The sequence below is a fragment of the Pogona vitticeps genome, chromosome 3, assembly GCF_051106095.1.
Source record: "Pogona vitticeps strain Pit_001003342236 chromosome 3, PviZW2.1, whole genome shotgun sequence".
In the NCBI taxonomy this organism is placed as follows: Eukaryota; Metazoa; Chordata; class Lepidosauria; order Squamata; family Agamidae; genus Pogona; species Pogona vitticeps.
This window is the reverse complement of record NC_135785.1, coordinates 131,020,676-131,092,764: the sequence shown is the minus strand read 5'-3', so window position 1 is coordinate 131,092,764 and position 72,089 is coordinate 131,020,676. Positions and strand designations below refer to the sequence as shown.

Sequence of the window (72,089 nt, the reverse complement as noted above, 5' to 3'; positions counted from 1 at the left end):
TGCACAAGTTTCCTTAGAAACAAGTCCTGTTACGCTTATTGTGAATTACTTCTAAGTAACATTATATAGAATTGTAGCCTTAGAAATATATTTGTTTAGTATTCTAGTCCTTAAAGTATGGTGGAGAACCATCTAGAGCAGGGGGCTTCAAACTTTTCAGTACTTTTCATTATATATTTTACACATTTTTGAGGCCCAAAGGAGGGAAGGGCAACCCAAACAATCTCGCACCCCTGCTGTCTTTGCAAAGGTAGCAGGGGTGGGGAATCATTCGGGTCCCCCTCCCCTCCTTTTCTTATGCCCAGGCCAGATAAAAAGGCATGGCCTATGGGCCGTAGTTTGGAGATCCCTGATCTAGAGCAACAGAACATTCTCCCAGACTGCTCAATTTGTAAAGATTAGCATTTTTGAAATACATGAATATTTGGATAGCAGAAATCAATGTTTTCAGTTTCCTTTGCCAGTCACTTAATTGCACATTGTATGTTTGTACCAGCTGTGGTTATTATACCTTCTCATTAAGACTTCTGGATTATGAACATCTGCTACAACTGATAATTCCTTCCTTGCCATATGTATTTTATGATTTTCAAGCTGCTGCTTGAAAATAGCAGTTCCATCTGTGGCAAATCACTGTGAATATTGGGTCTCAGAGGTTTTAGATTCATATAAATAGGGGAAGATGTTTGGGAGAATCGAGGGGTTGGTTTCTGAGTTTGATTCTGCTACTGATCACAAATTACTCGGCTAAGCATGAGCTTAGGAGTGCTTTGTGCTTCCATTTTCTTAGCACATGTTTACCTGGGCTATAACTAGAGTAGAACAATTGGAGCTCTGCCCCAGGGCACCAGAATTTAGAGGATGCTAAAATCTAGTGTTTAATCTATTAGTGGGTTTCAGGAAAATAAATGGCATTTGCCAACCTAGAACTTTTTTGGGGAAGCAAAAAGTTCCTCTCTTTTTTTAAGTGGGGGGATGTTCTCCTGCTTCTTTTTCATGGGGGCCTCATGCCCATACCTTGAAAAAAAAGTGGATGAGATGGGATGGAGCCACTTACCTCAGGTGCCAAAATGGTTAGTTATGGTTGAGCTTAAAGGTTTAAACAGAAAACAGAATAATGGATCCCACAAGCCTGGAGTCTTCCCATACTACAAATGTGTATTGGGTTTCATTTATATTCTTTCAGCTTCACCCTGGCAAGGAGGTCCCCAGTGGGAGGGAGTGAATGTGTCTGTGCTTAACTGCATTCCAACTGGCAAGTAAAACAGCTGAGTGAGTTGGCATTCACAGCTGTTGCCTACTCATTACCCCACTCTCAGGAATCACTTGCACAGCCCATGGGGGTTGGAAAATCCTGATGACTAATTCTGCCTCTTCTGTACTGTTGCCTGGTGAGCTCCACTTCAGTGTTGGCTGCCTATCCTCCTCCTCCTGCTGCTGTCTGCTCTCTTCCTTATCTCCTTCCATTATCTGAACTTCCTGAAGGGAACTATGTGTTAACATCTGTGCTGTTATTCCAGACATCTTGATAGGACTGGCAAATGGAAACAGTATGGGTTTAACAGCTACACCCCTGTATCAGTTGCCCAAAACAAACATTTGTGTATTCACAAAGGAAAAGCTTGAGCTCCTCCTCACCACTGTGACACCACTGTGTCAGTCTTCAAATCATAGGAGCTTCAGACAGTTTAGTCAATGACAAAGAACTATGGGAGTTGTTATCTGAAATATCTGAGGGTGGAGAAAATGCTCCCCCTGCCCCCAGGCAATGATTTTGCTCTCATGGATTTATTGCTACAAAGCAGAAATCACTCTTAGTGCTTTTCCCCTTCTGAACAACTTGATTAGCAAAAGAGGCTGCTGGTCTACTCAGTGGGGACATTTCCAGAACTGTTGTTGAGCTACTGACTTTTTAAAAATCACAATGCATTTGCATGACTTGATTCTGACACAAGAAGCAGCTGAGCAAAGGAGCAGATGAGTTGGCACAAGATGGAGTGGGAAAAATACAGTGAACAAATGCTGTATGCACAGGAGCAGCTGGCCACAGTCTGGTATCTAGTGCATAAAAAGAATGTACAGTATCAACAGAGTATGCAGTATCTCATGCAGAATCCAACAGCATGCACAGATGACAATATAAAGCGCAGAGCAGCATTTAGTTACCTAGGCATCAATGCTCTGATATCTATTCAGGAGATGTGACTGCATTGATAACAATTCACAAGAATGATTCTTCAATTGTTCCCCAGCTCAAAAGCACATTAAAGCTTTGGGGGGGAAAGACCTCCATTTACCTCCTTCCCTGTCTTTTTCCTTCTCTTCTTTGCTGTCAGAGGGGTGAGGCTGACTTGCTCCCAGGGTCACTGCGGATTGATTTTGTGTAGCACAGTAAAAAGAAGTGACGGAGATTTTCAGCGGTTTTGTCTCAGTATGACTTGCTCTTAAAGATTTTCATTTGTGCTGTTGATTTTTTAAATGATTTTTCATCTTTCATTTGCAGGGAAGCACTTATCATTTAAGGAACAAATGACAAAAATTCATTAACACAAAAGAGACTGCCCATCATTCCTTTGGGGACCATCTGGTTCCATAGATGTGTGAACAGAAAATGCCACCACAGCATAATTCTAATGGACCTGTTCCTTTGTAAGTCATACCCTGTTGGGACTGTAGGACTAAGGATGTGATTAATGGGGATATTATTTACATATGACTATTCATATTTCTGGGCAACTGTTTAGAAGCAGAAGAGAGTATGTTCTAAACCTGGATTTTCAAAAGATGCCTCATTCAAGGGAATGTTGGATTTTGCCACTACATACCTTACTATTACTCAGGAAGGCTGAGCTTTGACTGAAATGGCAAAAATGCTCTTCGCATTTTGGTTGGACAACCTTCTATTTTGTCATACTGTTTATGACAGAGGGAGGGATGCATAATCTTTATTTTTCTTCATCTCTCTCTCTCTTTGTTTTCTGATCCTTGATCCAGGTACAACTGCAGTAAGAGTTTTTCTGCTCCTAGTTTCAACTGAAATCTATGTATACTTATGTGTACATTTCTCCAAATACATGCTTTTTTAAAAAAATAAACATTTTATTGGTTTTTCAACCTATCTACATTGTTTCGTGCTTGTCAAACATCGTGTCACATGTTTTGCTTACAATTATTGTTTTTTACATCTCAGTGTCTTCCCGGTTATCCCCCCAAATTCCAAACATCTTTCAAACATTCAAACCATCCATATACAAATTTTAGTATATAATATGACTACTATCATAATATTACTCTCATATTATATAAAATTCTCAAGGTCTTCTAATAACATTCTTATTGAAAGAGGTTCCAAATCCATGACCCAGCTTTATATCTAGTTTAGTTTACCTAAAATAAAAAACCACCATATTACATCTTTACCCTGATTAGGGCTCCCTTATATCAATTTAATTCTCCTTTTTAATATACAGAATATACCCTTTTACAGTTCCAGATGATAAATATATACGTATTTTCAATATTAAGGGGCCCTTCCTTGTTTTCCTTTTTTCATCTTTCTAGGTAATTCCCTCTCTAATTTCTCTTTTGTCATTCAGTATTTCTGTGTCTCTAAGCATTCTGTCATCTTTCATGTCCTCTGAAACCATTTTGTAGATCTGATTTATGTCCACTAACTCTTTATGTGCTTGGTCTATCTTCAATGGGTCTTCCAGGCTTTTTTGGGTTAGTTTTGCAGTTTTTTTCCCTTTGTTTTCCCCTAGTACTCTCCTCTGGTCCAAGACTGATATTTCTCTTAGATTAACTTCCTCCAGCTGCTGCTTTGATTGGCATACATCATCTGAGATACTCCCATTTCCTTCTTTGTTATTCCCTGTTGCTTGTGGACTATAGTTCTTCTGAAGTTGATTGGATAATTTGGTCTCATGATAATGAGATCTCACTGTATCTAATATTGTTTGAAGGGTAGATTTTATTTCATTCCAAAATTGTCCTTGTGCCATTCTGTTTCAGCTGCCCAAATGGTTATAAACAAATATTCAAAGTTTCCAGAGTCATTTCAAAAAGTCCGCTTTGGCTAAATAGGCCTGAACCAAATTTGAACCCTCAAAATACCAGGGTAGGGTGCAATATTTGTATCCACGGCCTGATGGCCTTAAAAGTCCACTTTAGGGTTAATTTTCCAGCCTGGCACAAAGAAAGTCAAAAGGAAATAACAGTAGAGTGCTCAAGGTCACCGCTCCTAGGCTCCATGCCAAAAGATTTCAGGTAGTCAAAATAGAGTCCAGATTTATCAAGTATAACTCACAGGAAAGTTTCTCAAGCTTCACAACGCCAAACTGTAATATTCTTAAAATGTATTTTTAAAAGTTATTTCCTTTCCATCAGCTATCCCTCTCACCAGATTTTTTGCCGCTTTATACTTTCTGAGATGAGATAGCAATTCTTTTTTTCCATATATAGGAATTATTTCCTCCAGGGGTATAAGCAATTAGTTATAAAAATCTCACCGATGGTAAACAGCGATGCCAGATGCTGATTGTTGCTTCTTAGCCGGCTGCCGACGACTTGCAAGCGAGCTGAGGCTGCTTGTTTCTGCCTGTTGGCTGATTAGGGAGTTTCCTGGATCAAACGGGGGTGGCTGCCCCCCCCCAGTGATCAACAGGCTTCCCTCCCAGTTCACCACCCCTCCAGGGTGGTTCCGACACCCTATGGTGTCCCAAACAAGGTCAGAATTCAGCCCGGGGGACAGAGCTCTGTCCTCCTGCTGCTGTCTCATCGCGACGTCAAGCCGGAAGTCCAAAATACATGCTTTTTGTTCAGTTTTGTATGCAATACACCTTTGAATGCAACAATATGGTTTTTTCTATTACAACTGGCATAAAATGTCCGTGTGTAGTTTCCATGAATTTACACAATTTTGATGCATTTTTAACAAAATGGAAGAACTATCTTTTCCAGTCTCAAGAAAAAACACTCACTTCCCTTGTACTGATTTAGCTAAGGGCCTTTCTCATGGCCCCTGTGATCAATTTTGAGGAAAACTAGAAAGAGGAGGTAATCTAAAAATTAATGGCCCCAAGGATTTGATGTGTTCTGAAAAGACAGACCGTGGCTTCAGTCAGAACTTACAGTTTTAAGAGGAAGGAAAGGCAGCGGAATTATCTTTGTGGAAATATCTTTCAGCATTCTCAAATGTCATCTGTGTGGGCAAGTAGAAATCAATACCAGGAACCTGCACCCATGTGACTTCTGGGAAAGATTGGTTGTTATTTTTTCTGCTTTCCTACCTTTGTTTACAAACAACATTAGTTTATTATAGCAATACTTCCCTGCTTTACTGGGTCCATTGCCAGTTCAGTTTAAGCCCAACAAATGAACTCATATATTAGGAAAAACTCCATGAGTATATGTGGATGCTGGAAATTCACAGTCAGCAAAGCATGCTGCTTATATACTGCCCCATAGTGCTTAAAGCACTCTCTGGGCAGTTTATAATTTAATTATGCAGGTTGCATATTCCCCCCCCCCCCACAAGCTGCATACTCAATTTACCAACCTCAGAAGGATGGAATATCCCTAGTGCTATTCGAAGCTGTGGTTGGTTACATGTGTTTCACTTGGAATGCACTATTTATTATTATTTTTATTTTGCATTTTGCTCTATGAGCCCAGTAACTTGCCCTTCTCTGATACAGAGGAAAAACCTGTAGAGGGAGCTGCAGTTTCACACAGGTTAGATCCAGCACAGGCCAAAGTTTTGTTCCACCCTCAATGACATCCAGGCATCAGATAGATGGTGGAGGTTTTGCCTACATATAGCAGTGTGTATAAAGAGTTCCTCCAAATGTTAGTGGAAGCTTAATTGATCAGAGATGAGGTACTCCGCTTACACTGCAAAACATAAGTACTATTCTTTCCATTTTTTTCTGCATGTGCACTTTTCTATCTATTGTTTGTGTTTAGTATCTTTTGCTTTGGAGAGTGTGTACAAACATGCAGTGGGTAATGTTCTTAGTCATCCTTGCCATGTACCTGTTGTCATGGTCTAGGTTATTGAAGCTAGAATGTAATTTCTAAATGGGATTTGTAGGTAGAAGGAATCCATCCTAGTCTGTGTGTCATGTAACTAGATGCTTCGAGAAGCTGTTTTTGCTGGGAGCTAGCTGGAATTTTCCATATAGCAGCCTTGGCCAGAGACGATAAGGACCAAAGACATAACATCGAGGAAGAATATCAACAACACCTGCAATCCTATGAGAAAAGGAGGTGGAGAGAGATGAGCAGTCCTTCGTCCTGATTGGTGTACGTCAGTGGAGAGTGAAGAAAGAGGGTGTTCCAGCATGAGAAAAAAATGGAGAGATGCTGACATAGAGAGAGCCTTTTTGAGCCTTTTGATTTTTGGATTTTACCTTAGATTATGGATTTTTGAATGGACTTTGGAGTTCCCATTGATTGGCTAGGATGTAGTTCATAGCAAGGATAGAGAAAGGGGGGCTCAGCCTTACCCATCTTTCTAGCTAGTAGAGTTTTCTTATTTTATTTTTATAGCTGAGATTTGCTGTTTCTAACTACCTTAGTTAATGGAAATGTATGTGGAATGCTGTGCTTTGCAACAAACTGAATATCTCAAATTCCTTATTTTTCTAATAAAACAATAATATTTAAAAACTTATGTTTGGTCTTTTGAGCAGACAACCTGCTTAATTAATTCCCTTTTAGGCCACAAATATGCTACTGAGTCCAATTAATTACCTGAGTTTTGCTGGTCTTGGCAGACTCTGAGACTTGTGTTTTCTCTTTGGTTTTCTCAGTTAATTATTAAATGGGAATAGACTTGGGAAAGGAGTGCCAGGTGTGACAGCCTAGTTGAGAAAAGGACTCATCTCAACTTAAATAGGGTTACACTGGACTCTAGAACCTCTCTATTCCAAGCCCCAGCATTCTCTTAGGAGAGCTGGTTGCTTACACCTGTCAGCGTGACCGGCCCAAGACAGTTTGCTGCCTTGTTATTGTTATGTGCTGTCAAGTCACCTTGACTTATGGAGACCCTATGATCTTCAAAACATCCTGTCCTCAACTGCTCTGCTCAACTCTTGTAAATTCAAGCCTGTTGTTTCCTTTAGGGAGTCAATCCATTTCATATTTGGTCTTTCTCTTTTCATGCTGTCTACCACCTTTCCTAGCATTATTCCTTTCCAGAGAATTCTGCCATCTCATGAAGTGCCCAAAGTAGCACAGCCTCAATTTCAAAATATTTGCCTCTAAAATTGATTTGATCTAAGACACACTTGTTCATCTTTCTGGCAGTCCAAGGTATCCGTTAAGCTCTTCTCCACATTTCAAATGAGTCAGTTTTTTCCCTGTTAACTTTCTTCACTGTCCAGTATTCTCACCCAAGAAACACAAGGGTGTAGATGATCATGGACTTGGTGTCCAGTGACACATCCATACACTTGATGACTTTTTCTAATTCCTTTATTGCTGCCTTTCCTAGTCTTAGTCTTCTGATTTTCTTGGCTGCAGTCTCCATTTGGATTAATAATTAAACCAAGATATTAAAAAAGTACAACTACAGCCAACCCTCGACTTATAAATGGCCCCAGTTACAAACATTTCGACTTACAAACCGCTCTGATAGAAAAATATTGACTTGACTTGCAAACCTAGATTCGAATTACAAACTGAAAAAATGCACGGGAGGTGGGGAAAGCGCAAAATTTGAACTTTCAGTTAACCGTTCGCCAGTGAAGAGGGTGCCTGTCTGCTTCCACATTCTTCCCAGCGTTTTGAGAGTGGATTTGGAGACAGTCTTCAGACTGCCTGGTACTACCTGGCATTGCTTGGTATTGCCTGGTACAGTGCTCTACGGACTGTATTTTTATTTTTTGGCTTTTTAAAAATGTTTGATTTTTGGATTTTTAAAAGGTGTTCCCACCCTCCTTTGCTGCCCCCTTTCCCCCCAAAAGGTGCTTGTCTTGATTGAAAAGGTGCTTTTCAAGGTGATCTGTTGTCTGAAAGGTGCTTAGTTTTTCCCAGAAGGTGCTTGTCTTGGCTGAAAAGGTGCTTTTCAAGGTTTTCTGTTGAAAAGGTGTCTGTTCCCTCCTTCCCTCCCTCTTTTCTTTCCTTTTTTAAACCTAAGTCATCTTAGGTTAAAAGGAAAAAAAAATAAAAGAAAATCTGCCCCTAGTGGTAGGAACGGCTTAACCAGCTTTGCATTAGTTCCTATGGGAACTAATGATTCGAGTTACAAACTGCCCCTTGACTTAAGAACCAAAAACAACCAGAACAGATTAATTGGTTTTCAATGCATTCCTATGGGAAATGCTGATTCGACTTACAAACTTTTTGACTTACAAACTTCCTTCCGGAACAGATTAAGTTTGTAAGTCGAGGGTTGACTGTATTTCAATTTCTTCGTTGTCAGTACTAACTTGGTTGCTATTAGTAGCAGCAGTTGTTTTTGTTTTATTTATATGCTGCCTTTCTCCCAGAATTAGAACCCATGACAGCTTACAAAACAAGTTTAAAATGCTAGAAATTTTAATACAAGAACATTATAGACATTAAAATAAAACTAAATTCATCATGTTATTAAAATGCAATTAAAATACTTAAAATCATTTGTTTAAAAACAATATACCTAAGGAAGAAAGGAAGAAATGATTTAAACTCTTAATTACACGAAGGCTCTCCTGAATAAAAAGGTTTTTGCCTGCTACCAGAAGGGCAACAGGGAGGAAGCAAACCAAGCACCTTTTGGCAAGGAGTGCTAGAGGCTATGTGCAGCCACAAAGAAGGCCCTGTCTTGAGTCCTCACCACACAGGCCTTTGAAGGCCTTTTTCAGTAGATCTCAAAGTTTGAACAGGTTTGTTTGGGAGAACATATTTTTTCAGATAGACTGGCCGCTGTTCATATAGATCATAAGAAACACTTTGGATTGTGCACAGAAAAGGTCTCATTCCTCCTTTCTGTTCCACATGCAGGGGTCAATGAGAGTGAAAGACCTTACTTCAGCAATGGCAACATGATAGATTTTTCTGTTACAGCTGGAGATAACAGGCTAAATGAAGGGCTATGCAGAGCACAGAGCTTTATCCTCCAGAAGAAGGGAATATCCTGTGGAGGAGCAGCTGAGATGTTGCCCCTGTTGACTCTCAGCCTCTGCTGCTTGAGGTGGCTGCCTCATTCTGTTTAATAATAGGGGTGACTCTGTCTGCCTGCTTCATGCAAACAGTAAATTTTTTAACCCCTCCTTGGATGTGACCTGTGAGCAACCAAGTCTCCCTAAGGAGAGTATGGTGCTTGGTCAGGGAGTCTTCCAGGTCCCAAATCTATCATTTTGTACTGAGGTAAGTCCTTAACCCTCAACAGTGCATAGTATATGTCATGATCAGCCTCCTCTAAAGGAAAAATTGACCGGTCAGACAGAGAGTAATTAGAAGTCTGGGCACCCTCATGCAGTTGGGTTGAGTCCTAGGTGACCTCAGCCAAGGCATGCAAGAAACTTCTTCTTACAAGTCTGCCCTAAAAAGATACCTGCTCAACCTTAGGAAAAAAACAAGAAGAAATTACACATGAGCTTTGTAGTCCTTAGACCCATTTGGCTCAATAAGGTAGGACTCAGTAGCTTACTGTGGCCTTGCTTCCCCCTCAGGGTATTGCTAAGACAGCTTCACTGTTCTAGAGACCAAAAGATTTTATCATTATTATTTTTATTGAAAAAATATAGATTTACAGAATAAAGTCAGTCTGATGCAGAAGCATAGCATATTACCTTTTTCAAGGCTTAATACAAAATAAAAATGAAGCAATAATTCCTTTCAATTACAATAGCTCTAAGAATCCCTAAAAAATTCTAAAAGCTTTCTTAGGGTAGGAAAAGGCATAAAGCCCCCTTTCCTTTCTTCCTGCTCTCCCTACATTTCCCTCAGTCCTTTACCTGCACTGGGCAGCAGGTAAACAGACCTAGAAAAACTATGATGGAAAAAGTAGACCAAAAATTGTAGAACAAAATAATCTCTGGACATAGTAAAAGTTCATTTTTCAAGCTTCTTTGGAACCACCCTTCTCCTCCGTCTCTCAAGCTGTCATCCAATCACTGCATAAGGTTATGGAAACAGTCCCTCCTTCTCTTCTCATGAGAAACAGGTGTTTTTCTCAGTCCATCTCCTTCTATGCCACAACAAGTGTCAGGTCTTCTTATCTTGTAATGGCTTGTTCTGGCCTAAAGGAAAACATTCCCACAGCTCTATGGAAATACACTCCCGGGATGCAAAATCATTTGTACAGAGAACCAATATGAATCCATTTTACATTGTTCACAACTACATATCTCATCTTCAATACATGATTTAAACCACATAAATCAACCTATGACAGTATCTGTGTCGTAGACAAGCCTGACCTTTGAAAAACACTTCACTTTACTCAGTACCTTGCAAGTACTTGAACATGGGCTTTGTGATTCCTCAGAACTCACAACAGCTCGGTTAAATAGGACTTCTCTATAGTAGCCAGTTAGTGGCCTTTCCACTCCTCTGGATTTAGCCAAACCCTGCTGGTCCAAAAGACTAGTCCTCAATGAGGTTTTTGTAATTATTTTTTTATTGAGAAAATAAAGATTCATAGAAACAGTTCTTTTGCTTAAGCAGTAGAATAATAACATGTTCAAAGGTTAGAGTTATTAAATAAGAAAATCTAAGATCTAAGCTGTAGTGGGCTAATCCCACCCCTCCTCCTTCTTACCATTCTACATTCTGTAAACATTTGCTACATAGTGCAATCCATCAGGAAATCCTCTCTCAGCTTAGCATAAACTAAGAGAAGCAAGCTCTCAACATCCCTCTTCCTCCATCTTTTCTACACCCCTCAGACCTCCTTCTTCATGGCTGTAAACCAATTAACTCAAAGAGGCATAATTGTTCACTTCATCTCCAATTCTCATGGAGATGCAGGTGCGTTATCTCCTTCCCAATTAGACTGGAATTTGTTGGGTCTTCCCACTGGGCCTCCTTGACCTTGCATGCTTATCAGGATTCACTCTGTACCAGCCTAGCTGTAAATTAGGAAAAACAGCCTCTCAGCCATTGCTACATTCCAATGCTTTCAAGTCATTTCACACAGAACCTATCTGACTCCATTTTATCTCATCCACTTTATCTGACTCCATTTTATCTCATGATATTGAAGCATAGTGGGACTACAAGTCACACTATCCTTCAATATCATCACATGACCTGTCTCCTCCTTTGGCCTGCAGAAGATTCAGAGAGCAAGAAGAATCATGGTAAAGCATGCCAGAAAGGGTCAAGTGTTCTTTGGAGGGAGGTTGGGCAACAAAGGAAGAGGTTTGACAGGTTTGGACTAAACCTGATGGAATTGTTAAATGCAGTTTTGTGCATAGAATGAGTATTTGTAAGAATCAATGCTGTAAAGAGAAGCAAAGCTTGAATGTACCCAGCTGAGTTAATAGTGACAGCTGTGAGTGCAATCCCAGGATTGGTCAACCATGGGATAAAGATAGCAGACCAAGCACACACAATCTATGGTGTAGTGGTGGTATAGGTTGGTGTTGCTGTTCGTGTGGTCGTGGAGAGCTATCGTCGTGTTGCCGTGCTGGAGAATCCTGGAGGAAGCCGTATCTTCATGCTGTGTGCAGAAGAGGAACTCTGGCTAACTGGACAGAACGTATGGTATACGACTGCTGAACTAATTTACTGGACTTTGTCTCTGATTTATGCACTAAACTCTGTAGAAACTGCTGTGCATGACATTAGGACTTGAAGTAAGGATTAAGCTGTAAATATCTGTATATATCCTGTATATAATGCACCTATTCTGCTACCAACACTGATTTGGTACTTCATATCTCAGGGAAGCTCTATTGGTTAGTGCCACCTGGTGTAATCCTGGAAATACTGTAACTCTGTGATGTGATGGTGATTCTTTAAGACCTGACAGTGGACTATGCTGGGGCCTTGCAGTTACCTGACAACAGTAAATCCTGACAAGAGCTTTTTTCATTGCTGCAGCTTTTTACTATTGCCCTTCTTTCTTATCCTTAGAGCCATTCCTCTTTGCCGCTACTGTTCATAACCTCGCTACTGTTCATAACCTTTGCTGCTACTGTTCATAACCTCATACATAACCTTGCTAACATTTCATTTAGCTGCTTAGCATCCCTAACTTTCTTTTAGCCATGGATGGCCACTCATACAATCACCGGGTCACCACATCCAAGCAGAGTAATTAGGAAGATAGGACTGAAGCTGAGAGCAAAGGAGTTAAAATGGAATAAAGAAGAAACAGCTTCCAGAGCATCAAATACAAGAAACAGTTTGTGAACACACACAAGAGTTCAAGTTGGTGTTTCCACATCCCCTCTGGTAATCTCTTCAATTCCACTTACCCTTATTTGAAACCAAATATCAAAGCTGGAAAATATTTGGTATGACCCTCATATGAATAGGTATGACTTTGTGTGTTTAAATAAATGCTATCTAGTTCTGCCACTTTAACTTGTCTTGGTAATCAACAGTTTTATTCCCTCTGCAGCTTCTTTATAATTCTGCCAAATAATATTCTGGAGAGAGACTTTGCCTGACTAGTTTTTCAGAATTATAATACATAGGCAATATGTCTTTTACTGTTTTGCCACTACTGTTGAATATAGAAGGGAAGCTACAAAATGGAGCACAAGGTGGAAGAAAGAAAAATGTTCACAAGGTTGTAAGGAGAATGATACAGATTATGAGAGGGAAAGGTTTTCTTTCTTTTTCTTTTTTCTTTTAACCAAAGGTTTTGTTGATGAAATGACTTTTCCTCACTACATGAAAATGAAAGAATCCCTGGACCCAAACCCCTTTAATACCCCAAACAAGGCTTCTGCCACTGCAGGAAGTCAATTATCTCCATGGCAACCAAAACAAATAGTGAGCATTGCCGTAACATCCACAAAGGATAAAAGATGCATCTAAAATTAATTTATGTCTTGGGATCAGCTACTTCAGATGAGAGAATTGGTCCATAAAGCACCCAAGAGAAGCCATTAAAAAGAAAAACAAAGCAAACCCACCAGTTTTGCCCTCAGGGAGGCAATGTTTGGAACGTGTACATTTGTTTTGATCCTGTCTTTGAGCAGGATGTTGTGGAGATGGCTTTCCCTATTTTCATCATTCCTTCTTGAAGACCTCCATGTACTTCTCCATGTTATTTGTTTAGCAATACATGTGCTAATCTGTTAACCTCTACATCTGACCTTTTTAAAATTTTAATTTTTGTAAACAATCATTTTACATTGCTGAAACTGCTCTGAAACTGTACTGTGTGCATGCTCATGAACACAGTATAAGATAATGGGATTTGCTACATGGAAATGTGTAGTTTTAAAAAACACAGATAGAATTTATATAATGGCAAAATACATGTTTTAAAATAAGAATGTTTTCACTTCATGCTGTGAAACAATTTCAGCTGAAAAACAACGTTTCTAACTGTTGCTGTGTACATGTTTTACACATTGATTTACCCAGTGTATCAGTATATTTGTAGGTATATCATGTAGGTCATGCAGGACAATAGCCCACCGAATTGCATGATTATGAATACCCCAACTGTTGCTGGGAGCAGCCACAGAAACATTTTCCCCATTCTTACCAGATATAATTCATACATTGGAGAAGCACCCTGGAGAGCATTGCCAGAAAAAAAAACTAATGGGTAGGCTCATATGGGAGGATGCAGTTTTCCAAGAATCGTGACTGTAAACTGTTTAGAACATTAGAGGTACTAACTAGCAATTTAAACTGTGTCCAGTAATAAACCAGTAGCCAATGCAGTTGTTTTAACAAGTCGGTAGGCATGATATGTTTCCCAACACTTAACTTTGTTTACTAGATTGGCTGTACCTACTGATGTTGGGAAAGTGTGAAGGCAAGAGAAGGGGACGACAGAGGACGAGATGGATGGACAGTGTCATCAAAACTACCAACATGAATTTGACCCAACTCCAGGAGGCAGTGGAAGACAGGAGAGCCTGGCGTGCTCTGGTCCATGGGGTCATGAAGAGTCGGACATGACTTAATGACTGAACAAGAACAACCTACTGATGAAGTTTCTGGATGTTTTTCAGAGTTAGTCCTACACAGCAGCAATCCTCAAACTTTTTGGGGCTGCGGACCGGCTGGGGGGAGTGAGCTCCATGCGTGGGGGATAGGGGCACCCCTGCATGAGTGTGGTGGGCGTGTCACGCTCATGCGGTGGGCATGTTGTGCTCACTGTGGGCATTTCACATTCATGGGTGTGCAGGGGCGGAGATCTGTATCCATGGCCCAGTTACGTCAAGCTCATGGACTGGCACTGGGCCGCAGACTGGTGGTTGACAACCCCTGCTATACAGAACCTCTTCCAAGTATGAGCTATGTTGCCAGATTTGAAATTTCTGGTTTTGGGAAAAGCTAGCTCTCTTGTTGGATAGAGCACTACTAGTCATGGCTAGTCTGTTAGCCCCCACTATGTGGTATATATAAAAAAGCTATGAATACCCTTTTGTGTGAAAATTTAAAGACAAGACATTTAATATCATTTGCCTAATGTTTTTTCATAGTTCTTGGCAGGACTTGTTTCCTCTGTATCTTTCAGTGTAACTGCTCTCAGAGTTTTCCAGACAGCTGTAATTCTGTTTCTGCTGCAGATTCCCACCCTTTGGAGTGTGTAGATTTCCACCTTTCCCTCCTGTGAACCTGGACAGTGGTCTCTGGTAGGTGCTGCAGGAGTTTGCTTCCTGGGGGCTCTTTCTTCCTTCTGTATGAGACTTTTCCAGTGGGAACATGGCACCAGGGATTGACCTCCTGATGGTGGGTTCAACCCATGGAATCATATGAATATTTTTTTAAAAAAACCTCCCTACTTGTTCATATACTGAAAGCAAGAAGTCATGTTACTGTTGTTCTTATTCACCTCTATAGTAAGAGGATGCTCCCCCATCCCCCATACAATGCATTCCAATGGGCAAAATACCTAATCGTCCAGTGAAGATCCTCCATAGGGCAGCCATTTTCCAGTGCCTGTCTTGCGAAAAATCCATCCTAAAAACAGTGGGGAGCCATTTTGCACAGCAGGTGGCCATTTTGAGAGCCGCCGATCAGCTGTTTTTAAACCATCGTTAAGCAAAAAATTGGTTCCTGAAGCAGGGAACCGATTATCATAAAGCGATTTTCTCCCATTAAAACCATTGCAAAAACCTCATCTTCAAGCGGATTTGTTGTTTAACGAGGTAATTGTTAAGTGAGGCAACACAATATATAAAACTGCCAGTGAAATATATAAGCATATGAAACAAGCCCAACAGGTCAATTGCCTCTCTAGCGAATTATATGAAATAGTCTCATTGTTGCTTCTGTGTTTAACAATAATATATATCAAACCGTTCCTGTTTCAAATGTCATTTTACTGTTATAGGTTTGATTTTTTTGCCTGTATTTTATTACATATTTTTGTTTATTGTTAGTGGCTCTTCAATATGATGTCAGAAAAAATGACAATGATAACATTTACCACAATGATGATTGATGATGTATAAGAAAAAATGAGAGACCAGTAGCAGTCAAAAGAGACATTGGAAGTAGAAGATAAAGCGGGGAAGGGGGAATACTGAGTAGAGAACAAACATAGTGGAGGAAGCGCCATGGAAAAGGCTCACAGCAAAAGAAAGAAATGACACTCTTCACCAGTGGAACTGCAAAACTGCTTTTCGATTCCTAAAGAGGAGTGAGGCAGACAGCATTCACAGAAAGACATACAGTATACACTGTGGGAGGACAGGAGAGAGAATGAGACTCAGCTAAGGAGAGTCACCCTACAAAAAGAAGAAAAGAGCAGTTGCAGTAGGAGACCCCCTACTGTATGGGATTGAACCCAAAATATATTGGGAATATCCAGGAGTCCACCAGATATGCTGTTCCCTGGAGGGATGTGGTGGTAGGATTGCCACCACTTATAGAACCCACAAATATGCATCCCTTTCTTCTAATCTATGTGAAAATAAATGACACAGCCAAGAGGAATTGCAAAGAAATCTGGCAAGCAGTGTGTTTCACCTCACACAGGCTGGGAAGATTGTGTTTGGCCACAGCATGAAGAACTTTATCATGAAGGCTTAAAACTGATTTGGAAAAAGGAAGAGAGACACAAGCTCAGAGAGAAAGACAGATGAAGGCTTGTACAGAGATGAAACAGCTCTTTATAGGCTCAAGAACTGGGCTAAAAACAGAATAAAATTTGATAGGGGTAAGTACAAATTTCTATACCTTGAAAAAAAGAAACCAAATGCACTGTTACAAGGTGGGGGATACTTGGCTCAGTAATATTATGAGTGAGAAAGATCTTGGATTTATTGCAGACCAGAAGCTGAACATGATTTCAATGTAATGTAACTGCAAAAATGGCCAATGCTATTTTGGCTGCATTAACAGAAGTAGACGGCTTGATAGCTCAGTGGTTTAGATATCTGGCTGCAGAACCAGAGTTTGGGAGTTTGATTTTCCACTGTGCCTCCTGTGAGTAGAGCCAGTCTATGTATCCCTGGGCAAGCTGCACTGTCCCAGGGTGCCCCAGAAGAAGGAAATGGTAAACTATTTCTGTGTATTCTCTACCTGGAAAACCCTGAAAACAGTCACCATGTCAGAATTGACTTTTTTAAAAATTCATTTTCCATTGGGTACGGGAAGATTATAGGGAAGGGGATTTGGATCAGGGTATTGGGGTAATTTGGAGTTCAAAACAAAGCAGGGCAATGGCTAATAGAGTTTTAAGAGAATAAGCTGGTCATCACAAACACTCTTTTCCAACAATACAAGTGACTCTACACATTGACATCACCAAATGGACAATACTGAAATCAGATTGACACTGTTCCCTGCAGCCAAAAATGTTATATGCAGCCACTGGGCTAGTCAGGTATAATCTAAACCAAATCCCTTATGGATACACAGTGGAAGTGAAGAACAGATTTAAGGACCTAGGTTTGGTGGACAGAATGCCTGAAGAACTATGTATGGAGGCTTGTAACATTGTACAGGATAAAGCAACAAAAACCATCCCAAAGAAAAGGAAATGCAAGAAAACAAACTGGCTGCCCAATGAAGCCTTATAAATAGCAGAAAAGAAAAAGGAAACACAATGCAAAGGAGATAGGGAAAGTTACAGAAAATTGAATGTAGACTTCCAAAGAAGAGCAAGGAGAGACAAGAGGGCCTTCTTACACAAACAGTGCAAGGAAATAGAAGAAAAGAATAGAAAGGGGAAAAACAAAGATCTCTTCAAGAAAATTGGAAATATTAAAGGAACCTTTTCTGCAAAGATGATCATGATATAGGACAAAAAGGGGATGGACCTAACAGAAGCAGAAAACATTAAGAAGAGGTGGCAAGAATACACAGAGGAACTATACCAGAAAGATCTGGATGTCCCGGACAACCCAGATAGTGTGGTTGCTGACCTTGAGCCAGACATCCTGGAGAGTGAAATCAAGTGGGCCTTAGAAAGCATGGCTAACAACAAGACCAGTGGAGGTGATGGCATTGCAGTCAAATTATTTAAAATCTTAAAAGATTATGCTGTTGAGATGCTACACTCAATATGTTAGCAAGTTTGGAAAACTCAGCAGTGGCCAGAGGCTTGGAAAAGATCAGTCTACATCCCAATCCCAAAGAAGGGCAGTGCCAAAGAATGCTCCAACTACCGTACTTCTTTTGTACTCTTTTTGGTTCACCAATCTCTGGAATAAGTCAAAACTGATGAGTGTATATGGACAATGGTAGTAATCTGTTCGCTATTTCTTAGGCATTCACTATGCTAACCTTCACAAAATTGTTTGATTCTCTGTACGTACGAGAATCACCACTGCAAATTTGTTTGTTAGAAAAAAGATCTTGCTGACTTAATTGTTTTTAAATTGAAATAGAACAATGCTCCTTTGATAACCGAGTAAAGTAGGGCAAAGAGTAAAATAAGTAACATTAACCAAGCATCTACAAATTAGGCAGGATCAAATGAGGAAATCTTTTCTGAGGTGCATATTCTGCCCCATTGTAGCATGTGCAATTGATTCCAAATGTTTGTGACAAGTGTAGCAGCTGCAGAAACCTCTGCAGGTACTACCTAGTCTCATGGAATGTGAGATGGCATTTAGCAGATGGGAGGAGTGTTCAAGGCATCATTTTGGCCCCCAAGAAGTTACCAGCCAATCCAGGCGCTTTCTGATATGTTGATTTATAGCTTAAGCTCTTCAAACTATGCATACTGAATATAAAGTTTGCATAGTTTGCCCTATAGTTTGGGTAGAAGGGGAAGGATTATCGTGGCACACTAAGTATGTCTCTGTGTCAGAAGCTTTATACTGAATTCTCTCTGTAGATTCTCAAATTAACACACAAAGGCTATTGTTATATATAATTCTTTCCCTGCATTTGTGTTCACTGTACATTATCTTATGCTGGCAGACCAAATCAACATTCTGTAAGGTAATTCTAAAAATGGGGCTGCCACCCCAAATTATAGCTTCTTAACTGGTCTTCAGATCAGCACATCTGGCAACTTCATAGCAAACCGTCTGTATTTGCTCTGCACCAACTTGGGGAATTCTGGGCAAATGGTTTTGGAGTTACAATTTTTTAAATTTTAAATTGTTTTGCCCCTCTTCAGAATTAGGTGAACCTGAAGTCCCCAGATATAAAGCAGATCGTATATTAAAAAGACAATATTTCTTATCTTGAAAGAGAATTGTTGGCTCTACCCACTTTTGTTTAATTTGTAAAGGATAGAGGCTACAGAGACTGAAATATTGATCTTCAAAAAAGGCCTATCAAAAGGGGGAAAATAGCCACTTTGTTATAAGAATGATCATGGCGTTGTTATAAGCACAGTCACTCCTCATTTAATGACCTACTTGTTTAATGACTGCTTGGACTTGTGACCAGTTCTCCAGTGAAGGGAGTCCCCTTTCTCATTCTGCTGCCAAACCAGCCAAAATCAATGCCTGAGCTTAAAGTGGCCCCCTCACCTCTTGTGGCTACCCATGGCTCTTAAACCATCCAGGAACAATGCAGAAGCTGTTTTTTGTCAAGCTGGGGGCAATGCTGCTACTGCTGCTCTTCCAGCTGGCTCCAGCTCTGGCTCCTTCCTGCTTCTGCCTTTAAGCTTAACAACCAAGTCATAAGAATGGAATTTGGTCATTAAATGAGGAATGCCTGTACAGAGTAGCTAGTAGGAACTTTGTGAAAGGAAACATTGTAAACATTCATAGGCATGAGAGGGAACTATTTAGAGAGAAATATCACAGCAACAGACTCAAAAGAGAGGTTTTCTTTAAACAGTAACATACAAATAGGTTTGCTTTAAAGAAAGTAATGGAGTGATAGTCCCCCAGAAAGGGAGATATTCTGCCCTGTATCTTCAGTAAACATTATCTCAGGATTTATGAGATCAGGTTTCAGACACAAGTTAGCTGACTGTATGAGCTAATGACATAAATGTTCAGAGCTCTGCTCTGATCTTGTAAACCAACAATCTTTTTAAATTTTTTTTAATTTTCTTTTTATTATATAAATCCATCCATACTGATTTAACATTGTGCCACCAGGGTACAGCTTATAATCATTGTAAAACAACTACTACACACATTACGCTCCTAATCTATACAACATCCTTCTAACCATTGATAGAATAAGTCCCATGTTTGATAATATTTTGTATTTTCTTTTCCTTTGATTTTCAGTGTTAGTTTGTCCATTTCGGCGCAGTCCAATATCTTTTTAATTATTTCTTGATCCTTCATTTTTCCAGCACTGTGCATAAATAATCCTCGCAGCTGTTAGAATATGCAGTATTAAATATACATTTTGTCTATCAACACTTTCTGGTATTATACCTAACAAAAAGAGCTCTGGCCTAAAATCTACATGCTTTTTGATTATTTTAACAAGCCATGTATGTATTTTGTTCCAAAATTTTTTTGCTTTATCACAAGTCCACCAGAGGTTATAATAGGTTCCAGTTTTTTTATGACATTTCCAACATTTACTTGACCCATTAAAGTACATCTTAGCCAATCTATCAGAAGGTAAATGCCATCTATAAAACATTTTATATAGATTCTCTTTATAAGATGTTGCCATTGTCATCTTATAGTTTCTAGACCACAGCTTTTGCCATTTTTCTAAGTCAATATTGTACCCAAAATTTTTTGCCCATTGAACCATCATTTCTTTGACCTGTTCGTCCTCCATTTTCCAATTTAAAAGGAATTTATATACTTTCCTAATTAATTTATCATCTGATATTAACATTATTTGGTCAAAAGTTGTCTGTTCTTTATAAAAATCATACATTTTTTAGGTCCTGTTCATATCTTGATTGTATTTGCATTATAGACCACCATGACGCATCTAACCCCTAGTCTATAAAATCTTGTTTTGGCTTTAATCTCCTATCTATGTCTAAAATATCTGTATAAGTCAATATTTTTCTAACATTCAAAAGGTTGGGATGAACAAATGCTTCTATGGGTGAAACCCATCCTGGTATTTTTGTGTACATTTTCATTTTTATTTTTTCCCATATTATATACAGGGAGTTTCTAATATAATGGTTTTGAAAATACCTATGAGTTTTGGCTTTCTGATACCATAAAAAGGCATGCCAACCCAACTGTAGATCATGTCCTTCTAAATACAGAAGTCTTTTGTTTTTCAGGCTAATCCATTCTTTCAGCCAAGTTAGAGCAGATGACTGGTAATATAAGGTCCAGTCCGGTAAACCAAATCCTCCATTTGCCTTGGATTCTTGGAGCATTTTTAGTTTGATTCTGGCTTTCTTCCCTTGCCAAATATATTGTAATATCACTTTGTTTAGATCGTCAAAATGTTTCTTCTTTATTTTCACTGGCACTGTTTGAAACAAAAAAAAGTAGCTTTGGCAAAATGTTCATTTTGATTGTTGCAATTCTTCCCAATAGTGATAGTTGTAGGTTTTTCCAGTTTTCTACGTCTATTTTTATTTGGTTAAGTAGTTTCATATAATTACGGTGGTGCCACGCATAACGATTTTAATTGGTTCAAAAAAAACGTTATGTGAAACATCATTATGTGAAACACCATTTCTCATAGGAATTCATTGGAAACCAGTTAATCCATTCCAATAGGCACGGATTGCCGTCCTTAAGCGAAAAAACCCATAGGAAACATCGTTAAACGATGTTTCCTCCATTGGAATGTATTGAAGCTGACTCAATGCATTTCAATGGCTTTGCGAAGTCAATTTTTGCAAATTTAAGTGTGTCATAAAAGGGTCAAAAATGGTTTTAAATGCTTGGATTAGCTTCTGCACCCTCTAAAACGGATTTATTTATTTATTTATTTATTTATTTATTCAATTTATGCAAAAGTTAATTTGGCTTTGATCTGACTTTTCGTTAATTTATGGTGAATTTTTTCCCCCCAACTTTTGACAGCTGTCAAAATCTGACAGCTCCATTGTTTCCTATGGGGGAAGAAAAAATTCACAATAAATTAACGAAGACTCAGCAACTGTTCTAAATGCTTGGGTTCGTTAGAGGACCCCCTAAGTCGTGTGCAAACCTGATTTGGCTTTGATCTGAACTTTCATTAATTTATGGTGAATTGTTTTCTCCCCCCATAGGAAAGCATGGAGCTGTCAGATTTTGACAGGTCCATTGGTTCCTATGGGCCGAAAAAAAAAATTCACCATAAATTAACGAAAAGTCAGATCAAAGCCAAATCAGGTTTGCACACGACTTAGGGGGTCCTCTAACGAATCCAAGCATTTAGAACCATTTTTGACCCTTCTAAGACACTTTTTAAATTGAAAAAAGAAACATCGTTAAGTGAAGCAGGGGACCTAAAATCGCATTCGTTATGCGAAGCATGGTCCCAAACTTTGCTAAGCGAAAATCGCCCATAGGAAACATCGTTATACGGTGCATATTATTTTCTAAAAAAACACATTGTTATGCGAATTCATCGCTAAACGAGGCACTCGTTAAGCGAGGCACCACTGTATCTTCTTTTATAGTTACACATCTAGCAGTTAAATATATTCCAAGATACTTAACTTTTTTAACTATTTGTAAATCTGACATTGTTGAGAGTTGATTTTTTTGCTTGGCTGTTAAGTTTTTCACTATAACTTTAGTTTTTTCTTTATTTATCTTCAATCCTGCTACTTTCCCAAATTCCTCAATTTTGTCCAGTAGTCTCAATGTTGTTTCCAGTGGGTCTTCCAAGATAAACACCAAGTCGTCTGCGAATGCTTGTAGTTTGTAGCTCTCGTCCTTTATTTTGGTACCTTTAATCTCTGGGTCGTTCCTCACATTCCTATTTAATACCTCCAAAGTTAATATAAATAGCAATGGAGAGAGCGGACATCCTTGTTTTGTGCCTTTTTTAATATTAATATTATCCGTCAGTTCACCTTTTACAATTACTTTAGCTATTTGTTCATTGTAGATTGTCTCAATTACATTTGTAAAATTTTTGCCAAAATATGTCCAAGATTATCCTTAGGTTATACCTTAGTTGTCTTTTTGGCAAAAATCCATTTTGATCTGAATGGATGAACTCCATTAAAAACTTTTTCAATCTTTCCGCTATAATTACTGCAAAGACTTTATAGTCCACATTCAACAGTGATATTGGTCTAAAATTTTTTATATGTGTGGAGTCCGTATCTTCTTTTGGTATTAACGTGATTTATGCCTCTAGCCATGTCTTAGGTATTTTAGTTTCTAGTAGGACTTCATTGCAGACCTCTTTTATTGGTAAGATTATTATATCTTGGAAGGATTTATAAAATTCCACTGGTAATCCATCTGGTCCTGGAGTCTTATCATTTTTCTGTTTTTTAATTGCTTCCGTTACTTCCATCATTGTTATTTTCTCATTTAGGAGATTTTTAATGTTTTCTGGTACTTCAGGGAGATTTGCTTTTTTAATATGTTGTATTATCTTTTCAAGAGAAACTTCTTGAGTGTCATAGAAATTAGCATAATATTCTTTATTTTTGTATTTGCTCTTTTTTATATTGGAGGTCTCCGTTTTGATCTTGTAGCTTCGTTATCAGTCTTTTTTTTTCTTTTTTCAATCTATAGGATAGCCATCTTCCAGGTTTGTTGGCATTCTCGAAGAAATTTTGTTTAGCTCTTTTGACTTGTTGAGCTAATTCTTCTGATTCTATTAAGTTTAATTTATGTTTCACTATCTCCATCTGGTTTTTAAGAGTTTTCTTCTGCGGTTCTTTTTGTAGCTCTAGTTCCAGTTTTTTGAGTTCTTCTTTCAGTTTTGTAAGTTGCTGGTTTTTTCTTTTATTCCTCTTGGTTATATATGATATGGCCAATCCTCTGAAGTATGTTTTAGCTGTGTCCCAGATTGTTTGCAGGGATGTTTCCTCTTTTTTATTCTCTTTGAAGAAGAGTTCCATTTCTTTTTTAGTTCTTTCCACAAATTCTTTATCCTTCAAAATTTCCTGATTTAAAGTCCATCTTTTCTTTTCTTTTCTCTCTCCCTTCCACCGCATTTTCATTGGATTATGGTCTGCCCAAATATTGGTTTCTATTTCTACTTCCTGTATTTCAGTTTTTAATGCTGAGGATAGCCAGATCATATCTATTCTCGACCAGAATTTATGCCTATTTGAGTAGAAGGTAAATTGAGAGCTTTTAGTATTTGTTTCTCTCCATATACAGTATCTTGTAGTCCTAGTTCTTCTGCCATCTGAAAGAAAACGTTTGGCAGTCTTCTCCTTCCCTTTTTCCCTTTTTTTGCCATTTTTATAATCAAGTCTCTCATCTACAATTGCATTACAGTCACCTAATATGCAAATATTTTGGTATTCTTTTTCCAATATTGTTTTATATAGCTTACGATAGAATTTTTCTTGTTTACTATTAGGTGCATATATTGCTATCATCAAGACCTTTTTTTGATTTATTGTTATTTCTACCATTAAGATTCTCCCTTCTTCATCAGAATAGATATGTTTAGAGTTTAACTTTTCCTTCACATACAAAGCTACCCCTCTTTTCTTTTGTTGTGCAGCTGAGTGGTAGAGCTTCCCAATCTTCGGGTAGATCAGATATTTATAATGCTGCTGTTTGATGTGTGTTTACTGAAGACAAATTATATCTGCTTTGGTTTTTTGTAGTTTTGAAAAAACATGATTTCTTTTTCTTGGTGCATTCAGACCATTAACGTTCACTGAGAAGATCCCAATTTCATTCTCCATCTTGTTTACTTGTCTTTAGGTTTTACTGCCCCAGTATTCCTTTTTTCTCTTTGTGTTTTGTTCAAATCTTGTTCAGTATCCTTTTTCTGACTCTCTTCTTCACTTAGCTCGCTCTCCTCTTCTGGTGTTTTCTCTCTCTGCTTTCTACTTTTTCCTTCATTTATATCTTGTCCCTGTGCTTCTTCTTCAAAGAAGGTTATATGTCTTTCAAGGAATTCTCTTGCTTTTTGGATAGTTAAGTCTGTGTCTTCTTGAGTTCCAATTGACCAGGATCCCTTCAGGTACCAGCCATCTGAAATTCACTCCTTTTCTAATCAATTTAGTGGTCAAAAATTGATATTGTTTCCTCCCCTCTCTTATTCTCCAAGGTATCTGTTTCAATACCACAATTTCCTTTTGTTGGTACTGTATTGGTTCTTCACTGGCCCTTCACAGTATTTCATCTCTTGTCGATCTTTTCACAAACTTTACATGTACTTCACGTGGTATTCTATTCTTTCTCGCATAGCTTGAATTTAATCTATATGTTTGGTCTATCTCACTTTCCAATTCTTCTTTTTCAATTCCCAGTGCCTCTGCCAAAATGGTTGCCATCAGTTCTGGTAAGTCCTCCTGTTTATCTTCTGGTATGTTTTGAAATCTAAGAATGTTTGAGGCTCTTTCCATCTCCATCACTGCAATTGAGTCTTATAGATTTTTATTAGCCTGAACAAGTTCGTGGTTTTCTCTTTTCAGTTCATCCAATCTCTTCTCTGTTTGTTCTGCCTTATTTTCCAATTTTCCAATTCTTTGTTGGTTCTTTATATTATTTTGCTGAATATCTTGGAGTTGCGTATTCATCATCCCGATCTGTTCATTGATTTTATCCATTTTCTCTTCCAGTTTCTGTTGACTGAGCTTGGCTTCTTCATGGTTTCTTCTTGATTCTTCTTGATTTTTCTTTGTCTCCTCTTTGTGTGATACAACTGTATCTTGAATCTTTTGGAGTGTTGCTTGTAGATCTTTCTGAAATTTTTCTTGAAATAGCATTGTATCAATAGACCTTTGCTGTGCTGGACTGGGAGCCCCAGATGATGGTGCAGAGGCTGTTTTTTGGCAGTTTTAGATAGATTTGGTAGACTCATTATGAATACTTTTCCTCAAATATCAAACCAACCCTCCAAAGTTCTAATGATCTACAACTCTACCTTTTCCACCCTTTAGTTATTCAATTATTGTCAATATATCATTATATCAGCAATACCTTTTATTCAATGGTCATCAATAATACCTAATCATCACAGCTCTATATTCTAATCAAACTATTAGCTTTAAAATTTTACAATTTGATATAACAAAGTTTCAAGGATTATTCCCACTGTCCAGTTCTCGACCTATATATCCAAATCTGACCAGATGATCTGAAGTTTTTAATTGTAAATCCAGCTCGATCAAAAAGCCGTCAAGTTTATTATTTGTAATCCAAGAGTTAATTGTCTGTAATCATCTGTAATTAATCCAAGCTGCAGCTCCAAAAGGGAAACTGAAAAAAAAACAGGCTTTAAAAGTTTTAGCTAAGCCAAGGTCATTATAAGAGATATCTGTTGGTCTTCATCTGAGCTCACCGCCAGTTCCATCGTTTAGACACCGTTTAGACACAACAAAGTTTCAGAGTTTTGTGTCCACTCTTTAATGCCTGGAAAGATGATTCCCGATCTCCATTTGCAATATTAAGTTCAAAAAACACCCATTATTTCCCCTCTTTTGCTTTCTGAAAGGTTCTAACAAAAACAGATTAATGTTGCCATGTCCTTCTTAGCCTCCCCTTCAGAGCAGCGGACCGCTCCTTTCTTTGTCGCTGCTTTCCTTTCTTCAGCTGGGGGACGGCTTAGAATCCTTCTTTCTTTTAAGGAGTTATTTTAGTCAGGAATGTTGATAGAGTTAGTAAAAGGAGAAGAAAAGTAGTCTCACCCAAGTTGATAACACAATGTAAAATATCCAGAACTTAGTGCTGTTTTTCTTCAGCAGCTGATGACTTGGACAAGCTGCTAGCAAGCAAGCGGCTTGTTTTTCTCCTGCTGGTTTGAGGAGTTTCCTGGATCAAACGAAGACAATTGCCATTATCTTCATGATCTACAGGTATCCCCCCCTCGCTCGTCACCTCTCTGGGGTGACTTAAGCCCCTTGGGGCTCCCTAGCAGGCTGAAAAGCAGTATCGGGGAGCAGAACTCTGGACTATATCATCACGACGTCAAGCCGGACTCCTCGTAAACCAACAATCTTATATTAAGTTGTTCTTTCTTTCTACTTCCCTCCTTCCTAGCAATATTGCATTTTCCAAAAGTTCTGATCAGGTCTTGCAAATTAACAACTATGGATTCCTTCACTGAGTAAACTGTATACATATACACATACATGTATATGCATATCTACATATATATGTATATGTGGATGAATGTTTAAATGTGTTTGCTAGAACCAGAATGTTGTATTTGCACATGATGTGATTCTAACCAATCAGAATGTACCTGTAGTCATCTGGCCTGCTATATAAGGCATGTGTCAGTCAGAAGTCTGTCTGACAGGGGCTGATAGGGCTAAACATGTAACTAAGATAGGCCTGACAGGACCAATAAGGGAGAGAACTAAATGTGTAATAGACAGGTTCTCATACAACAAAATGTACCTCAGACAGATATAAAGATGTGACTAATTTGTAATAGGACCAGCTAGTGTATTACAAGTATAAGAATATTATGATGAGATAATTATTTACTACAGAAAAATATTTGTCATACCAAATGTCTAAGCACTATAAGTTATGTTGTATTTTATAGATGTTTATAAACAGTAAAAATTATTTCATGTTTTAATCAAAGCACAAATGATTATTTGAACATCAATTGTTGGCACAAATACATATGGCACAAACATGCAAATCTTATACAGTGCTTTTTAGTCTTAACATTTCCAGTTCCTATATGCAAATTCTGCTAAGTTACAGGTTATAATTTTTTTTATTATAGCCAACAGCCAACAAACGCATGTTATGCTGTTCTCTTTTCCTTCTCCCCCTTCCATATCTCTTTCCACAACAATAGTCTTTCTGGTTAGTTCTGCAGTCTCATTATATGTGCAAGGTAGGATAGCCTCAATTTACTCATGTTTGCTCTAGTGAGAGTTCAGGCTTGACTTAATTGATCCATGTTTCTGCTTTTCTGGTTGTCTTTAATATTACTTCCAACAGTTCATTTCAAATGAGTTGATTTTTGTCCCTGTCTTTCTTTCACATAGCATGGATGATTTTGACCTTGGTTTCCAGTGACATTCTTTGCTAACTCCAACCTCTTTCTTTTTTAAATTATTTCAAAAGTAAAGGGAGATCTTTTGGAAAACATATAGGCATCATGTTTGTAGAGCAGGTGGTTGGAAACTAGAAGATAGCTTTCTAGTCTGCATTCTGTAGAGCAGGCATGAAAACATTAGTTTACTTGAGAAGTTAAAGTGTGTTTGTGTTTCTCTGTTATATGTGTTTCACTCACTCACAGTTTTGCTTCACCATTTCATGAATATCCTTTCAACGTATTTTGGTCTGCAGTCAAATCTCAGCTGTTCTTCGTTCTGCCTTTCTGTAGTAGCTATATCATATGCTCATTTTCTGGGATCCTCTAGGACAGAGTAATTTTACATGGAAGTTTCTGTTGGAATTTGTGTGTAGTGTATGTGTAACTTCCATTTTAAAAAGCCAAGTAATTCAATTCTACAAAGAATCTCCAGTTTATGAATGCAGGATATTGTCCTTCTGTAGCCATGATTCAAAAATGCCAAGGAATAGTAAGATATTGATGCACAATATCGTGCCATTGCCTGCAGGAGAAAGGGTGCCAAACCCTTCATAGCGAAGGGCAGCCTGAATGTCGACAACACCAGTGGAAGCAGTCAAGATGGCCTACAGAATACCCTCTTCTGCTCACTACCATTCACAAAGAAACCCCAAGCAGCAGAAAATCTTAGAACCTAATTCATTTTTTTTATCAGTTAATCACTTCCCATCCAAACAGAAAGCAATTGTCAGGGATGTTCTTCAAGAAGTTCCCTAGATGTAAAAAGATTTCACATCTTTGCTGCATGTCTGTTTCTTTATTATCTGAGGGTGTGGATTGTGAGTTTTGTAGAATGTCCCAATATTTCTTGATTTTTAATGTTTGATTGTTATAAGGTAAAGGTAAAGGTTCCCCTTGACAATTTTTGTCCAGTCGTGTCCGACTCTAGGGGGCGGCGCTCATCCCGCTCTTCAAGCCATAGAGCCAGCGTTTGTCCGAAGACAATCTTTCCGTGGTCACATGGCCAGTGTGATTTAGACACGGAACACTGTTTACCTTCCCACCGAGATGGTACCTATTTATCTACTTGCATTTGCATGCTTTCGAACCGCTAGGTTGGTGGGAGCTGGGACAAGCAACGGGCGCTCACTCCGTCGCGTGGATTCGATCTTACGACTGCTTGGTCTTCTGACCCTGCAGCACAGGCTTCTGCGGTTTAGCCCACAGCGCCACCACGTCCCTGTTATACTCTTATTCAAATTGCTTTGCTTATACAGGAGAAGCCAAGCATAGGCAAAGATCCTGAACACCTTATTTTTGATATTGAGCAAGTCCCTGTCCCAGTACAATCAAAAAGGGCAGATAGATTTTGTCTTTTCCCAAATAGGGTATGGCTTTCTTTCTCCAAGTCCTCTGCAAAGATGATAGCCTTGTTGTAAGATGTTTCTGAACCTGAAACCAGCCTTTTTCTATCCACAATGATCTGTCCATTTATATCACACGAAAATACATGGGCACAGTGGGTGGCATAATCAGGTATCACTTATTGCTTTGGACTGTGAAGTTTCTAAAAATGGAATTGTTCACCTTATTCAATGCAGTTCTGTTTGGATGCACTGGTGGCAACCATCTGGAGTTATACCAGTGAGCTATGAAGCTCTAATAAAAGTGGAAAAAACATCCTCCTCCCTCCACTTACTGTTATTTCTATCATGCATCATCACTAGCTAGGACTTGGCTAGGACTGTAAAGAAATGAAGTTAAGAAACGTCTGAAGAGTTATGAAAAGCAAGCCCTTTTCAATAGTTTTCAGTTGCCAAGTGATATTTGCATCAACCACAACAGCAAAGTAGTATAAATACCTAGCATCCATCAAATCAAATTTTGACAGGTGCCCTGCCCCTTTGAGGTGGGACAAAGTGGTCAAGAATCGACCCAGGCCCCTACCCCTGGATGGGGCTTTAGGGTGATGTAAGGGGTTGTTGAGGTGACCATGGACCTGTAGGAGGGGTTCATAGACACCTGGGTCCCCCATGACCAGAGCACGGCCTCAGGATTGGCCCCCTGAAGTGACGTGTTGCCCAGCAGCCCTGTAGGCCAATGGGAAGAGGTTGGAGGGGGTTTGGCTAGAAAAGGGATGGCTGTAGGGCATGCCTCAGCATGTCCTTAGGCCTCCTGGGGCTGAAACACCACAGTGGGGATTTTGGGGCCCTTCTGTGCATGCTTGCTGCTCTTTGTGGAAACCATGGTGATTTGGTGACGAAGGCAGACAAGGAAAACATGCAATAAGTTGAACAGTACAAAACATCCACATTTTAGTAAAATTGATTTGATACTATTCAAAGTAAAAAAAATCCACATTTTTATACCCAAGGAAGATTCCTAGAATCTATCTGTGTGTGTGTGTGTGTGTGTGTGTGAAAACCCATTTTGATTTTCCAGGAATCACCCCATAGAGCTTTAAGCAATAGTCTTCAGATAGAGATTGATCAGACCTTAATAATAATCAGCAAAATAGACAGCTCTCATAAGGCTTATAGACGTTTGAAAAAAGTTTGCAACTTAAAGACCATGTGCCACTATCAAAAGCGCCAGTGCTTTTGGAGAGTGTTAAGTTGTATTTCCACACTGATGGGTGCTCGAAGATTTTGAAGATTTACCAAGCAATATTTCTACATCACCTTAACCAGTTTTCATCCTCTGTTGCTCATTCTGCAAATTACAAAAATAAAACACCCACTCATCAGTATACATTTGTAATAGGTTAAAACAATTATTTATTGCAAGAATTCAGCACAGAATTGCAGTAAGGTAAAAAAGAAAAATAAGTCATATCTGTTTCCCAGTGAAAATCAGTGGACAGCATGATCACTGAGATTTCAGACATTTGAACTCACATTTAGGTTTGATAAGTAGGCTTGAAGTAGAAAGGAACAATAAGTTGAACAGTACAAAAACCCCACATTTTAGTAAAAATGATTTAATGCTATTCAAAGAAAAAAATCCACATTTTTATACCGAAGGCCTTTTACTAGAATCTCTCTCTGTGTTAAAAAACCCATTTTGATTTTTCAGGAATCACCCCATAGAATTTTAAGCAATAGTCTTCAGATAGAGGTTGAACAGCCCTTAATAATAATCAACAAAATAGATGGCTCTCATAAGGCCTATAGACTTTTTAAAAAGCTTGCAATTTAAAGACCATCTGCCACTATCAAAAGCATCAGTGCTTTTCGAGAGTGTTTTTCATGCTGATGGGTGCTTGATAAACCATAATTTCTCCAACAATGCATAGGAAGAATCCAGTCTTAAAGATCTATGAAGTAATGTTTGTGTCCTCATTTGTTGTTGTACCATCTTTTTGTTGTGTGCCGTCTCATTGTTCTTCTCGTTGTTGTGTGCTGTCAAGTCACCGCTGGCTTTTGGCAACCCTATGAATCAGCAATCTCCAAAATGTCCTAAGATAATAGAGTAGCTTGCTTGCTTCCTTTCTCACCCCTGCCCTTCCTCTGTGCTTCTTGTGTGCCTGTGAAATTCACTAAGGTCAATATACATGTGAGTGATTTCCACTGCAATTGTTTGAAAGGTTGGTCTGTAGGACAATCTCTGTTCTCTATGCTAATAATACTCTTGTTATGTTTGCTAAACCTTTGTTTTGTGCCCTGGGAATCTTTAATATGCAAATCAAACCACGGGGGGCACTTTAGCATGTAAATCACAAAATAAAGTTTGTATACATCACACTGATTTCCAGTTCTTTGTCTTTTAGGAGATAATAAGCAGCACTTACTCAGCACATCATATTAACTGGGCACTTTCCCTGCACTGGAAGAAAATTAGGTTGTGTAGAAGACAGCAACCTGATCTCACAGGGGACTTGGACGAGCAATGCTGGTGAAAGAGAATTACAAATGCCTAATGATTCATTAGTCCCTTTTTTCTAAAATTGGAAATTTGTAAATCTCTCCTGCTCCAAATTACTCCTTGGCTTTGAGGCCAAGAATGCTATGGGAGTGTCACAATTCCATGTGGCCCCTGTTTGTTTCACCAAACAAAGGAACCCATGCTATGTGCCCCTCAGCTGCCACCAGTTGATTTAATTAACAATATCTATTAACTGCCAACCTAGCAGTTCGAAAGCATGTAAAAATGCAAGTAGATAAATAGGTGCCACCACGGTGGGAAGGCAGTGGTGTTCTGTGTCTAGTTGCATTGGCCATGTGACCATGAAAATTGTCTATGGACAAATGCTGGCTCTGGAAATGGGGATGAGCACCACCCCCTAGAGTCAGACACGACTGGACTAAATGTCAAGGGGAACGTTTACCTTTACCTATTATTAATAATCGAGGTTCAGGCCATCTGTCATTTTACATAACCAAATAAAAATTGTTTATTGTCACAGATGTTGATAAAATAAGCAATGTTGTTAACCCTTAAACAAACTTCTCCTTTATCCCTTTCAACCACCACTCTCCCACCCAAACTTCAAAACTTTAAATCTCTTCAACTCATCTCAAACTCCCTATCTAAACTCCTCCTCCTCCTGAGTCTCTTATACCTTGTGACTCTGCCCCCAGCACTCCCATTGATCTATGCAAATAGCATATGAATATTCATGACCTGGGCAAACACCACAGGGAATACAGATGACCATCTTGTCCTCCATCTTGGCAGATCAGCTCCTACCACAGTGTTTGTTCCCATCTTTCTTCTGCTTCTTTTGTAGCACTCCAGACTTTTTTGTTTTCCTTGAGATCAAATTCACAGGTGGCTTGGGTGCCTTTTGTGATGTGTTTGTTAATACATTTTGTAAGCTGAGGAGGGTAAAGATAGGGAAGGATGAATAGATCTAGTTGTCACTTCCATATGCATTCAAGTTATTCAAAAAATCTCTCAAATTCCTCCTGTCAAATATTTGGTGAAATATTTAGTTTTGGAAAGTTCTTGTTAGAAAGAAATAGAAGAAAAACAACCAACGTTTTACACTAGCCAAATTTAGTAAGTACAGCCATTCCCACTATGAGGAAGATCAAACTGCTCTTTCTTGCCATGTAACTCACAAAGAAAAAAGAAATATCAGAAAAAAGAAATAGCAAACCCAACCCAGCAGCATGTTGAATTTATAGGCACTTCAAAAGCTCTGGATAGGTGACTCTGCCTGGATTGGAAAGCCTATCCTTTCTACTCTGTAAAACAGCATCTGTTCTCCAAAGTAAACAGTACCCACCTGGAACTTGCCAAGTCTGCTTCTTTCAACTTTCTTCAAGCACTACACTTGTTTCTTACCTGCCTGACTACCTTGTAGTTTCAAATGCTGTCTGTTCTCCTCCCCTATGTCTCAGACACATGTTGGTATTGGGAGAATTCTGGTCTCAGGTATGATCTGCCTAGTAATAGCCTAGAACCAGCACGTCTCATTTTCTCAACATTAGCTACATTCAGCCAGCAATCAAGTACAAAAGGTGGTCATTTGACAGATAGTGCAACTTCTTTTTCTTCTTTTTTAACAGTTTGGCTTTGCCATGAATCACAAGATTCAGATTGCAGAAAAATAGGAAAATATCCATTTTAGCAGCTGCGATGGGTAGAGCAAAAAGATACTGTAGTTCATTACTTATTCTATAGGTGTACAATTGCAGTGCTATTCTGATACAAAAGCATTTATCAGCAGAAGGTCACAGGACAGCTGGCTCTAAGCATTCAGTGTGTCAAGGTCTATCACGGCCAATCACATACCCTTTTAAAAGTCTTCCTAAAGATACATGAAAATGAATTTCTGTCATATGATATAAGAAATCAGTTGGGAACAAAAGAGAATCTGACCTGACATGCTTGGAAAGCTGGAAAAAATCTCTCTCTCTCTCTCTCACTCACACGCACACACGCACTTCTCTGATAAAATGAGTATAGTTGACACAGATGGACAACCATAGACGTCTCCAGTATGTTGCAGCCTCTGTAATAAAAATAACAGGAAATTTCTTCTTCAACTATCAAATACCCTATGTTTTAAAACTATTTAATACAGCTTTGTAACTCACCCTTATATCCTGTGATATAGGGCAGGCTATAAATGTTTAAATAAAATTGCTGAATCTCAGCTTTTAACATTTGTCTGTGTAAAACAGTGTAAAAATCCAGGGAAAATCTAGGGAAAGCCTTTGGAAACTCCTGTTACTGTACCCCTCCCATTCCCACCTTGGGAGGGAATAGTGGCAAATGGAATAAAAGTAAATAGAAACTACAACAGCTCCACTTTCAGATGACTTGTGAATTTATTCATTTTTTTTAATTTAAAGACTGCCCTATATGATACTAATCAAATTTTAGTCCTGTATTATTCCAGTCAAGATTTTCCAGGCCTCGGTGAAATAAATGAAATGCTAGGGTGCTGTATCAAATCATTCCCCACCTTCCATGATAAACATGGAAGTCTGTCCCAATATCTAGCCCTGTACTTTTTGGTGGACAGATTCTCAGGCTGGAGATTTCTGGGCAGGAAGAAACTGGTTTGTGTGTAGGAAAGTTTCAAATGATTATCATGGGTGGATGAAGAATGGAGAAGGTCTCTCAGTTTCTTGGTAGGGTTGGAGGGCTATAATTGGTGTCAAATAGAGATGGGGGCTTCATGCATTAAGTGCTGCTGCTCAGGTGTTCCTAATTCCCCTTCTTCCTCACCCCAGTCACCAGATCCACTTACCAGGTACCACAGGGAGCCAAGGTCCTTCTGCATCAGCAGTGCACCAAAGCCAAGGAGTGGTCAGCTGCCTGGAGAGGTGGGGATGGACTGGTCAGGCTCCAGCATTGATTGGTGTGCTGCTGATCCAGAAGGTCCCCAGCTTCCTGTGGAGCCGGATAAGTGGATTTGGTGGCTGGGGGCAGGGAGAAATGGAATTAGGAACATTTGGGCAGCAGTGTTTCGTGTTTTGTATGAAGCACAAAGACCCCATCTTTAGTCACAGACCAGAAACCTGTTTCAGAAGAACAATTAACTGTGGGAAGCATGTGCTCAAGCTGCATTCCTGTTTCAGTGAGTGCGCACACACCTGGCAGAAAGTGGTGGTTCTCAGTTGGCAGGGTGACTTCTCATTCTGCCATTTTCTTTAGAGTTAGAGCATTAGATCAAAGGGTTTCTCTGGCCAATCCTAGTGGCAATTAGGTAACTAGTATCCTATCTGAATTCTCACAACATTCTATGTAATCATGCTAAGTTAATAAAAAGAGTTCTCAAGGTGTTGCCTGAGGCTCCGCTGGCTCGGACATCTTTGGTTGACTTTTCTTTGCACTTTCTCTGAGGGCTAATTGCCTTCTCTTTGTTCCATGATCAGCTACATCTGGCACCCAACATGGGGCCATCAGACAAAGACATCAAACAAGGACCTGACAGGGACCTGACATCAACATCGCCTGAGGGAGAAAAGCTCACTACGCCCAACATGGGTTACAGACATGTCTTTACATCCTTTCTAGGATCCCAGTGAGTATTCAGTTAAAAAAGAGACATGGGAAACTCCCTTTCACCACTATAAACAAACAAACAAACAAACAAACAAATAAATAAATAAATAAATAATAAAATCCTTTTAATTTTTTTATTTATCTGCTTCACAGAGAGGGTCATCATGACATTTCTGATCCAGTAGAGCAGTGGTTCTTAATGTGGGCAATAATGCCCCCAAGGGCATGCTTGAATTTAAAAAAAAATAACAATTTTAAACTGCTACAAAGCAATATACAACCCAAATTTGCTTCTCTATTTCCGTAATACAAAGTTTAATATATACAGAATTTCTCTCTATCTTTGCTCTGCCTTTTCAAAAAACAATTTGAGGCCCAAGTGGGTTGCTATCTTGAATTTAGAGTTCAGACAGCAGCAAAATCAATATTCCTTTCCTTTCAAACAAATACTCTATTATTCTAAGTTTCTCTGATTCTTAAGATTCTGTTAGGAATTGTAGCTGAAGTGACAAAACCAATTGCTGGCACACCTCTGACATATTATTGGTCAGTATGAAAACTAAGTCTTTTGGTGAAACTAGAATGGGCCATTAATACATAGTCCTGATTATGTTTTCATCAGGATGTGGCCAGAAGACATGGAGACATATTGCTTTTAATTGCCACCTTTTAGGCACATTTAAGTGTCAGAGGTTGTTTGTGGAAGATAAAGTGAAGCTTTTATCAAGCTGCATTTTTTGAGCTTTGGAATACACAGGCTTGTGTCCAGTAAGGATCATCTTGCTGATGGAAGAAGAAATTAGGCTGCTTCCCTATCCCAATTTTCCTTCTCCTGTGCTGCTCTCATTCTCCATTGCCACCACACCAAGCTCAGTTACTCAACTCACATTTAACAGTGTCATGAATTTGATTATGAAAATAGAATAGAGTTGTATATTATAGGATTTATTTCAGAGCAGCAACGAAAAAGCTAGAAATCCGCTTGTGTCCAGGTGCTAATTAGAGAAAAAAAATGTACAAGGTCAGTTCTTCTTCAGCAGAAGAAAAAAAAGTCAAGAAGAGCAAGATGACCTTTATCTTATCTCAACTCCGACGGACAAGGACATAACTTGTTAATTTAAGAAAGATGGGAGAAGAGAGGAAGAGGAGATGGACGGAGACACAGCCCGGACGACTGCCGGAACGCAGCATGAATTTCAGCAGAGGAAAAGCTACCAAAGGACTCTTATTTTTCTAATTAACCGTAAGATAAAATCCTATTTAGAAATGTAGTTAGATTGGTTGTTATTTTCGTTTTTATAGAGGAAATGTTTGTTGGTAACGGCTGGGGTAATTTGGAAATGATTATTTGTGTAAAGATTGGCTTATCTAAATGTGTTTCAAATTAATCTCTATCTTTTTAATAAAATATAAAAAGGCTGTTTATCTGTACGTTGGCTTCTTGAATAGACCGTCAAGCTACTCTAGTTAATTGGCTACTTTAAAATTGATTTATTTAATCAGGCCACGCGCATGCTACCAATTTAGGGTCCTACATATAAGATAAAGAGGAGTAAATCTTCTAGAATGACTGGAAGTTTTTTATTTAAAAATCGGAGCAGACTTGGGAGAAAGGGTGGAAAAGTTGCCTAGGGTAAAATTAAAGGACCCGGTTTTACCTGAGTAGGAACTGATCATCCTGGACCCCTCTCTGTTCCGTGTAAAAGCAGTTTCTTAGGAAGCTCGCTTTTACGACAAACAGGACATCTGAAGTGGTCTGTAAGAGGGAGGGGCATCACTGAAAACTGTCTCCTTCCCTTTTCTGAAATGGGACAGTGCCTTCTATCAGTGGAGTGACTTCCACTGGATAAAAATCTCAGCACCCTTTTTTTTTCATTTTCATGTCTTATTTTATGTTTTGCCCATGGGTGATTGATTGATTAGTCTCAAGAGACTATGGTAACATACTCTGTATGGAGGACTTGGAACAGCATCTAGTGGTGCTGAGAAGACCAATTTGAGAGTGACAATCTCTTCCACACTGAAGATAAATACAATCTGTCCCTTGTCCAGCTCCCTGATTTTTCTGCTTTCGGGACTGCCTCTTTGCCCCTCAGCCTGCTGGACAAGGGTCTCTTCAAATTGGGAGATGCCATGATGCATTGCCTGCCTCCAGGCTGAACGCTCGGAGGTCAGGGTTTCCCATCTGTTGAGGTCCATCCTTTCAGATCCCGCTTGCAGATCTCCTTGTATCACAGCTGTGGTCTCCATCTGGGGCGATTTCCCTGCACTAATTCTCCATATAGGAGATCTTTTGGAATCTGACCATCAACAATTCTCACAACATGTCCGAGCCAATGTAGACATCGCTGTTTCAGTAATGTATGCATGCTAAAATTCCAGCTCGTTCTAGGACTACTCTATTTGGAACTTTTTCCTGCCAGGTGATACCAAAAATGCATCGGAGACAATGCATATGGAACGTGTTCATCCCTGCTAACCAAATCAAAAGCCTTTGTGAAATCTATGAAAGCCACAAAGAGTGGCTGTTGTTGTTCCCTACATTTCTCCTGCAACTGTCTGAGGGAAAATGCTATGTCAGTGGTGGATCTATTAGCCCGAAATCCGCACTGTGATTCTGGATAGACTCTGTCTGCAAGCACCTGGAGGCCCTTCAGCACAACACGGACCAGCAGCTTCCCTACAACGCTGAGAAGAGAGATGCCACAATAGTTATTGCAGTCACCCCTGTCACCTTTGTTCTTGTATAATGTGACAATGTTTGCATCCTTCATGTCCTGTGGTACTCCACTTTCCCTCCAGCAAAGACGAAAGACTTCATACAGTTCAGTGATGATGATCTCTTTACAGAACTTCAACAGGGATGTTATCCTTTTCAGGTGCCTTGCCAGAGGCGAGGAAATCCGAGGCTGCTTTTATTTCTGCTAAAGTTGGTTCGCTGTCCAATTCTTCCAAGACAGGCAGGCACTCCATGTTATTTAATGCTTCTTTGGTTACTATATTCTCTCTGGAATATAGCTCAGAGTAGTGCTGCACCCAGCATTCCATCTGCTGTGTTCAGTCCTGGATGATCACACCTGTAGCAGACTTCAAGGGAGCAGATTTCTTCTGTATTGGACCTAAAGCCTGCTAGATACCATCATACATTCCTTTGATGTTACCTGTTGTCATGAATTTGATTATGAAAATAGAATAGAGATGTATATGAAAGGATTTATTTCAGAGTAGCAATGAAAAAGCTAGAAATCCGCTTGTGTCCAGGTGCTAATTAGAGAGAAAAAATGTACAAGGTCAGTTCTTCTTCAGCAGAAGAAAAAAGTCAAGAAGAGCAAGATGACTTTTATCTTATCTAAACTCCGACGGACAAGGACATAGCTTGTTAATTTAAGAAAGATTGGTGAAAAGCAGAGAGAGGAGAAGATGGACGGAGAGACAGCCCAGACGTCTGCCCGAACGCAGCAAGAGAGAATTCCTGCCCAGAGGAATGAACGCTAGAGAAAAACTACAAAAGGATCTTATTTTTCAAATTAACAGTAAGATAGAACTCTCTTTGGAAATGTAGTTAGCTTATTTGTTATTTTGGGTTTTTATAGAGGAAAATGTCTTGTGGTTATGGCTGGGGTATGTTGGAAATTATTGTTTATGTAAAGATGTCATGTTTTGCTCATTTAAATTCATTTATAGCTAATCTCTATTTTTCTAATAAAATATAAAAAGGCTGATTGTCTGAACGTTGGCTTCTTGCAATAGACCATAAGCTACTGATTTGTTTAATCAGGCCACGTTTATGCTACCAATTTAGGGTCCTACCTAATAGAGAGGAAGTTGTTTATTTAAAAATCGGATCAGACTTGGGAGAAGGGGTGAAACAGTTGCCTAGGGTAAAATTAAAGGACCCAGTTTTACCTGATAAGGAACTGATCATTCTGGACACCTCTCTGTTCCATGTAAAAGTAGTTTCTTAGGAAGTTCACTTTTACGACACCTGTGTCCACTGCTATCTGTATCTGAGAGCAGAGCTGAAGCCAATAATCGTTGGAACGTCTCCTGTTCTGTCTTTTCTGGGGGATATAATACCTTTTCAAAGAGGCCTTGGCCTTGAAAGCATTTTCACCTGATTACTCTGGTTTTTAATTTTGCTTGTAAAATCATGGGGCTTGTTAATTGGGATATTGTTTGGAAAGGTTGCAAAATTGGTGTGCGTTTCTTTTCCTCTGCCGTCTAGTTTGGCTTTGGAAGGTCAACTGTTGTAAATGATGGAAGCTTCAGCCCTATATCTATACAGGTCATAGCTGGGATTTTTGGCTGTTATCTTCCTTATGGAAGCGGCTGAGGGCCATCTCTTTGTTCTGGAACCTGACTTTCTCTGGATTTATTTGTTAGTTTGTAGGTGTCCAATTTTGTGATCAGTCTGAGGTTGATAATTGAGTAAGTTGTATGTATTTCCCCATTTGAATGATACTGCTATTTTTTCAAACTTGTATAACAGGCTCCAAAAATAATGAGCCTGCTTACTATTGGTGAAAATCATGTGCACCTTGCCTCTTAGTTGCCCGGGCTTACTGGGATAAATACAGTAACATTTTGTGTTCGTTTGAGCATCCCAATCCTTGCCCAGAATTTCTGTTATTGTCTGTAATACTTCTGAATTGGAGGCCCAGGTGCCATTTGATTTTCTTAGTGGCCAGTTATAGATGGTGATATGGTTCATGGGCTTGGATGATGGAATTTCAACCGGGGTGGACTCTTCACTATCTGAGGTTGCTGACCGTTGGGGGTTTTCTAACCACATATTTTCCTTGCATGCTGTCACAGGAAGTGGATGCTGAGGATAGGATTCTTCTGGGGTGTTTCCCCACCATTCATCTATGGTTTTTAGCTCTGGATTGGAGGATGTTAGGTCAGGTCCCTCTGTGTCATTACTTCGGTCATATGGGTCTGCCCAGGCCTTTAGGGTCATCCCAGAGATGGGCATTTGGTCCTGAGTTGTTTTTTTCCAATAACTGTGGGTAACTCTGACCTTTAAAAGTTGGGGAGTTATCTTTTTGTGTTTGATCTTTTGTGCCCAGCTCCTTTTTGCCTGAAGTCCTCTCTGTTCAGTATTCTGAGGGCTTGAGGGGGGGTGCTGTTTTTAAAATCCCCAACTTTATCATGTCAGTGATGCATTGTAGTGTTGCTTTAATATCAGCAATTTCTTTCTTTAGATCATGCAGCTTACTGAAAATTTTTTGGTTGGATTTAGCTGAGAGGAAGCACTGATCACGTAGTTGGGTGTAAATAATCCTAGTTTGTTCACTTTCAAGCCCTTGAGCATCTTGGAGACCTATTTTTCCTTCTATATGGTTCTCCTTGGGCCCAGGGGTCATAGATTTAGGTGTTTCTAGAATGAGTCCATAGAGGCAGAGAGAGCCTTCTCTAGGAGTTCTCGGTCCAGAGACCAATTGCTGATTTCTTCAGACTGCAACCTCCTGGTATGTCTCTCCCATTACTTATGCCTACATTGTCCGTAGTGAGTGGAGTACTTGATGTAAATTCCATCAGTGGCCTTTGATTATAAGAGGAAACATGTTCACATTGGCTGATGAGATCTGAGACCACACAGAAGTCTGCTATTGATTTCTGATTTGGCTTTTTGGGAACCTTTTGTATCTTGCCATAGGTTTTTTTGTCCTAGTAGTGACCATAGTTATACTCCACAAATTTAGCTTATTTAGTGTCCCCTTCTACTTCTGCAGGTACAGACTTGTGCTCAAAGGGAGAAGAATATGGGTTTCACAGTTACGGTCAGTAGGTGCTGTATAAAAAACACTTCTTAGCTCCAGTAAACATTCAAACATAAACCATTAAAGGTCAGGTTATTCCACCCTGTTCCTTGGAGGACTTTTACTCACTGTGAGCCAATTGTAGATTGACAAGACAGCAAATCAGCTCCTGCTGTATGCCAAACAACCCCCCCAAAGGCAGATGGCTTTTCTTAGACAAAGTAAATGCTTTTCTTGCAGACTTGATTCAAGCAGGTGCTTACTGTGTGCAGTAATGGTGTTATTTTCTTCTGTTTTCTTTCCAAGGCTTCAGTTGTGTAATTTTGTGATACAGAGGTATTTCTAATATCTCTCGGCAGCTCCAGTGGTCATTATCTCTGTGTTTACTTTTGCCAAGGTTAAAATCATGCCTCCAGCTGGAAAGTAAAATAGGAACTTCAACTAAACAAAAATAATAAAAACCATATAAAATTATATAAAATAAAGATAAAATCACTGCTGCTTAGGCACAAGTGTGCTGCCTGGTTCATATTAAGGGGTATATAGACGAATGCCCATCTTTTATATCTTTTTGAGAAATTGATTTTAACCCACTTTCCATATTCTGATTCCCTGCCCTGTTGGACCTCAGAACCCATTGTGAAAATGTAAGGTTAACAATTGCTTCTATCTCATAATAGCACAATGTTGAAAAACTGCTGAGAGGACACTGAAACATAAAATGAAAAATTGGATGAGGGTGAAAACAGAGATATGACACTCCTTGAAATAAGGGCACAGGAAATAGAACTTATGAGATAAACTGCAATATGAGAAGAAAAAAATCTCACTAATCTCTTGTGTATTTCTTCCTTTGATGATTGAGTGCGAACACAAAAAGCAACACAGCCGGTTTGTGATCAGCACTTTTTGTTATGGATAGGAGACTGAAGCAACGGATCACATTGAGCACTGGAGTTGTTGTAGGGTGAAGAATGGAGATTCTCCCTTAGAGTCTTTGGAAGGAATTTTTTTTCCTCGTGTGATTGTTCTTTAAGCTGATAGAAATGAGATTCTTAACTGAATAAAGCATTTGAAAAAGTTGCCCATTTTCAAGGAGGCACACGTAGCAGAATCTGGTGGCAATTCTGGTCCATCTTTGATCAGTTCTCTCCCCTCCCTGCTTTTGAAAACAACAACAAACCCAGTAAGCTTTTCTGAATTTGAATGGTTGATAAGACTAATTTCTAATTTCCAAAATATATAATTGAGAGAGTGAGTGAGAAAAAAGTTCTTGTTGATTTCAAACATTATGAGCTTACTATTGAGATTCTCAGTTTTACTCAGTTACTATAATATGGACTGTGAATGTCCCCCCACAATAATTCAACAAGCACTTGCAGGAACAAGCTCTTCATTAGAGCAGCCCCTCAAAGGCCAGCAGGGCCAAACACCACAACTCAGTAACTTTAGAGTGCTAGAGAGTTGGCATCACTCCCAAAGTCTTTCAGAGAAGGGAAAACCCTTACCAATCTTTCACTGGGAGGAGTAGAATCCCACCTCCACTAATTTAATTAATTTAATTTTAATTTATTGTATTTATACCCCACCTATCTAGTCATTTCGACCACTCTAGGTGACCAGTACCAGCTCAAGGACACCTCTCAGGTGCACCAGGCATGGAATGCCACAACAAGGCTGCTGTATACAAGCAATCAGCTGTCCTTAGAGGAGTGTAGTGTGAGTCCGTTGTCCCACTATGCCGCCTTAGTCTCCAACAGCTGCTTCCACCCCACAGGTGTGTTAATCCTCTTGAGAGGCATCACCAAACTCTACCAGGACCTGGCTAGGCTCTCAAGTGTAGCACGATGCAGATGGAGGATATATAGGAGAGATGCTGTCCAACTGATTGCATATAGGCTGGCTGGGATATCTCTGGCAGGGAGGCACCAGTGGCCTCAAGGACATCATCCATGTCTCTGCAATCAACACCCCAGTCTTCATGTGAACTGTGGGTCAGGAATCTCTCTCTAACTCTTGGAGAGGTGGAGAGCCCACTTTCACCAGCAGGGGAATTGAGTTTGGTTCCATGTTAACATTCCTAACTGGGTTTCCTCAGTGTATCTCTGTGGCTATAGTGATTTTATCACACACCAGAAATCAAAATGAAATAGTAGCAGCATGTAAGAATGCCAAACAGTTCAAAATATATTTGAACAAAATACCCAGAATCAAACCCAGATGAGTTTCAGCAGAATTTAATCAACATCATTAAAGAACTCTGCTTTTTTCATTACAAAAGTACCATTGATTTAAAGACATTTCTTGTTCTCAACAGAGGAATATATTGCAAGGTTCTATTATGTCAAAAGAGAACAAAATGTGGAAAGAAGGTGGATTTGGGGATTTATACTTGTAAGCAATGTGTAAAAGGAGGGACTGAGGAAAGCAGTTAATCACACTACTTCTAAAACATGCATTGCTTTTCTTTGAAGAAATTCTGGTGGTAATATATACAGACTAGCACAACACAGTTAATAATAGATTATAAAAAGCAGTGCCCCTTATCATCTAAACCCCAATTCTTTTGAGGCTTGCAAATATATAACTGTCTGTGGAGTGATCGTAGAGATTTTACGTCAGAAGGCAGCACTGTTCCCCATCTGAAATATCAATGTATCATTTCACATACACAAAAGGAGGGGTATGGTGCAGCTGTGGCTCCCCACAAAAACTGTGTGGTTTTTTGGAAATATGAGCAGTACAGTAATGAAATATTTAAACTTCAGGAAGATGGTAATAAAAAACTGAAAATTAATCCTGGTCATTTTAAAATATAGTCAGAGATGATACAAAATAGGAGGACTTCTATTGCTTGTACCTTGTTCTTGCTCCCAAACTACACATTCATACCTCTGAATGCCCCTTCATGATACCACAGAAAGTTAGCTGATAGCATTTTCAGTAGGTTTGGTGGGAATGAACTGTAATGAGGAAAAATTATGTAAAAACAGGGGGAAAATCCAAGTGAGAAGTGAATATATTCATCAGGGATAGGGCGTGGGTTGACTGTATGAGATGGGGGCTGCAAAGGGGAAGGGGAGATATCTTGGGATATCCTAGAAAGGCCATAAGTGGCTGCTTGCAAGTCTGAACAGGTACAGTCCACAAGGCAACATTTTGTTGCAGGTTCCATTTATTAAATCTCTGTTGGCCCAGCTGTACGTGTTTTCCCACTGTTCCCTGTGTAATGAAAGTGACAGCATGGATATCATCACATATGTGTTGTTGCATTGCATTGATTTAATAAATCTAATATTGTGAAATAATCGAGTACCTGTTAATCATGGTGCAAAAAGTGATTTTCAGGTGGAGTGTTGAAGGGTTAGTTCTGTTACGGCCATTTGATATAAATGTGATAAAGGTGGAAGCTTGCTGCTTCAGGATAAATATCCAGTGAACCTTTGGCAGGGCTACTACATTGTAGGAGCAGAATTTGTGCTTTCTGTAAGCATAATATTGGACTCACACTCCACATCTTGTGATTTATGAGTGTTCTTGGTGGTGGTGATGGTGGCAGCTCTAATAAATACTGCTGTCACAGGTTGGCATGGCAACTCTTTCTTAGTCTTCACCTGCTGCTGTAGTAAACAGGGAAAATACTAAACAAGGCTTCATTTATGATGTGCCTGTCTCTAAAACATAAATCCACATAAAGGCTAAAACATTTCCTTCCATAGTTGAAGTATTTTAATTGTGTGTTGCTATTGCCAGTCTTTTCTTGAGGTGCTATTTGTTGTTCCCTGTATTTGTTAATTCATGTTAAAGGCACAGACACAAAAATTCACACACATAACACATGGGAGGGAGAAAGGGGTGCATTTTTTAACCCAAGTCACCTCAGTTTCTTAGTCCTCTCAGGACTTTTTTCCCATGTACTGAAGAAAACATGCTTTCAGCAATAATTACAAGACATATCATGTCTGTTTGTGGCCTTAATTTGTGTGTAGTCTGCACTGTCTTTTATGACAGCATGCTGGTGTCTAATGTAAGAAAATACAGGTGGTCGAGCATGGCAATAATGTAAAATTTTCAACCATCCGCATGTAACATGTGCTTTCTGTTCCGCAGCATTTTTCCAAAGTTTCTCCTTAGAGACAGAGAAAGCAATGCAGTCAGTGTGAAACATTTTGATCCTCCATTGATTTTAATGGAGAGACAAACACATGTTTAATGCTGCTCCAGTGAAACCAATAGAACTTCTCAGAAATCAACTCTTGACAATATCATTCCCACATTGTGTGTGATTTTAAATGCTTTATGGAGGAGAGAGAGTTGATTTTAATGGTCAATGACTAATTAGGTTAATTATAGGAAGATAACATGTTTTGCTGACAAACTACGGTTTAATGATTCTGATTTAATACAGGTGGTGAATTCACTGTGAGTCTTAGTATGAACTTTACGGGAGCTATCCAGAGTACTGATTCCTATTCCCCGAATAGTTTAGTTACTTTAAAGTGCAGACTAGAATTTACCTCCATCTGAAAAATCAGAGTCCCTGGCCTCTTCCCCGTATGGCAAGTTTTTAAATAGCTGGATTCTGTAATACTGGGATTAAGGAGTGTAGGGACAGGGTTCTGAAAATCATGGCTATCTTTGTAAGTTGAGATGGTTGAGGAAAGTCACTGCTGTTTTGTAGATCGTGGAAAGTTAGTATGAAAAAGGAAGTGGTTTCAGTTATCATTCCAGGGCCTCCAAAGTAATTAGTTACAATTATGCTTGCTATTTTAAAAAGTATCTCTTTATTTTCCAATTTCTCAATAATAACAAAAAAATCAAGTGCTTTAAAAATATTGAATGCTACAAGCCCAAGTCAGCAGGATAAGGCGATGCATAAGCTAGCCTTGAACTATATGTAATTTCTCAATAATCAAAGAGTTCACCCCTGTCCTGATGCTCCCAAAAGCTTCCCAATAATGAAAAGGATTCCACAGGAGCCTCTGGATTTTCAGAAGAGAAACTGGAAGTGTGTTTCAGAAAAATCACCAAAGTTGAAGATATCAGCAGGATTTCAGACATAATTTCTAACATAACATACAGATCCAGGATTTATGTATATTTTTGCTGAATAGCATGATCTTATTTTCTTCTCATGTTTATCTCTCCAGCTATCTCTGTGTAAATAATTTTGTATGTATTACCCACTTGAATGTGTCTGCAGATTCACAAGTGTGTGGCACTAATTTTCAATGAAAACTACTTGGTTAGTGGACTGGTCTGCAAAACAGCATTAACTTCTGAAAATACTAGACACTGATTTTTCATGGACACAGGTGGCATATATAAAATAGTCAGATTTGCTGCACATTCTGAGAATCTCTGAAGACTTGCTAATTGGGAAGTAGGCCAGACAATGTGGCTACATAGCTTTTAATGGGTCTTATTGAATGCAGTAGACAAGGTGCATTCATCAGATACAGCAAAAAAAGCATTATACACATACTGTCTGAATTTGTTTCTATTTCATTAAATGACCACCTTGGGTCCTTTTTAGGAGAGAGGCAAGATATCAATATTTGAAATGAATAAATAATAAGTAAATATTCCGGTTCTGGTCTGAGGGAGGAACAGTGTTTGTATCAAGCTCTGCTCCCTATTTTAAAATACTTATAAAGTATTCAACTGCTCAAGTTGATTAATTAAAAGAACTTTGCTTTCTGGTGGTGGCTGCAACCAAAGAGAGCAAGAACTATTGAGTTTCCCCAGGGGAGTTTACCAGCAACACAATGTTTGAAAAGGACTGAGATTGTTTTGAGGAAAATTTAAGGTCATACAAGAACTATGTCGTAATACTGTCAGTTATTTAGAAGCTATTTAGAAGTCAAATGTTGGGAATTGCCTGAGCTGTATGATAAGGAGATATCACAGAAGGCAAGGTAATAAGGAAATAAAGAAACCACACTAGGATCTGCACTAGGATTTGCAGAAGGCTCTATCCTGATTGTGGTTGGGACGTGGTGGCGCTGTGGGCTAAACCGCAGAAGCCTGTGCTGCAGGGTCACAAGACCAAGTAGTTGCAAGATCGAATCCACACGACGGAGTGAGAGCCCATCACTTGTCCCAGCTCCTGCCAACCTAGTGGTTCGAAGGCATGCAAATGTGAGTAGATAAACAGGGACCACCTCGGTGGGAAGGTAACAGCATTCCGTGTCTAAGTTGCACTGGCCATGTGACCACGGAAGATTGTCTTCGGACAAAACACTGGCTCTATGGCTTGGAAACGGGGATGAGCACCACCCCGTAGAGTCAAACACGACTGGACAAAAATTGTCAAGGGGAAACTTTACCTTTACCTTTACCTATCCTGATTGCAGGTGTGATTTAACAGCACATACAAACACTACCAATGGTCATTACTAGAGCTCAGAAAACTCGTGCTGGGACTAACAATGCTCCCAGAAGTCAAAAATCAAAGGGCTACAGTAGACCTCCATTAGTCAACAGGACTTTTCCAATTCCACTGGACAAAGGTTTGCAAGTGAATTTGTCTCAAGTACTCAATCTACCTTAGATAATCAAGATTTGAATGTGATCATCAGAGATTCCCAAATAAATGATGTGCCTGAAGACCTTTCTGGCTACTTGATTGGCAATTGGTCAGTGGACCCAGGATTACAGGAAATATCATCAATTTTATCAATGGACTTGCCTGACAAAAATTCAAACCTACCAAACACTGATCCAAAGACTATATCCATAGAAGAACAAATAGACAAATCTTATGGGCCTGATCATGAAGACATCAAAATTATCTACACTCAGTTACGTGACCATAATCTGCAAAATCAACTCAAAGCATTTTCTATAAACTACATGTACTACATAAAGAAATATTCAACCTGAAAGCAACACTCCAACTCACCGCCACCTAAAAACAGGGATTTTGACAGCAGCAGCACCCTGAACATTTCCTAACCCAGACCCAAACTTCCACCAAGCAGGAAGTGGGATTGACACATTAGAAACAAACAAGAACAATCCCTGCCTATCTTGAAAAAAAATAGCATCTTATACAGCGGTTGGAGGACACAGAGTAGGCCACAAACCCTGAAAAGGGTTCAGAAACTCAGGCTGATAATAGTAACACAAGAAAAGCTGCTGAGGACCTGAATTTAACCCTTTCAAATGTAGACTTCATAGTAATTGATGAATGGCAATATATTATCCCAGATGTAAATGGCCCATAATCCTCATTTATAGCCTTTACAGATAGGAACAACATACTGCCGATCAATGCCTACCTATTATGTTTTACAGAAGCAGACTCCAGAACAGAGAAACTATAGTCTACAGTCTCACCATCCAACACTGTGAGTCATATTACTGTATACAACTGGCCTTTAAGAAGATCAAATAACACATGGAAAACTAACACTGAAGTAACACTTTAATGTATATGCATTGCTCATATATATATATCCTATAAATATCCTGGAATGGAAAATGGACATGCCTATCATTTTTGGAGCTTAATATATAGGTTTGAAGAAATATCAGTATCATTCAAATGGGGAACACATATAGCACACTGTAGGCTGAATTTCAAGTCAACTGCAAAACAAAACTTAACACCATTCAAAACAAGCAGACAGCCTTACGTTGTGAATCACAGGGTACTTTTGATGGGAAGGTAATGGCTGATGAATTTGGACATGATGTAAATTGAAAAAGGACTCCAATACCACATGGAATATCAGATAGAACTGTTGAGCTCTCTTCTAATTATTAATACTCCAGGAGCAGGGGAAATGCCCCCAACCATGCTGGTGTTGCACCCCCTGATTCTAACTTAAACTATAGAGGGAGAGAAGTATGTTCACCTTTTCTATCTGCCCCCAATAATATATTAATCAACCCTGTGGTTTTGTAAACATATGTAACAACCAGAGAACACAAATAAGAGATGCACCAAGGATGGGTGTCAACAAGTCTTCCAGCAGTCACAGAATTTATCAAACTTCCAAGGGGAAGACCCACCTACCCAGTCACTTCAGAACTTCCAGTAGGTCGAACTCTGAATGGCACTTGGATAACAGATATGCCCCTCTAGCACCCCTCTCCCAAGACTGGCTAGCATCAGATAAGATGCAAAGTCAGTCTCTGAACATGGAATGTTGCAGGATAGAAGAATAAATTGGTTAGCTTAGATTTCATACAGTACCTTCAGTCATTTGGCATAATTTGCCTGCAAGAGACTTGGCTTCTGGAGAAAGACCCTTTAAGATTACAGGGATATAGGAAATGGGAATTTCCAGCTCAAAAAATTTCAACTTCTGGCCAAGGAAGTGGGGGCATGGCTATTTCAATTTCTTCCACTACTGCCTTGAAGGGTACAGAGATACTGTAGCTGAATTAAACTCTAGCTATTGGCAAATTCTAACGATACATGGCTGTAAACCAGGTCCTTTAATCTGTGTCAACGTCTATCGCCAAGAAGAATTGGTACTGCTTCAGAGGCTTAGGCTAAATTGGAAGACCTTCTTGATACATTATTTTCTGAATATCCCAACTATTTTTTAATAATTTGTGGTGATTTTAATGCTAGAATGGGAAAGTTTTTCGTATGATAGAAAAAGCCCTTGGGTTGGAGCTTGAAGAAGATAAAAGCACCATCGGAACTTCCCAAGACAAGGTAATCAACAACTATGGCAAATTCCTCTTTCAATTGAGTTACAAATTCCATCTTGTTATACCTAAATGGATCTCCCCTGTACATCTCAAATGTCTACTACACTTTTCTAACAGATAAGGCTGCTAGTGTGGTAGACTATGTAGACCCTTTCTACATCATGCACAGTCCATAGCAATTGATGACAGGCCAGAAAGTGACCATCTCCCCCTTAGAGTGTCTTTAAGATTCTGACAAAATCAACCAGGGGTATTAGCAGACCACAAAATGCTGGGCCACATTTTAGGTGAGTGTAGCATACAGCTCTGCTCTCACCTGTCCGTCACAGCTGGGCAGGGGAACATCAGCCAATGAGAGGACGGAGGGTGGTGCAGAAGGGGGAGGTGCTGGATTATATAAGGTGTGTGTGAGATGTGTGACAGGAATTTTGAGAGTTTTGGAAGATGAGAAAAGTTTTTTGAGAGAGTGAGATAGATTGGTGAGAGCTAGTCAGTGAGGGAAAAGTCTGTGTGAATTTAGTAATTGAGAAACGTGATTTACAACTTGATTTACTACCTGTGATTCACCCTTTTATTTTGTACAAATCAATAAACAACATTTTTGTTTGAAAGAAACACTTGTCCTTTTGGAGTATTAAGGATAGGTTGGTGGCAGCAGTTTGAAGAAGAGTAGTGAGCACTCTTGGAGGCCTGTATTGGTAGAGGCTTCAGAGTGGCCCGCTACAGTGAGAAAAGGCTTAAATAGTCTGTTAAAACTAATGACAGTATAAGGCAGATGCTGAGCACCAATAAACTCCAAGAGCTATGACAGCATGCTCTTCTGGGGAACCATAACATTTGCAAGGTCTACTAGGTCATAATTCCAGCACTTAGACCACACCTAACCATTACACACCCAGAAAGAACGTCCGAAGCTCAATGGTCCTGGTTCGACAGGGAATGTAAGACCATGAAAAAAGAACTGAGTAGAGCAACAAGATAGGTCTTCTCAATGTGGCCTCTAAACTTTACGCTAGATACCTCTTGAACAGTTTTCTAGATTGGGACAACAAACATTCTATCATCTTTGAAGAACAGGCAAGCTTCAGAAAAAGCAAAAGTACTATAAATCAAGCCTTTGCTTTACACCATGTAATTAGCAAATACACCGAAACTCCAAACAAATATCTTTATACTGCCTTTGTGGATTTTTCATGAGCCTTTGACCTGATGATAGAGAACGCCTATGGCGTAAATTGGGAAAAACAAACATTGATAAGAGACTCCTGTGGCTCATACAGGAACTACATAAAGAAAATATGATGCAAGTGCGTCTAGACTTACAGGGAGCTCTATCACAAAAAGTTTGCATTAACTGAGGGGTGAAACAAGGTTGCATTTTAGCACCTTTTCTCTTCAGCCTTTATATAAACAGCCTTATCCCTCAAATTCCCTTCATGGATTGCTGCCTTGTCGTGGCGAAGGGGCTTGAGTAACTCAGAGAAGCTATGGGCTATGCCATGTAGGAACAATCAAGATTGACAGGTCATACTGGAGAGTTCAGAGTAGCCCTCATAATCAACAAAAGAGTGGGAAAAGCTGTACTGGGATATAATCTCAAAAATGATAGAATGATGTCAATACGAATCCAAGTCAGACCTTTCAACATCACAGTAATCCAAGTTTATGCACCAATACTGAAGAGGCTGAAATTAACCAGTTTTATAAAGATATACAACACCTTCTAGAACTGATATCAAAGAAAGATGTTCTTCTCATAATAGGGGACTGGAATTCTAAAGTAGGGAGTCAAGAGATAAAAGGAAATACAGGGAAGTTTGGCTTTGGAGTTCAAAACAAAGCAAGGCAAAGGCTAATAGAGTTTTGTCAAGAGAACAAGCTGGTCATCACAAACACTCTTTTCCAACAAAACAGGAGGCGACTCCATACATGGAAATATTGAAATCAGATTGATTGTATTATCTGCAGCCAAAGATGGAGAAGCTCTATACAGTCAGCAAAAACAAGAACCGGAGCTGTTTGTGGGTCTGATCATCAGCTTCTCATAGCAAAATTCAAGCTTACACTGAAGAGAGTAGGAAAAGCCACTGGGCTACTCAGGTATAATCTAAACCGAATCCCGTATGAATACACAGTGGAAGTGAAGAACAGATTTAAGGAACTTGATTTGGTGGACAGAGTGCCTGAAGAACTTTGGATAGAGGCTCGTAACATTGTCCAGGAGGCAGCAACAAAACCATCCCAAAGAAAAGGAAATGCAAAAAAGCAAAGTGGCTGTTCAACGAGGCCTTAGAAATACCAGAGAAGAGAAGGGAAACAAAATGCAAGGGAGACAGGGAAAGTTACAGAAAATTGAATGCAGACTTCCAAAGAATAGCAAGGAGAGACAAGAGGGCCTTCTTAAATGAACAATGCAAAGAAATAGAGGAAAATAACAGAAAAGGAAAAACCAGAGATCTGTTCAGGAAAATTGGAGATTTTAGAGGAACATTTTGTCCAAAGAAGAACATGATAAAGGACAAAAATGGTAGGGACCTAACAAAAGCAGAAGACATCAAGAAGAGGTGGCAGGAATACACAGAGGAATTATATCAGAAAGATTTAGATATCCTGGACAACCCAGACAATGTAGTTGCTGACCTTGAGCCAGACATCCTGGAGAGTGAAGTCAAGTGGGCCTTAGAAAGCCTGGCTAACAACAAGGCCAGTGGAGGTGATGGCATTCCAGTTGAACTATTTAAAATCTTAAAATATGATGCTGTTAAGGTGCTACATTCAATATGCCAGCAAGTTTGGAAAACTCAACAATGGAACAGCACTGGAAAAGATCAGTCTGCATCCCAATCCCAAAGAAGGGCAGTGCCAAAGAGTGCTCCAACTACCGTACAATTGCACTCATTTCACATACTAGCAAGATTATGCTCAAAATCCTACAAAGTAGGCTTCAGCAGTATGTGGACCAAGAACTCCCAGAAGTACAAGCTGGATTCTGAAGAGGCAGAGGTACTAGAGAGCAAATTGCTAACATGTGCTCGATTATTGAGAAAGCCAGAGATTTCTAGAAAAATATCTACTTCTGTTTCATTGACCATGCAAAAGCGTTTGACTGTGTGGACCACAACAAACATGGCAAGTCCTTAAAGAAATGGGAGTGCCTGATCACCTTGTCTATCTCCTGAGAAACCTATACGTGAGGCCAGGAAGCAACAGTTAGAACTGGATATGGAAGAACTGATTGGTTCAAAATTGGGAAAGGAGTATGACAAGCTTTATATTTTCTCCTTGCTTATTTAAGTTATATGCAGAATACATCATGCAAAAGGCAGGACTGGATGAATCCCAAGCCAGAATTAAGATTGCCGGAAGAAACATCAACTGCAATTCAACTTATGGGAAAGGTTGGCAGAAATTGTGAATATCTCTCACTTCTGTCTGCAGGAGGCATATGCCACAAATGGATTACTAGAAACATGTTTAATTCCTGTCTGTAAAGAACCTTGTGACATTACTAATGATACTTGGTTAGGAGAATGTTTGAATGCCACTGTCATTAAGTACACCAATTCTCCTGACAGGGTGAACAACAAAAACGCAACCCATTGATGCCTTTTCCTTCTACACCTCCTTTGTAGCATCTAATGAAAACACTCCATGTGCCAGAGTAGTCAACTGTTCCTCTGACAAGTTCATTTCTACAACTAAAGCCACATGGAATTGTACTTATGCTGTCAACATTTCCTGTAATTACGCACATATCATGCTACCTACAGGGTGGTTTTTTTACATGCAGTCAATATACGTTTAAGCTACATTCCAGCCAATCTGTCAGAAACACAATGCTGTCTTAGTAGATTAGTAATCAACCTAATGCAAACTTTTGCCTTGCAGAACTCCTCGACTCGGCTGAGATGAGAAATTTGTCTCTTGATAGTACAGTGGTGCCTCGCTTAATGATTGACCCACATTACGATGAATCTGCTTTACGACGATGGTCTAAATGGGGGAATTTCGCTTAGCAATGATCGTTTCCCTGCTTTGGGAACCGATTTTCGCTTCACAACAATCAAAAACAGCTGATCATCGGGTTTTCAAAATGGCCACCGGGTGCTTAAAATGGCTCCCTGCTGTGTTTAGGGACAGATTCCTTGCTATACAGGCAGTGAAAATGGCCGCCGTGTGGAGGATCTTCACTGGGCAGTGAGTTTTTACCCCATTGGAATGTATTGAATGGGTTTCAATGCATTTCAATGGGGTTTTTAATTTTGTTTTATGATGTTTTCGCTTAACGGCAATTTTCCTGGAACGGATTATCATCGTTAAGCAAGGCACCACTGTACTTGTGATGGTAATGTTAGTTTGTTATTCAAAACAGAATATGTTTTGCTGGCTGCATCACTTGTTTTCATTCCCGGCCTTGCTGTTCGTAACTCTTGCATTCTTGCCAACCATGCATGCTCCTTAGCTACAACTATTAACTGCCCTTCCACTGCTATCACCCTGCTGAATCAGGAACAACAACTACTACGTGACGCTATTTTAAACAACCACACAGCATCGGATTATCTCATGTTGTGTAATCACGTCAGTTGTGAGTCTTTTGCCAATCTCCATTGCTTTAACTTACCTGATAATAGTCATGCAGTAAATAATCAGCTTGCTCAACTTAGACAGCTTGCCAATAACATAAGACAGGACATACTTCCTTCCTGGTTGGACAGTTTGTGGCCATGGTTGTCTCACTTTGGATGGCTTCACACTGTGTTGATGTATGGAATTATGCTCCTCATACTCCTCATAAATTGCTGTTGTTTTATTCAATGTATACCAGCCTTCTTTTCCATAATAACTACTTGTTTCAAAGCTTTGTCTTCAGGCCTTCACCGAAAAGACTTATATGTAGTTTGCAAATATATGAAAGAATATGTGTCTTTGCTTAAAAACAAGAAAAGGGGGAAATGTGGGAAACTTCTGCTTGAAGGTTGTAGCTGCATTCTGTTCCAGTGACATGCATACACTCCTGGCAGGAAGTAGCAGCTGCTAGCAGGCAGGGTGACCCCTTATTCTGCCCTTTCACTTAGAGGTAGAGTATAAGATTAAAGGGTTATTTCAACCAATCCCTGTTACGATTAGTTAACTAGTATCCTATCTGAATTCTAACAACATACTATGTAATCATGCTAAGTAAATAAAAGAGCTCTCAGGGTGTTGCCTGTAGGCTCTGCTGGCTTGGACATCCATTGTCCTTTGCTCTTTCTCTAAGGCAATTAGCCTTTCTTTGTTCTGTGATCACCCCCACAGATCAATGGGTTTCTTTTTGGTCTTTGATATAGGCCTTATGTCCAGTGTTTTAAAAGTATAGTCTGTTATTTTATTGTGTTGTGAACCGCAGAGAGTGGTCTTGGTATCCAGATGGATGATGCAGAAGTTGAATAAATAGATACATTTCTACTTTTCTCAGAATGTTAACTGATTTATTAATGCCATCCCATTTCAATGGAAGCATATTTATGGAAATCACCCATTCATATTAATTGTATTGACCATATATATGTGGGAAGTTGGTCTTTATGTGCTGACTTGAGCTTACACATCAAATATGATGCCTCATAATAAATGCTTCAGTGAATTTGGATAGTTAAAATTGTCTCTTTCCAGTGTTTACACTTGCTGTCATTTCAGACACCTGAACCTTGATCCCAATTCCTTTCTGATAATTTGTAATGAGATAAGTCCTTGCTCTGGGATTTTCTCATGACCTCTTACAACATCGTACAAGAGTGTAGTGCAAAGAAAGTATTAAAATTGCAAATTCCATTGTTAATCATTGCATCATATACAATCGCCACTGTACAATCAAATTTTATTTGCAGATTCCAATGCACTTGGGTTTACTGAATACAATTAATAGTTCTACTGTGTTAGCACCTCTTTTTCACTGCGCTATCTAATTTCCCAGTAATTGTTTTCATGAACTTATCAAATTTTATCTTGGAGTTCATTAAAAACATGCTGGACAAAGAGGATCAATTTACTAATTCAAGTTTATAAAGGAGCAGGCATTTGTCCTTGAATTTATACCACAGTTATTGCTACAAAAACTCCTGAAATAAATATTCTAGCCCAAGAGAGTTCTAATTCCTCCTAACACCAGGTACCAAAACGAAAGCCTTTGTTTTACACCTCCATGTGAGTTCAGCTCAGTTAAGTATTTTTCCATCATGCTAATTTTGATGGGGTATACAGAAGACTCTTCAGACTCTCATTGAAATAAAAGGGATCTAACAATGCAAAGGGACGTGGTGGTGCTGTGGGCTAAACTGCAGAAGCCTGTGCTGCAGGGTCAGAAGACCAGCAGTCATAAGATCGAATCCACGCAACAGAGTGAGCGCCCATCGCTTGTCCCAGCTCCCGCCAACCTAGCGGTTTGAAAGCATGCAAATGCAAGTAGATACATAGGGACCACCTTGGTGGGAAGGTAACAGCATTCTGTGTCTAAGTTGCACTGACCATGTGACCACGGAAGATTGTCTCCGGACAAACGCTGGCTCTATGGCTTGGAAACGGGGATGAGCACCGCCCCCTAGAGTCAAACACAACTGGACAAAAAATTGTCAAGGGCAACCTTTACCTTTACCTTAACAATGTAACAATGTATTACCTTTGGATCATGCCACGTGTGGGACTCTAGTTCCAATTACAAAGCAATATTGACCAGGACTATTATGAATGGAAAAGTGGGATTTTCATCCTTTCCTCCTCAACGTGCTCCTTTCAATACTTTTCAGTCTGTGATACTTTGTTTTTTTTAAATGTCTCTGCTAGCAGAGAGCAAGTTTTGGAAGGAAAAAGGAGGTGAATGATAAAACACAAGAGACAGGCTGAAATTTTGTTGCTTAGCATGGTAAATCATATAGAGTAGGCCCACTGAATCAGTGGAGATTTGGGGTCTCAGCTTCTTCATGAGTCCCATTGATTCAAATGGATCCATTTTAGTTGTGACTTACTACACTACTCAAGAGGATTTTAGTCAATATTAAATCACCTTATCAGATTCTGCATTTTGATTCTGAATTTTATTAAACTGTCTTCTTTGAAGCAAGCACTACAGTGCACTGAGAGTGATAGAGAAGGCTAATTGTAGAGCATACACATTCCAACTTGACATTTTTGAATTAATTGCTGAAATCCTGTTGCTCAGCATAGTAAGTCATAATTAGAGTAGACCCATTGAATCAATATAATTTACAAAGGAGTTGAGTCATTAAATACTCACTGCTTCAATGGGCCTACTGTAATATAACTTACTACACTAAGCAACATGTTTTCAGCCAGAGATTTTATCTGGGGCTATGAAAACTGTAGGACAATTTTGAAATGCTGGTTGCCTTTTTCTGGTGATCTCACAAAGGATAGAGGATTTGTGTTGACTTTTTAAGCTTATTTTCTTTGCTTAGGCTTGACCTGTACATTTGTAAATAAACTGAAATATAAGAAGTCACCATAAGTAATTACTTCCTTCCAGTAGAAAGGAAAACAAGTCAGCACTGCACTTTTATTACTTCTCTGTAACTGAAATCTAGTAGTAATTTGCAAATAGAGTAGACCTACTGAATCTATGGAACTTGTACAGATGTTGCCTCACCAGATCCCTACTGATTCAAAGGCCATACTTTTCTTGCAACTGATGGTAACAAATGTTAGGATGCCATTTGTTTACATTTTAAGTCCACAAACAATCATTTGGAATGACACTACAGTACTATATAACCCGCTTTACTTTCTACAATTAAACCTTTTTGGGTAGCAGACAGAAGTGTGAATAAGTCAAATGTGCTGTAGCTGGAATATTTTCCTAGTTTTCTGTATTATAGCCCCCCTCTGTTTCCTGTATGACATTTTTGCTATCAAAAGATATACCTGTTTACCATTAGCTCACCAGGCTCAGTGGGAGCTATAAAACATTCTCCAGATAACCTAAAAACTTTTCTATGCCTAAAAATGTCATGACATTAACATCCAATATCTTGGGACCTTGTTGGAATGGAAGGTGGAAAATCACTCTGTTTCACTTAGTATAAAACTGTCATCTGTAGCCATAGAGAGTACTGAGATAGTGGTCTTTAAACCTGTCACATATATATTTATATGCAAAAGAAAGGTGTTACCATGGCTGGGTTAAATATTGGTACTCTTGCATTCTTAGGCAATTTCATTTGGAGGGCAAGTGCCTCAGTTGTGGAAGCAGAAAGCAGACTTTATTTGACACCTAGAATTACAGAGGACCATGGTATTTCCATAGACAGACATCGTTCTGAGTGGCAGCATTTTCAGAAAAGAGAATGTTTGTCTGCGCAGAGCTGCAGCTGGCCAAATTGAGATGAGCAGCTTGGGAATGCAGTTGTGTCACCCACTTGGTCAGTCTGAATGTGAGGATAGAGTGCCTTTCATAAGATGGTCCAATCCTCATCCTGTCCTTTTTCAGTTGAGACTCTTAATCCACCTGCATGCTCTGTGGGTCCAGTGCAAGACTAGTTGATTGCTGCAGGGCTGGATAGGAATTTTTGATTTGTCTCACCTGGTTGGTGTATTGAACTAAAGGCAGGCAGACTTTGCCAGTCTCTCACTGGGTCATATCAGGGATGATGTGATTCTTAAATAGGACACTCTGGCAGGCAATGCAGAATGGGAAGTGTTTAGCAGTGTATTCCCAAGGGATGCCTTAGTCGGGGTAGCCCATCCAACATCTCAGCACAACTCCCAAGATTTTGTTGCTGGGATGGACAATGCAGGAGGGTGGCCCTGACTGCTGCCCACCTAAGATCATGAGGCTTGAGTGGACAGTGGCCTCAAAAGATCAGCTGGTATTTGCTGGCTGAAAATGGGCTATCTTAAGCAGTGGTTCACAGACTTGGGTCTCCACATGTTATTGGACTACAACTCCCAGAAATCATGGTCAGCATAGCAAGTGGTGAAAGCTTCTGGGAATTGCAGTCTAGGAACATCTGGGGGCCCCAAGTTTGAGAACCATTGGTCTAGAGGATAGCACAGATCCAGGAGTTGAGACCCAACTGTTTTATGGAAGGAGCAGAGGTCAGGTGAGATCCCTGGCTCCTGACCCAGATTCCACACTGTGGTAGGCCCTTCTGCAGGATGTTGTGGCTATGGTTAAATGCTAAATATAATTGTGGTCATTATTCTGGATTTCGAGGGATAATAGTAGCACATAAAATGTTTGACAAAAGAAGCCACACAATGTAAACAAAAAATATTTAATAATTAATCTGGAATAAACATCAACTGCCTTCACATGGGATGAGTGATTGAGATAATGTGTTTTATATCTCTTCCTCTTTATACAGTACACACAGAAGTTCTGAATCCTCTCTCGCGCGCGCTCTCTTTCTCTTGTGTGTGTGTGTGTGTGTGTGTGTGTGTGTGTGTGTGTGTGTGTGTGTGTGTGAGAGAGAGAGAGAGAGAAAGGTGGACACCTCTCAGATCACTCATGTCAATCAGGTCAGAGCTCTGCTGTGAGAGGGGTGGAAACAAGAGAATAAAAGGAGACCAAAAAACACACACCCAGGTGTGGTAAAAGCGTTCCTTAGAACTGCCTTTACACGAGACAGAGAGGGATTCAGAATGATTAGTCCCTAATGCCAGCAAAACCGGGTCCAGTAATTTTGCTCTAGGCGACTTTACACTCCTTCACCCAAGTCTGTCTCGATTTTAAATAAACAATCTGGAAGGTCTGCTCTTCCTCTTTATTTACTTTAGGACCCTCATTTGGTAATATGGTAATGTGGCCAGATCAAAACAATCTTAGTCAAAAATATCCAATTTACTACTGTAGCATGGTCTAAACAAGGAGACAGCTTACAGACAATTTGTCTTTTTATATTTTATTACAAAAGATAACATTTCAACAAGCTTAGTTTAACGTCATTTAGTATTTCCAAAATAACCCCCAGCCTTAGCCACCAGTTATTTCCTCTATAAAATGAAAACAATAAAATGTCTAACTAGATCTTAAATAAGCATTCTTACGCAATCCTTTTGATTAAAGTTCTGTCGGCTGCATTTCTCTCGGTATGTCATCTCTTCTCCGTCCTTCTCCTTCTGCTGTCTCTCTTCGCCCATCTTCCTTAAATTAAGAAGTTATGTCCTTGTCCATGGAGTTGAGATAAGATATGGGTCAGCTTGCTCTTCTTATCTCTCTCTTTTTTTTCTTAAGCTGGAGAAGAACTGACCTTGTACATTTTCTCTCTAATTAGCACCTGGGCATAAGCAGATTTCTAGCTTTTTCGTTGCAGCTGTGAACTAAATCTTATGAAATACAACATTATTCTATTTTCATAATCAAATCCATGACACCAGGTACTGACAGTTTTTAGGCAGTTAGGGCTGTTCAGGTGTTAGAGAAAAGATATCCATGTAAGCAGCCCCGTATCTCCAAGAAGATTTATGGGGGTGCCGGAAATTGGGACGAGTACGAAAACCAGACAAACCTCTAACTGCTGAGCAGAGCCACTTGGAACTCAGCCGGGTTCTGTCTAAATTTTCTTCCTCAGAAGCCAATCTCCTTATTAAGAAAGCAACACACACAGACACATCCTTGAGTTATACTCAGAATGATTTGGCTCTGAAAGTTTGGTAGCAAACCCACGTGGCCAATTAGACATCAGCTAGTCTGTTCAAGAAACAATGCTTCTAGATAGAAATCAATCATTACTGTTTTATTGAAAAGAATTGCTTTAGAAAAGAATTCAGTTGATAGTAAAATAGTTTAGTAGGTACATTTTCATTCAAGACCAACGGAACACTCCACTCCCCCCACTCCAGCTGAAAAAATAAAGAAATGAAACTATGCTAACTAATATAAAGGATAACATAGTCCATCTCACGTGTCTTGGGTCTTCAAAGGCTGATGCTAGATGAAAACCAGTCCATGGTAGGAAAGATAGTCCATTTAGGGAAAAGCACGTGTCTGCCCCTTTCTCAGGCAAACTCCATCTTTCTTCTTTTCCTCACTCTTCTTCTTCTTCCCAGAATGCCTCCTGGGTCTTGTTGTCCCGCCTAACTTTCTCATGGAGCTTCAGTTGTTATCATTCTTCGTGACAGAATTATTTTGACTACGAAAGTCTCTGCTCTCTACTCACCTTAGCAACAAGATAACCAGAGAGCGAAGCTTCTCTGAAACAGCATGTAAAACTTTCCTACTACAGAACAGACTTTAAATCAAAATGGATGCTATTGGGACAAACTTAGGACTACATATCCCATTCTACTACACATAAAAACACAAATCATCACAATCCATAGATATACAGACGGATTGAAAGATTTAGTAATAGGACAAGATCTTGGGAAGTTGGTTTGGTTAAGAATTGAATGAATTAATAGTGATAAAAATAAAAGAAACTGTTTGAATATGGTAACACTGTGATTAAAGTAAATCTAAACGAGCAAACATCTCAAGTCAAAAGCACTATTAATGTGTGAATAATGAATGAATAAAATAAGAGCATCCTTGATTTACATATGTGATTGAATAACTATTATGTATTATGAATAATTATGAATAAATTATGATTATGAATAACTATTGTTACACTTTACAACAGAGAGTTATTATCCCTATTTGATAAATTGAGGAGATTCTCCTCTGGTGGCAGCATATAAAAGGTGACAATTGTAAATAGCAGCCAAAGGCAAATCTGGGAGTTAAGGAATACAAACAGAGGAGTAGGAGGGTTGCTACAGTGTGTGTGTGGGAGGGAGAAGGGGGAGAGAGAGAGGAAGATGATTTTGTTTATGTCAAGGCCTTGGAGTCTGGTACCACGGGAGCATGGCTGGTCTGTCTACTTTGTCCATAATGACCTTCTGCCTCAGGCAAAGTTTATCAGATTTAAAATTTGTATTTTCACTTTCCTTATATATGTTTTAAAATGTCCAAGGATATTAGAATAAGTATAGGAGATGGTGTCTGTTCTACTGCTATAGTAGTGGTGCTCCTCCCTCCCAGCTAATTATATTACAGGATTGCTTTGTTCTTTCCACACACTTTCCTAATTGAGAGTGTACAATAAAGAGAAATATGCATCTATGTCTCTCAAGAGCTATGCTGCTTTATTTCATTTCTAATGTCCTCATTACAAAAGTCTCCCTCTGTCTGTTAACCTGGTTTCTGTTTCTTTTTCCACATATACCTTTTTCAAACCTCATTTTCTATTCAACTCCCTAATGAACCTGTGGCTGCTAGTATTCTAATAGTTCTTACTTTTTGATGTTGTCACATAAAAACACTATTGTCTTTTCTTCATTCTATGCCATTAAAATAAGAATGTTAATAAACTGTTTAGTCCTTTGAACAACATTTGTATATGTTCCCTTTTCAACACACACAATTAAAATAAAACAGAGAATATATTCATGAAATGTCCTCCCCAGGGAGATCTGTCATTCGGCTTTCTATTGTCCTTTAGGAGGCTGACCAAGGACATTCTCCTTTCAAAGGGCTTTTAATGCAGGGGAGCTGAGTATGTGAGTGACACTGCAGTACTTACACTCTTGCAGTAGTGCGGTGGTGTTTCTAATTGTTCTCATGTTTTCAACCAACTTTTAGATTAAGCTTTACAACAAGGGGTTTTTCTTTTGGCCTGTTTTATGCTGATGAGTGTAAGTCACCTTGAGGACCCCAGTGGATATGAACTGAATAAATAAATATTAATGAGTGAACAAAATATCCCACTTGCTGTTGGGCTGGATCATGACCAGACACGGCATGAAGGAAAGGTGTGTATGTGTGTGTGTTTGTACTGAATGGTCTGGAAAGTGCCTTAAAATCTTAATGGCAAGAGTGGTCCTGATACGACCAGATAGGCGGGATATAAATAAAATAAAATAAATATATATATATATATATCTCATCTCATGGAATGGAGGCAAATAAGTTGCCATAAAAAGTGAATGCTACAGTCAGACTGCTTTCCCAGTAAGTGCCTGAGGCATAGCACTTAGGTGAAGGTACAGTGAATCTGCTCCAGGTACTTATTGTCCAAGTGTAGTAAAACAGAAGCATGGTAATTCCCCACTGTTTGTTGGGAAGAAAAATTACTTTCCATAAATTTTAGGGTGGCTCTTTTCTTTGCATCTATCCATGTAGGATTTAACAGTCAGGATCTGGAATTTTCCAAAGGTCAGTTTGGGGTAGTTCATGCTTTACAAGTGACACAGAACTGTCAAAAACAAAATAACATTCTTTATTTAGAAAAATTTATATCCTGTTATTCAGGCAGTGCATTCTCAGAGCAGATTTAAAAGAATAAGAAAAATGTATGTGGTAGATCAGAGAGATTGAGTTCCATATTTCTTTTGTAACATATCTGGTAGAGATGAGGATGAGTTAGTGACAGAGATATGACATGTTGATACTCAACTCTTATTACTGTGAGATGTCTAGTGTGTATAAATGCAAGTGTTCCTCCACAGTATATCAAAAAAAGAAAAGAAAGTGGGGGATGAAAACAAAATGCTACAGTGAGTATTACATCCTTGTTTGAATGCAACCAGAACTAACTCTTTTTTAAAAAAAACACATTAGAACTGTTTCAAAAGAAATAGAATAAATGTAAGACGTAATTGTAACACTCACCTCTCCCGAAAGAGAGTATGATGTTTGGACAGGGAGTCACTATGGGTGCAAAACTACCAACTTTATCTCTGAGGTTGATCCTCTAGGCCTCAGAAGTCCATAACATAAACGTCATGGACAACCCTGATCTTAAAAGAAAAACCTTTGCTTACTTTCCAAATAATTGACTTTGTACTTCCTTAGACAGCACAACAGACCAGCAAAGTAGGACCTGTTATCTAATCACCACTGGATTTAGATGTGAGCCCTGCTGTATCAAAGACAAGACCATCTGTTTCAATGGTTAAATAAAGCTGCTATTTCTAGATAAAATAATAACATCTAAAATATCTAGGTAATCATCTTGCTTCTAAGCTGGGCTATTCTCTCCTGGTTTCAAAAAGACAAACGGTTTTTCCTTGCTACATCCTGCAAAACATTCTTCGACATACACCAACCAAGAACAAAAAGAACTTTTTACATATGCAAAACAATCATTTTTATACATGTCTTGGTCCTCCTTCTCCCTGACACTTCTTTGCTGCTAAACAATTAATCATAAGAAAGCTTAACACAACTTTCCACCCATAATTCACACAGATCCACGGGTGGCTTATCTCACCTGCAATTAAGAGGTATGCATGTTTGGTCTTCTTTGAATTTCTCTTGGCCTTGCCTTCTTATCTTCAGTAGCAAGCTTCTTTGTACCAGGCAATTCTGTAAAAACAGTCTCACACATTCCATTGCTTTTAACATCATCTCATACAGAACTTAACAGACTCCATCTTCTTTATGTGACTACAAGTCCCAGCATTTCTCAATATCATTATATGCCTTCCCTTGGAATTAAAAAATCCAGGGTTTTATACAATCCTGCATTTTTGACTAAACAAAAGCTAGGTTACATAGTTTGGCCTAGTATTCTAGCTGAACACTGTGTTAAAGTTATATAATGTCATAATAAAATATCAATTTTAATTATGCAATCTATCTAGCAAAGCATGAGGTAGTCAAAGTTCTAACAGCAGCAATTTGAATATAGAACTCTGGTATTAAAGCAATTCCAGGAGTCTGAAAAATAGAGAAGAACAAGTTAGTAGTAAATTAATAACAATGTACTATGGTTATGCTCATTAACCATTGAATCAGAAACAGTTTCTTCAACCATCTGCCACTCCATGGTATATTCTGGATAGGCTGTCAGCCATGATGATGTTCATCTGTCCAGGAATGTGATGAACCTCAAAGTCAAAATCCTGCAAAGTTAAACCCCAACGTAAAAGATTTTGACTATGCTATTTCATTTTCTGCAAGCATGGACTACCTTTTGTCCCAGGAATTAGACCAGATTGCTATCACTAGAGCTGAAGCTGTGCCTGCTTCAGTGCCTGGAGATGCCAGACCCAGGATAACAGTACTATCTGTTCTTGACCCCAAATTCATGGACGGTTTTCTGACTCAAACTTGGGATGCTGCAACTGAGAGGGAGAGATGACACTTGGCGAGAGCAGTGGCCCATGAGGCAGCAGCAGGGAACTCAAGTATTCCTAGAGACGACAAAGCAGATGATGATCTGCCCGACCAAGTCCCAGCATTTCTCAGTGACATTACAGTAACCAAATAAATTACACCACATAAAAGGGCCACCAAATTAGTGGGAGCTACAGTAAAGCGGGTGTGGTGGCATTGTGGGTTAAACCGCAGAAGCCTCGGTGCTGCAAGGTCAGAAGACCAGCAGTCGTAAGATCAAATCCATGTGACGGAGTGAGCTCCCGTCGCTTGTCCCAGCTCCTGCCAGCCTAGCAGTTCGAAAGCATGCAAATGTGAGTAGATAAATAGGTACCACCATGGTGAGAAGGTAACAGCACTCCATGTCTAGTCGCACTGGCCACATGACCATGGAAAATGCCTTTGGACAAATGCTGGCTTTACGGCTTGGAAACAGGGATGAGCACCTCCCCCTAGAATCGGACAAAACTGGACTAAATGTCAAGGGGAACCTTGACCTTACAGTAAAGCAGTGAGTAAAAATGAAAGAATGTCAAATGCCATCCTTTTCTTCCCCCTTTTTTGTGTTGAATAAATCATTGTCTGGTATGGGGAAGATATCAGATTCAGCACCAACCCAGGGATTATTCTGAGCAACTCCTTCTTCTCCTCTTCCCAAACCCCCAGGCCTTGTTTTTCTTTCCAAATGGCAAAGACAAGTCCATCCTGCGTGTGTCATTAGGAATGAGTAGGGACTAGAAACAAACTTAAAGAGAACTGATACTGTTTGGGGTTCCAGCAGTCTGGACAAAGAAACTGACATAACAATGTTTTGGACTTCTGCTATGTAATTTTTGTTGTAAAATATATTTCAGACTTTTAAATCTGTAGGAAGCAGTATTAGGAGATCTTTTAGTCAGCAAAGTAAACAGCAATGGTGTTCCTATGAGCTTTTAAACTAATCTTATTGTTTTATTTTCTAGAGCAGTAAAGCAGGCAGAAGTCTAAGCTTAAATAAAGGTTACTAGATTTCTTTAGAAAAACATTTGATAGAAAAAACTATCCTAAACTAGATAGAATATCAGAATGTCAGCAACTGGCCCTGAAGGAGAGAATTAACCCACTTTCAATAAAGAGATATTAACAGCATAAGGATTAGAAAATATTGAAAGAAAGGAACAGGAACTGGTGAATCATTTACCCTTTGGAAGAAGGATTAGGACAGTGAGAGACAGCCAATGAAGGGGATAGTTATAGGCTTCTTTTATTTCCAAAATGCCCATATTGGGCATCTATGGGGAGAAGTGGAAAAGAGGTGAGGTACTGGAAAATTCTTCCAACAATTTCATGGTTATTGTATTTTTCCATTTATAACCCCCCCTTTCTAAATCAAAAATTAATAAAACTTAGCTTTGAGCATTCAGCTTCTGGGCTTAGAATGCTTAGACATTATGAGTCCCTGTTGCATCTGAGTCTAGAGGCTCCACGTCCAATAATGTGTGTTCCAATTGGTTTGTTTAGCATCAGCTGACATCAGTTCCATAAGGCTCATGACTGGAGGGAGCTAAGTCTCCTGACTGTAGGAAGCCTGTTTACAGAGGCAAGGTTTTGTTCTCTCCTCAGCTTACTTTTGTGTATAAGACACCCCTCAATTTTTAGTGTAATGAAAGTAGCATCTTATACACAGAAAAATATGGCGCTTAGCTAAATGAATTGGTTCAAGATACTGATTACTCTTGAAATGTTCCCATTCAGCAGATGGAGATCAGTTGCTGTTTTTTTAATATGGTTGATATTCATACCACTACTCTTCTCCAATATACACATTATAATCTATTCAGGGTTTAAAGACATCAATTTTGCTCTGTTGCCCCACCTTTCTTTTTCTTTCCCATCTCTCTTCTCAGCTGACATCACCAACATTCTATATCTTGAATTGGTCCAAATCATAAATTGACTTTGTAGGCCATCATCATGTTTTCTGTTGGTGCCTAGATGGTGCTACATCATCCCACATTCTCCTGTGTAATGCTCACCTCTGTCAGCAGCTGATGCAGATGCAGTTTTTCTCACCCATATTTTCCAAACATCATATCATGATACACAGTGATAATATGTAGAAGCCAGACTTTTTCTTAGCTTTATTCTCATTGTTTTTAGCTCTAAATATTATCTTTTAATGATGTTAATCACAATTTTATATTCTGTCATGAGTTCAGTGGAAGAAGATTTGGAATCTGAGGGGTTAATTACAGCTGAGGAAAATGCTGGGCAGTTAGACGGACAGACAGCTGAATCACTACCAGATTCTTCTCCCCCAGTAGCCAGAGTGAGGGCTAAGCTTCAGCAAAGACTCATGACATGAAGGTCAGAGGATTGCATGTATACTTCCCATAGGAACATCAGGTCGACCAGCCCTGAGTTTTGGCAAGATGAAGTGTTTAGATGACTGCTGCTGCTATAAAATCTGCACCCAGAGGCTTGGAAGTTTGTGGAAGCAATAAGTCAACACTCTGGCTTGCATCCACGCTCCTGCTTACCTTGGACCTTGTTCTCTGGACCCTTGGCTTTGGACTTTGACTGCTGACTACGGTTTGTGTTTCGGCTTTGGCACTTTGGTATCTGCTTTGCATCCTCTGGACTTCTAATATTGGACTGGTATATTGGACTTTTGCCTGTGAAACCCCTGGGAACATGACATATTCATTGTTTTCCACTTTAAACATTGTCTTTAAATGTTTTAAGCTACCTTGCTTCCTTTTCAAGGGAAAGGCAGGGTAAAAATATTTTAAATAAATGAATAAAAATTGTTGCATATTTAGTATTAGGTCTAGTTTTAGCTTTCTTTGAATAAACAAACAGCAGAAGCATATCTGAAAGAATACACACAACTTATTGGGCACTAATCAGGAAGGAAGGAACAGTAATGCCATTTTTATTCATTTACTGCTCTTCATTATGAGAACTTGCACTGAGCATCAATTATAATGAATCATTTTATAATTTAGATACTATAAACATTTCTAGCTCAATAAGTTGAGTTCTTATAGTTTTGAAGAAAACAGCCTACATGTTTCTCTATTTATTTTCTGTACTGCATTCATTTTCTTATTTCCTTGTCAGAAGTTTCAAAACTTCCTTGTTGGATCACTGAAAACAAAATTTGTAGCATCTGCTCATTAGATAAGGCCAAGCTAGATTGAGCAAAATGCATAAATATATTTCATTTATCTGAATATTTGTTTTCAGAACCTTTATGTCCATGCAATTTCCATTCAGAGACAAATAGGAGCCTTATGAGTATTATTTTCTGTGTATCATAGAGTGTGTGCATGTATGTATGTATGTATGTATGTATGTATGTATGTATGTATGTATGTATGTATGTATGTATGTATGTATGTATGTATGTATGTATGTATGTATGTATGTATGTATGTATGTATGTATGTATGCCTGTTTGTGAAAGGACTAGCCCTTCTGCTTCAATGTTGTGAATGCAATCTTGTTGCAAAGCTGGTATTGGAGCTATTGTGGAACAAAAATGAAAATGCTGTGAGCTTCAATAGAACATTTCTTTCTCCATGAAGAAGTACATCACAACTGTGGTGTTGTGCAAGAAGAAGCAATTCCAGGGCACAATAAACAAAGTGCATTCTGTAATCCATATGCTAAGTAGTGCTTGTATTTTACATACTTTAGCACAGAAAGTTGCACTTAGAGTGCGTCCATTTGAATTAATAATGCTCACAGAGGAACTAAAACTCCATTGATTCAATGGGCCTATTCTAGTGCAGTTTACTACCCTTACAAACATGAGTTTGGCTATTAGATGCCTTACTCTACATTATGTTTGCAGCCGTGCAAAAAAATCATCATATAAACCAGGAGTGCTGTCCAGAACTTTAGGTGCCCACAAAACTCATTGACAGACCAAATTCAAGTATTGCTTCACCTTCCAAAATATTTCTCTTTTTCTTTTTAAACTGAAGATCTGCACTTCTAGTGTCTAGTGAGAAAATGTTAAAATCCCCTAAAAGCTACAATATGAAATTATTATTATTATTATTATTATTATTATTATTATTATTATTATTATTATTATTATTATTATTATTATTATTATTATTGAAGAAAACAGTTTCTTTTTTAAAAAATAAAGTGAGTAGGTATTGATGCTGGGAAGTGGGGGGAAGTTATGTGTAGCCTGCAGCATGCACTTTGCTTACCTCTGTTAGCCCTAGGCATGCTTTCTTGTTCTTGATTTATTTCAACATACCCAAGCATCACAATACATACAGTTGAAAAAAAGTGGGTGAACTACTAGGGGAGTTTTTGCTCCTGCAGCAAAAATTCCAGCAGCTTTTCATGACCAGTCACATGAATATAAGAAATCGGTTTTGTGCAGAAACCTGCCTTTGAGTTAAATTAACTTATATTACATACATATTGTGAAATATTTGTTAAAAATTCATCAATTTTAACAAATATTTCACAATGTTAGTGCAATTACTAATATTATGTTAATATTTAATTTTTCAAAAATCCCCAGTTTATGAATGTGGGATATTGTTCAGCTGTACCCATGATTCAAAAAGTCAAAAAATGGCCCACTATTCCTGCAAAATATCATGCCCATTTTGCTAACAGGAAAAAGGATGTCAGGTTTTACATAACAAGGGGCAGCCTGAATGTTGACAACACCAGTGTCAGCAGTCAAGGTGATCTAGGGGATACCCTCTTCTGCTCACTACTATTCACACTTCTTGAAAAAAAAAAGCCCTGACAATTGCTTTCTGTTTGGGTGAGAAATGTTGAACTGATTAAAAAAAAGGAGTCAGCTTCTGGGATTTTCCCTTGTGTGGTGTCACTTTGTGAATGGTAGTGGTGATGGGGCACTCCTGGTTCAACAACTTGACCATTAGCCTGTTGAGTGTCTCAGGGTTCCATGATTTCTCATACTATTTCACATATACCTGAAAAATCTGAAGGATGCTGTCCAGAATTCTGTAGTCTGGCACCACCAGGGTGCTGATGACGTCCATCTGCTTTTTAAGATCTTCCAACAGGTAACATTGACTCCAGTCTGGAGTCATGATTTCTGTATTTTAATCTATGAATAGAAATGGGGCCTATAGCTGGACAGTGGTTTGGGGATCATCCTAGTTAAAAATTATGTGGATCCATGAGGATCTGTGCATCAGATTCATATTTTGCACCACTGCAAAACCATGTGCTTGGGGTCCCATGATTTCTGTGGTGTAGTCTGTGGGCACAGATCGTCCCTATGATTGGATAGTGGTTTGGAGATGGCCCTATGTAAAAATCATGTGGATCCAAGAACTGCTGGATAGCTCAGTGGTTTAGGTCTCTAGAAGTTTGGAGTTCCATTTCCCATGGTGTTTCCTTGTCAGGGACTGGACTTGATGATCTGTAGATCCTTTCCAGCTGTGTAGTTCTAAGGTTGTTATTGTTATTGTTATTGACCATGCCATGGGTCAGTGTTTTTGCAACACTGCAAAGCCATGAGCTCAGGGGCTCATGATTTCTGTGTTGTAACCTATGGGCACAAATGGGGCCTATGTCTGAACAATGTTTTTGAGATGACCCAACATAAAAATCATGAGGATTTCTGCAACATTACTATGTCTTTGCACCACTGTAAAGTCATGCGTTGAAGGACCCATGAATTCTGTGATGTAATCTGTGAGTGCAAATAGGATCTATGATCTCAGTGGCTGAGGGAGGGTAACTTCTAAAATTCATATGACATTCATATGGATCCATAAACTTATGAGTAAACTTATATATGAATAAACTAGGTAAAACATGCTCTCAAATAATTCAAAGCCAGAAGAAAGGGAAAAAGACAGTAATTTCATAGCTTAAATGAGTGTGCTGTGGTATATTATCTATTTTTTAAAAATAACTTTACAAATATTTGCACAGGTGGGAGCTAAGAATGTGTGGCCAGGAAGTCGTTCATACTGAAGGACATTGCAGGGTTTAAAGTGACAAACACCTGACCTGTGGGCTGACTGGAGATACATTCTGATTTGCTGGGATGCTATGCTATGCAAATAGTTCATTTGGAATTGTTGTTGTGGGTTTTTTGGGCTCTTTGCCCGTGTTCTGAAGGTTGTTCTTCCTGACGTTTCGCCAGTCTCTGTGGCCAGCATCTTCAGAGGACTGGAGTAGGAACTCTGTCCATGCTCTGTTGGTGTTTGTTGGATAGTATTTATAGCTGTGGAAACTGCTTTTTTATTTTTTCAGCAGATAGGGTGATCAGCATGTTTTTATTGTGATGGGGGGGAGAGATTATTTGTCACTGTGATTGATGGGTGTCGTTAGCAGGTCTTCTTTTTTGTGCAATGATCTCTGGCCCTTATGGCTGGGTAAGGGTTCGTTGACGTTTTGCAGGTTGTATTTTTCAGAATGGGGGGCCAGGCCATGTTTAGTTTCAGGCCTTCTTCTTTCCTGCTGAAGTTTTGTTTATGTTTATGGATTTCAATGCCTTCCCTGTGCAGTCTAACATACAGATTGCTGGTGTTGTCCAGTACTTCAGTATTTTGAAAGAGAATTTCATGTCCAGCTTGTTTTAGGGCATGTTCAGCTACTGTTGATTTTTCCGATTGTTTTAATCTGCAGTGTCTCTCATGTTCTTTGATTCTGGTGTGAATGCTGCGTTTTGTGGTCCCGATATATACCTGTCCATCTTGCAGTTGTTTCTACTTATATGCAATTCCACCCTCAATGCTTCATGAAACTACATCTATATACTTATATTTCTATGTGTGTGTGTTTAGTCGTTTAGTCGTGTCCGACTCTTCGTGACCCCATGGACCAGAGCACGCCAGGCCCTCCTGTCTTCTACTGCCTCCCGGAGTTGTGTCAGGTTCATGTTGGTTGCTTCGATGACACTGTCCAGCCATCTCATCCTCGGTCGTCCCCTTCTCCTCTTGCCGTCACACCTTCCTAACATCAAGGTTTTTTCCAAGGACTCTTTTCTTCTCATGAGATGGCCAAAGTACTGGAGCCTCAGCTTCAGGATCTGTCCTTCCAGTGAGCACTCAGGGTTGATTTCCTGTAGAACTGATAGGTTTGTTCTCCTTGCAGTCCAGGGGATTCTCAAGAGCCTCCTCCAGCACCACAATTCAAAGGCATCAATTCTTCGGCGGTCTGCTTTCTTTATGGTCCAGCTCTCACTTCCATACATCACGACAGGAAAAACCATAGCTTTGACTATTCGGACTTTTGTTGGCAAGGTGATGTCTCTGCTTTTCAAGATGCTGTCAAGATTTGTCATCACTTTCCTCCCAAGAAGAAGGCGTCTTTTAATTTCAGGGCTGCTGTCTCCATCTGCAGTGATCATGGAGCCCAGGAAGATAAAATTTGACACTGCCTCCATATCTTCCCCTTCTATTTCCCAGGAGGTGATGGGATCAGTGGCCATGATCTTAGTTTTTTTGATGTTGAGTTTC

At 39.2% G+C, this 72,089-nt stretch overlaps 1 long non-coding RNA gene and 1 pseudogene across 2 annotated transcripts in view; one reads left to right on the top strand and one right to left on the bottom strand.

The window, feature by feature from the left end:
* LOC110088906 (glyoxylate reductase/hydroxypyruvate reductase pseudogene) overlaps nucleotides 1-596 on the top strand; it is a 2,271-nt pseudogene extending 1,675 nt beyond the window's left edge. Inside the window, exon 1 of the transcript XR_013543467.1 lies at nucleotides 1-596. This exon is cut by the window's left edge and continues 1,675 nt beyond it. The product of XR_013543467.1 is annotated as a glyoxylate reductase/hydroxypyruvate reductase pseudogene (transcript).
* A 29,635-nt stretch (nucleotides 597-30,231) lies between these two features.
* On the bottom strand, nucleotides 30,232-48,838 carry LOC144588257 (uncharacterized). The gene is made up of 2 exons (XR_013543710.1): nucleotides 32,224-48,838; nucleotides 30,232-31,126 (listed from the first exon to the last, which is right to left on the bottom strand). It is a non-coding gene; the product is annotated as an uncharacterized LOC144588257 (long non-coding RNA).
* Between the last annotated feature and the right edge of the window lie 23,251 nt (nucleotides 48,839-72,089).